Source organism: Ochotona princeps, chromosome 6 (genome assembly GCF_030435755.1).
Source record: "Ochotona princeps isolate mOchPri1 chromosome 6, mOchPri1.hap1, whole genome shotgun sequence".
Taxonomy (NCBI): Eukaryota; Metazoa; Chordata; class Mammalia; order Lagomorpha; family Ochotonidae; genus Ochotona; species Ochotona princeps.
This window is the reverse complement of record NC_080837.1, coordinates 88420981-88489792: the sequence shown is the minus strand read 5'-3', so window position 1 is coordinate 88489792 and position 68812 is coordinate 88420981. Positions and strand designations below refer to the sequence as shown.

The window sequence follows — 68812 nt, the reverse complement described above, 5'->3', positions numbered from 1 at the left end:
AGGGGTGGCTTCCAGCTCCTGCTACTAATCTAGCCACTTGTCTTATCCCATTTCCGTAAGAGCGGTAGCAAGAATTAATGGGGCAGGGCCTGGCGGCGTGGCCTAGCAGCTAAAGTCCTCGCCTTGAACGCACTGGGATCCCATATGGGCACCGGTTCTGGTCCCGGCAGCTCCACTTCCCATCCAGCTCCCTGCTTGTGGCCTGGGAAAGCAGTCGAGGATGGCCCAATGCATTGGGACCCTGCACCCTCGTGGGAGACCTGGAAGAGGTTCCAGGTTCCTGGTTTCGGATCAGCACAGCACCGGCCCGTTGTGACTCACTTGGGGAGTGAATCATCTGGCGGAAGATCTTCCTCTCTGTCTCTCCTCTCTGTATATCTGACTTTGTAATAAAAATAAATCTTTAAAAAAAAAAAAAGATTTAATGGGGCAGGGCATCTGCCAGAATGGATTTGCAGCTCTTCAGACAGAAACTTGGAGTACCCAGTCACACAGACAATAGAAAGCAAGGCCCATGGAGCTCTTCACAAGGAGCTGCGAGCTGCAGAAGTACACTGATCTCGTGACAGTGCAGTCTGCCTCAGGCTGAGGCTTAAAAGGGAATGGAATCCAATTTTTCCCACCTTTCTCCCTCTTTTGGCGGCAGAGCCTTCCTCCCAACGATTCATCACCCAGCAGGGCAGAGAGGATACAACCCCACCCAGGGCCCTCCTTGGGGAAGATTAGTTATCTGGGCACGGGCAGGACGCAGCAGTGTGCACCACTGGCCCCTCCAGGGCGTGCTTCACAGGTTGCCGTGTTAGAGTGCTAGTATATTGTTAGTATGTTAGAATGTTAGAATGTTACTGCTAGGCAATGTTAGGCCCTTTCATGCCAAGAAGCTGCTGCTTTGCTAGGTCGGGATGTGTCTGGACCATGGGAAAACTCCATTTTAGCGATAAATGTGTTCCTTGTCCCTCTGTGACCTTGTGAACAATGTCACAAGCCTTATCTATAGAATGCACCCAGGTGCAGGAGGACAGTCACAAAATCATCCGGTCCCAGAAACAGGATAAGCCATAAAGATAATGTGTGTGGGAACAGAATGAGCTGTCTGTGTCTGGGAGCAAAGTGGACTGTTTGCACCTGGAAGCCTTAAAGATGATGTGTCTGATTGTTGTTTGCTTTTGCTCGGACTATGATGTATGTTACGACTGAAGGGGCCTATATAATCTCAAGCCTTTTGCTAGTTCAGGGTCTGACCCCTCCTTGGCTAGTCTGCTTGCCCCAAGATCAGTCTGACCCCAGCATGCTGGCACAATAAACTCTGCTTGCTTTTGCATTATCAGTAAGGCTCTTTGTCGTTCATGGGAAATTGACAAAACTGGACCCTAACATCTGGAGACTGACACCCCCTTCCCTGTTTTTTGGCAGGCAACTCTTGTACACATAGGCTATTTTCTAATTTCCCATCTGACACTGACACCCAGGACCTACCAGGGAGGCACAAGCACACTGCGACCAAGGACTTAACTCCTGTGTTTTTCATACATAAGAATAAACACAGTCTCATAGTGTGTCATGCAGGTTACAGTCAGACATGTAACACATGTGTTCTCATTTCATAGGTATTAGTTATTTAAAACAGTTTGAGTTCTAGTTCATACGATATTACGATATTTTACGCGCAGCTAATTCCCTCAACCTGGTTCTTTACCGTGAGGTGAAAACACCAGACGCAATGAGGTATGAGGTATCTTAGGAGGTTTACTCCGGCGGGGCAGGAACGGGGGTGGGGGTGTTGGAGAGGCGAGGAGGAAAAGGGGAAGGGGAGGGGGGGAGGGGAGGCCAGAAGAAGACAGAGCCACACATGGGGCCTTTTTGTCTGCAAGGTGTGGGGGGGCGGGATTGAGAGGGGTTGAGGGCAGGCCCCAGGGGATTGGTGACTGCAGGTGAATGCCTAGGGATGATTGGTGAGTGGGCATGATTGGGGAAGGGGCAGAAAGATTGGGAGGTGGGATTCTCAGGTGGAATGCCGGGTTACATCTGATTGGTGGATGACTGGACCAGAGCTAGACAGAGTGTGAGGAAGAGAAAATGGCACCAGGTCCAGGGTGGGATATTCAAATAACTCCTTACAATAGGTAAAAATCAACACTTCCTCATAGGGCATGTGAGAGTAACCCAGATTCTGTGGATGTACCCAGATGTGATGAGGGGTCTTGAGAGGAGGAAGTCCCATGTGGCAGAGGTGGAAGAGGAGAAGCACTGTGAGTTCAGGGACAGCTGTGATCAGCACAAGCAGACGCAAGCCCAGAAACACTGGGCCCACCAGGAGGAGAGGCACCAGGAGGTGTCCTCCCGTGAGGCACATTTCGGGTGCCAGAATTGTGGGAGAAAACTGTTGTTTTCCCCCAGACAAGGGTGCTGTGCTAGGAGGGAGCAGGCGGGGAGGCAGCAGCAGCCAGGGGTGCTGGGCCCTGGCTTCTTTGAGCCTACATTGCAAAGTGGGATGGCTCTGGGCTACCTGCAGCTTTGCACAGCCTAGGCTTCCATCCCCAGGGGACATTCCTCTTGTTCCCCCACCCCCAGAAACTAGAAACTGATGCAGAATTCCAGGAGACCTCTGGACTCAAGCCAGGGCCCTCAGAGGCGGGGAGTTTTCCCAGGAGCAGGTCGCCTTGAGGGCTGTGACCTCAGCCTGCAGGATCAGGCTGAAATTCTAGGAATTTCCAGGGGGACTGCGGTAGGCTGGGGGAAAGTGCAAGTGTCAGGAACCTGTGCCTCAGGCTGAGAGTTGGTGGTGCCCTCAGCTCTATGGTGGGGGTGGTGGTGCTGGACGATCAGGACTAGCCTGCAGGGTTCCCAGGGATCATATCTGCTTTTCAGATGCTAAAGAGCTAGCCAGTCAGTAGAAGACCCAAACACTGGTCAGCTGGTCAGCTGGTGGCCCCGCCCCTTTCCATGCAGACACAGCTGCTGGACTTGATGCCTCTCCAACTTGGCCTGCAGGTTGGGCCCTGCTGTGCACCCCGCCAGCACCTCAGCCTCCCTCGGTCTTGCACCACAGACCCCTGCACTGTCGGAGATCGCAGCTTGCACTGAAGGGTTCTCTGACAGCCAAGGCACCACTCCTTCTGTAGTACTGTAGCTGTGGCCATCCCATCTTTCGTAAGTCCTTGCCCTCTTACTTCTGTGTCTCCTCCTTGGGTTCTTTCCTTCAGGGAGCCCAGCCTGAGGTCACCTTATCTAGGAGATCTGATTCTCACCTTGTGCTTGTGTCTCTAAAGGTCTTAGCAATTTTTCCCATTTTCACGCGCATTTCCATGTCCCTGGGAAGGATTGCAGCCCCAGGTGGGTCATCCTGGGTGCTGCCCACTGCATGGCCCTGACTAATCCTTTCTGGGCTTCAAGAACTCCGGAACCCCTCTGAGCACTTCTTGTACAGAAACGTGGGCCATAAACAGCCCTTTAGATTAATGTTACTTCCTGGGAGCCTGCCACATGGGGCCCCGACCGGTATTTCTCAAAACAATCCAGTGATTCGTACACCATTGCCCTCATCACTGTTGTGGTTAAGTACACAGCAATCTAAACAACTCAAATATTTGAAACTCCTGAACACATAGTCTGAAAGTCTTCTTCCCTCCCCTTCCTCGACCTCCTGACTTCCTTCCTTGGAGCCCACTTACACAGCCCATTTCCTGTTTGTCTTTCAGGAGACACAGAAGCAAAGCAAGCAGGCGTTCTCTTCCCCTCCCGCCTCTCAGAATACTGCACCCCACCTTTTTTATTATTATTATTACAAAGTCAGATATACAGAGAGGAGAAGAGACAGAGAGGAAGATCTTCCGTCCAATGATTCACTCCCCAAGTGAGCACAGCGGCTGGTGCTGCGCCAATCCGGAGCCGGGAACCTGGAACCTCTTCCGGGTCTCCCACGCGGGTGCAGGGTCCCAATGCATTGGGCCATCCTCGACTGCTTTCCCAGACCACAAGCAGGGAGCTGGATGGGAAGTGGAGCTGCCGGGATTAGAACCGGCGTCCATATGGGATCCTGGAGCGTTCAAGGCAAGGACTTATAGCCAGTAAGCCACGGCGCCAGGCCCTGCACTCCACCTTTTGTCTGAGCAGCACCTCCCTGGCTCTGGGTAAGTTTGCCAAGTGAAAGCACAGCTCATACCCTGGCCCCCAAGGGGGAGGCCCTGTCTTTGCTGGCTGGGGATCCTGGTGTCCCCTCAGTAAACCCTGTGACTGTCGCACCTTCCCATGCCAAGCTAGCTGGGAAAGAAGCAACGGAAAACCAAGTACCTGCAGAGCAAGTGTCTTGGTCACTACCCCGGGACGCGTGGCACAGCTAGCCTGCTGGACCATGCTGCCTTGCTCTTCATCCTTTCTGAGAAAAACCATTTCCTCCTCTGGCTAAGGCTTATGGCAGCCACCGGGTCCTGGGTCCTGGGTGCCCCCTCCAGCGGCTCTGCTCCCACGCTTCACCTCCTGCCAGTGATGGGCAGTTCCAGACCCCTGCCAATGCCTTTGGACCTGGCCTCCTGGGAAATGTCCATTTGTTTGTGGCCAATGTCTTCTGCTGCCTGGGAGGCACTCCTGGCGCCCAGGCTCTGCTCTGCCTGGCTTTGTGTGGTTGGTGCGAGGCTGGGGCAGGGAGAGCTGACCAGTGGGACTAATAAGGAGGCGGTGTGGGCAGTTCAATGTGTCTTTATGCATTTTCCCACAAAGAGCTCCATTTGCGGAGCTCCCTGTCATCAGCTCTCCCACAGCTCCACTCTGCACAGAAATGGCTCAGCTTAGAGGACCCACTGCCAGCTGCCAGCCGCCTGCCACTGTTCGGGTGGGGCTGCTCCCCGGCCAGCCTGTTGGCAGGAGGAAGGGAAGTGCTGGGAGCTGCTCGCTGCTGAGAGCCTGAAGGCGTTTCTGCCCAGAGATCCCAGAGTCTATTCTTTCTGTGCCTCAAGATCCCAAAATTGTGAACAAAACGAGTTGGCAATGGTGAGGGCACCCAGAGGGAGAGCGAAGGGGCAGGTTGTAGCTGAGTCTCCACAGGGAGGAGTTTTGCTGGAAGCACAGAAACAGGGAAGCCTGTTGAGTTTGAAGAGAGGAGAGGACTCTGTTGGCTGAGGAGCAAGGGTGGGGCGTATGCTTTTTCCAGCAGAAATGGATCTGGACTCTAAACCTGGGAGACACAGCCTAAGTCATATTCACCCTCGGACTTGTACCTGAGAACTGGGCAACAGCAACACAAGGCAATTGCCATGGACATGGCCCTCCAGCCATATGAGCCCTGGGTACATTTCACATGGGACAGTAAGCTTCTCCTGGTCACTTTCAAGACCACCTGGTTTCCAGCCTGGCAGTGCTAGATGCTCAATGTGAGAGGGAGAATTTAATGGCATGTCAATCATTTCCTGGGGTCCTTCTACAGGCGTGGATAACTGGTTGGCCCCTCTGTGGCTTGTGATGACAAGGCAACCAGTTTTCTGCGTCATCCCCCAACTCCCCACTTACTTCTTCCCTGCTGAGTAGGGAAGAGACCTTTTGAGTCTTAGCAACACAACACAGCCATGTTAGGGAATGGTGAGAAAGGTCTGCCCACTTCTACCTCCCACCTGGATGCAGAATATGAAATTCTTAATTTTTTTTTTAACCAAGGGTCCTTGTATATTCTTTTCTTTCTTTTCTCTTTCATTCTTCGGGAGGCAGGGAGAAGGAGAGAGAGAAAGACAAAGAGGGTCTCTTCTGCAATGGCTGCAGTGATTGGCACTGAGCCAAGACCAAAGTTGGAACCTGAGAATTCCATGTGGGCTTCCCGTGCAGGTATCAGGGACCCAGGTGCTGAGCCATCAGTCCCACCTCCTAGAGTCTGCACCAGTAGGAAGCTGGAGTTGGGATCTGAGTCTGGATTCTTCGGGAGACGTGGATATCTTACACAGTGTCGTCAATGTCTTGCGTTTTGCTTGTAGACTGAGCCTAGAACATCATGCAAACAATCCTGACATGGACTTGGGTAGTAACATCAGTTTTTACTCCAGTCTCTTTTCTTGCACAAAGATAAGCATTCTAAGTGCAGACACATTTAAGCCTTAAACAGTGGTAACAATATTTATTAAAAGATGAAAGTGGATGCACATACATGTGTGAATGACCACAAGAAGAAGCCAGAATGAGTGGGCAGAGGGCCAGAGGACTGTCCAGAGAGGTCACCCAGCAACACTGCCAGCCACAAAAGCAAGAGCTCTACTCTTTTTTTTTTTTTAAAGATTTATTTTATTTTTATTACAAAGTCAGGTATACTGAGAGGAGGAGAGATAGAGAGGAAGTGGAGCTGCCGGGATTAGAACCAGCAGCCATATGGGATCAAGGCAAGGACCGACCTTAGCCACTAGGCCACACTGCCAAGCCCAAAGAGCTCTACTCTTAAGCTGGCTTCTTTGATGAGGTGGGGAGTGGGGTGAACCCACCTGCAAATTTCATGGCCCCTCCACAAGCCCCATGCCCACAGTCTCATCACAGTGCCCTCAGGTCCTGCAGGAAGTAGATGCATCCTGGGAAGGGCGGCATTTTGATGGATGAGGAGGATAGCATTGCAGATGGGGGCTTGCAGCAACTTCTAGCTCAGCAGACCTAAGCTGACTGCTGACATAGCCTACAGCAGTCCAAGCACAGCAAGCAACAGACCTAGTTCAGTTCCGGCTGGAAGGCCTCGGATCTCATGGCTACCTGCTCCCATGAGAGGATCCAGATGATGCAAGTTCTCAAACTCTCTGGATTCCCTCCTAGCCCTTTGGGGATGTGGGAAGAGCTGGCCAACAAGGGGACACTTTCCTCTTCACTGTCCCAGTGCGCTCACCAACCCTGTGTGCAGCTTTATTGGACTCCGCACGTACCTCGGCTGCCCATGCTAAAGCTTGAAATTACCAGAAGAAACCTCCCCGACACCTCACACAGTGGCACAGCAGGAGGCTCACCTTCCTGAGAATGCAATCTGCATCTTGACCAGTGGTCATTCCAGCTTCAGCTGCCTCTGTGGGTGTGCTGAAAGAAATTGGCCAGGCCTGAAATGTTCCCTTTTTCTAGCAGCCCCAAGGGACTGGGGGTGAGGGTGGGGTGCAGAAATAGCTCTGCTGCAGCCCTTGGGGACATTTTCTTTTCCTCCTTGAGAGTCAGGCAGTGCTATCTCTGAGCATGGACATCTGTCCTATGGAAACATCCACTTTATGTAGCAGTAGCACCCACTGCACTTGGGCAAAGACCAACAGGACCCCGTGTGGCAGCAGCTACCTCCTGCAACATGATGTAGATTTCAGGCCTAAAAAAGCAAATGGCTTAGATCTGAGTGCCGCAGGCATAAGAATCTTAATTTTACTTGAAGTTCTTGTCTCCACAGAGACAAGAATTCAAACCAGCATTGCAGTGTAGTAGGTAAGGCTACTGCCTGTGCCTACAATGTTAGCACCCCATATGGGCACAGTTCCAGTCCAGGCTGCTCCACTTCTGACACAAAGTCACACACACCATGTAGCAGAGGAAAGGGAGTGAAGGAGAAGATGCTCCAAGGGGAAGAAAAAAAGAAGAGCAGTGGGGTTTTACAAAGAGAAGAACACTTGTGATGTTTGTCTTTACAGCCATGAATGAGCTTTCTGTCTTTTTAGGATCATAGGATTTATGGTAGGATTTATGGTAGGATTAGGGTTAGGGTTATATGTGTAGAAGTTACATTTTAAAAGATTTATTTATTTGTTTGAAAGGCAGAGAGAGGATACAGAGAGATCTTCCCTATGCTGGTTCGCTCCTCAAACGCCTCTGCCATCCAGGGCTGGGTAGGCTGAAGTCAGAAGTGGGAATGCCTTTGGGTTCTCCTATCTGGGTGACAGAGATCCGTCGTCTTCTGCCTTTCCAGGTGCGTTAACAGAAGCTGCATTGGAACGGAGCCGGCAATCTGTCATGCAGTGCTGGCAGCCCAAGCCAAAGCTTTCCCTGATCCTAACTCTGACGCTTACCCTGACATTGACCCTGACCCACAACCCCACCCCCGATTTACTTTTGACCATTTTCCTGGAAGCAGACCTGCCCCCAAAGAGAGAAATTATGCCATTTTCACTTCTCAGGAGTTTCGGCTTTCAATTAAGTAGGCTTCTTTCTGAATCCATTGCACTTCGTTAGATAATCATGGTGCAAACTTCCCACACTGCACACCTTGGCAATGCTCAGTGCACATTTTTGAAGGAGTAAGGGTAGGGATGCCATGGCCTGGATAGCCAGGCACATTGCACAAGGGTCTGAGTGGCAGACAAGCATTGTGCTATCCCTGGAAGGCAGGTTGCCTCATGGTCCCCTGGCTGACAGACCGGAAACCAGCAGAGGCTGATGGCTTACCTTGCATTTCTCTCTCCTGACACCTGCTATGACTCAAGTGCTTGATCTCAAGAGGCACTACAGAGTCAGAGCAAAGGTAAGAAAATTCAGATCTTAACAAGGTTGACTTTTTCTTGGACAAAATGGGAATTGAGCCCAGAGCGGTGCCCTAGCAGTTGAAGTTTTTGCCTTCGATGTGCTAGGATCTCATATGGGTGCTGATCCTAATCCCGGCAGTCCTACTTCCCATCCAGCTCCCTGCTGTGGCCTGGGAAAGCAGTCAAGGATGGCCCAAAGCCTTGGGACCTTGCACCCATGTGTGAGACCTGGAAGAAGCTCCTGGTTCCCGGCTTCAGATCGGCACAGCTCCGGCCATTACAGTTGTTTGGGCAGTGAATCATTGGACGGAAGATCTTCCTCTCAGTCTTTCCTTCTCTCTGTATATCTGACTTTGCAATAAAAACAAATAAATCTTTTTTAAAAATGAGAAAACAAATCTTTGACAAGTTATCCTGAGGTAGATGACTTAAAGGAGGAGGGGGCAGCAGATAGGACAAAGAGCACACGCAGCTCCCAAACAGGGCAGGGACTTCTGCAGTGCAAGGTCTCTCAGACAGTAGCCCTTCCAACTGACGGGGACAGAGTATGAACTGGAAAGGCTGGGTGCTAGGTGGGAGTCAGCCAGCAACAGAATCTTCTGGGCCTGTGTGGCCCTGCCTGCCCCTCAGCCCTGCCCATCTGGGATGTCTGCTCAACAGTTCTTGGGCTTCATTCCCAACACACAACTTGATGCTGTTCTGGAAAGCTTTTTCTGGACTCAGACATGGATGGATTGTCTAGCTGGACCCATTAGAGATGTTGAGAGCAGAACCGTATGAAAACAGAGAATTCTAAGGCATTTCCTCCCTGTGCTTTCTATCCTGTCCAGCAAATACTGGCACCAGGTATAGGCATTCCCCCTCAACAGGAGACGTAGGTTCCTGAGGCTGTTCTGGGCCAATGGATGCCACTGACCAGTGTCAGGGAAGGAGGAGAGGACACAGCCATAGACAAATCAAACAGATCAGCAGCACAGCAGGTTGGTGAGGCCAGTGAGATATGAGGTTGGGGCTCAGAGGAACAGACACACGCTGAGTGAGGAGACACTAGGACACTACTTGGCTGTGATCCTTGGTTGTGGCCTTTGGTTCCAAAATCCAGGTTGCAGGCACCACAGAGGTCAGATCATCAGGGATGGAGGGAAAAATCGGAGGACTTCAGGGGAGTACAAAGTCCGGAAAAACCTCTCATGAAGTATGGACATCTACATAAAGGAACCTCAGAAGTTAACCAGTATTGGATTCTAATGAGAAAAACAGCACATATTTTAACTGAAAGCATATTTATTCCCTGGCACTGGCCTCTGGCCCAAGGTTTCTGGCTTGGAAACAAAAGGGGGTTGTTTGGTGGCTAAGCTTGGATGTTTGCTCACACATTACGTTGTGTGCTCAGAACATCTGGCTTGGGAATGGGCGTGCATTCAGAGGGTCTAAGTGTGGGCCTGCTGTGTTGTGCCTTCACTTGAGAACACTGGAAAGAAGAGGAAGGGTTGACCACAGACACCATGCTCTCCTTTCCATATCACTGGAGCTGGGAATGCTGACAAAGTGCATAATCAGTCCTAGAGATGCTGTAGCCATTAGAGGTCTCCTGTCCTCACAGCCCCACTTCTTCTTCTTCTTTTTTTTTTTAAGGTTTATTTTAAAGGCAGAGTTGTGGGGGCTGGTAGGGGGACGGGGTTACAGAGACAAAGAAATCTTCCATCTTTTGGCTCATTCCTCAAATAGCCACAACAGCCAGAGCTGGGCCTGTCTGAAGTCAGAAGTCAGGAACTTCTTCTTGGTCTCTCATATGGGTGCAGGGGCCCAAACACTTCGACCGTCTTCTGCTGTTTTCCCAAGCCGTTAGCAGGGAGCTGGATCCACAGGGGACAGGAGATCTTGAGCTGCTGCCCTTGTGAGATGTTGGTACTACAGGCAGAAGCTGGGCCCGCCTCACCACAACACTAGCTCCTGTCTTTTAATTTTCTTAACAATTCTCTTTCACAGAGCAAAGAGTTTACTTCTGCTCAAACCAAAATTTCCACTTTTCTTTCACAGATCTTACTTTTGATATTATATCTAAAAACTTATCACTATATCAAAGATCATGCAAATTTTCTGTTTTCTTTTAGAAATATTTTAGTCAGATTTGATCCATTTGGAGCTACACTTTGGGAAAGTTGTAGAGTTTCGTTTCAGCATTCAGTTGTCATGGTGCTCACTATTGAAAAGACCATTCTCTTTCCATCAAATACTGTGGTACTTTTGTAAAAAAAAAAAAAAAAAAAACAGCAACAACAAAACAGGAATCAGTTGGTTTTCTCTATCCGTGGGTTATTTTGTTCTTTTCTCAGGACTCTTGCTTCCCCAGACCACCATGAGGCTGCCTTCTCACGCAGAGGGTCTCAGCATGAATGCTTCATGTTTGCAAAGGTCAGGCCTTCGCTGGCCACTTCTCACACCAGCTTTCCTTCCCTGTCTCTCCTCCTTCACATTGCCCTGCTGTGTTGTCCTGGCAGTACTTATTACCACCTGAAATGGTCAATTTTTCTCATTCAATGCAGACCTGTAGTAACACTGACTCATCAGGCCCTGGATGGAGGATACAGTGGCAGCGCAATCATCTTTTAACAGATGTTTTTATCTGTCAGTAAAAATGATTACCAAACTTACCTTCTTAGGCAATTTTAAATGTGTTTTTGGTAGCATTCGAGCTTCTATAATGATGAAGCTGATTTCCACCACCTTCTCACCCTGCAGAGCTGAGTCCCTTTGCCCACCCAACAACTTCCTTTCCCTCCCTCAGACCCTGGAACCTACTATTCTTCTTCCCATTTCTATGAAGTTCACTACTTAGATGCATCACAAAGTTGAAACCCCAGAATCAAACAGTGCCTGTCCTTTCATGACTCAGCTCTCTCTCAGTTTTTGTTGTCACATGAGGTATTTCTTTTCTTTTTTTTTTTTTTAAGATTTATTTATTTTTATTACAAAGTCAGACATACAGAGAGGGGGAGAGACAGAGAGGAAGATCTTCCGTCCAATGATTCACTCCCCAAGTGAGCGCAACGGCCGGTTCTGCGCTGATCCGAAGCTGGGAACCTGGAACCTCCTCCAGGTCACAAGAGGTATTTCACCTATGTGTGCTGTTGACAAACATGGAGGCCCGAAGTAGGCCAGTTCGGTCCACTCATCAGGGGCATCTTGGGAGTGAACTAGTGTCTACAATATCTATCTCCATTTGTCTCTCTGCCTTTCAAACAAAATGAAGATAAATTAAAACAATCAAGAGAATCATGATAATACAAAAAAGTTTGTGCAGCTTTCTATTTCTGGGTATTTTTTACTGTAACAATGTTCAGAATCAAATAGTGGAACGATGCATGTATTTATATACTTTAAAAATTATTTTTTTATTTGAGATAGAGTTCTCATTTACTGATCAAGTCCCCAAAGCCATGCATCAGTGGGGAGTTGTGCCAGGACAGAAGCCTGGAGTTCAGTCCATATCCCTCCTGTGGGGGCAGCAAGTTGGTTACCTGAGCCATCACCTGATGCCTCCTGGGGATGTTTTAGCAGGAAGCTGGAGTCAAGCAGCCGGAGCTGGATGCTGGATCAAGGTACTGGGATCGATGTGTGATAGAAACACCACAACCAGAGCCTTAAATGCTAGTCTGAGCACCTGCTGCTCTCAAGTCATTTGACTTCCATTTTCCTAGGGACTCATCATGTTGAGTTTCTTTTCGTGTGCCAGGAGCTGTGGGTACATCCTGTTTGGAGAATCGCTTATTCCAGTTCTTTGCTTTGAAAAACTAGATCGTCTTTTATTGCTGAGTGATGAGCTCTTTGTGCATCCCGAACAGTGCACCTTTATTGGACAAATGATTTGAAAACGTTTTTTCCATGCTATGTGTTGTCTTTTCATTTTTTTGGATAGTATCCTTTGAGGCACCAAAGTTTGATGAAGTTGTTTTCTGTTTCTTTCTCCCACGTTAGTCGTCTGTGCATATGATGTTCTTCCTAACAAGCCATTGCTTGATTCTGGGTCATGGATATTAGCACCTGCTTCCTTGTAAGGGCTGCACGGTGTTAATCCTCACACATTTGACTCATTTTGAATTCTAGCTTGAGCAGGTTGGGAGGTGAAGTCCAATGTCATTCTTTTGCACACGGCTCCATTAATCTTACATGTCTCTGGGCCAGTGCCACACACTCTTCACTGCAACAGCTTTGTAACGAAGCTCTGAGTCAGAAAAGTGCAGACTCTATGACGTTTTCTTTTTCATTGTTTTTTAAGGTTGTTTTTGCTTCTTTGGGCCCTTTGTATTTCCTTGCAAATGTCAGGATCACCAAATCAATTTCTGCATTCAACACAGCTGGAATTTTTGAAGGAATTGTGTTGGATCTGTGGAATAATTTGGGGCTTGTTACTGTCTTACCCAAGCAAGCCTTCCAAGTGTGAGTAGGGGATGCTGTTCCATGCATGTCTTATTAAGGTTCTTTCAATGGTGCCCCACAATGCTTACCATGCAAGCCTTACACTCCTCTCATGACTGTAATCAAATTGTAAACGAGATTATTTTCTTAATGACATTTTTGGGTGACTCACTTCTAGTATAAAAGCACTGTTGGCCCCGGTGTGGTATTCTAGTGGCTAAAGTCCTTGCCTTTCATTTTACTGGGATCTTATATGGGTGCCGGTACTAATCCCAGCAGCCCTGCTTCCCATCCAGCTCCCTGCTTGTGGCCTGGGAAAGCAGTCGAGGACGGCCCAAAGTCTTGGTACCCTGCACCCATGTGTGAGACCCTGAAGATGCTCCTGACTCCTGGCTTCGGATCGGCTCAGTTCAAGTTTTTGTGGTCACTTGAGGAGTGAACCAGTGGATGGAAGATCTTTGTCTCTCTTTCTCTCTGTATTTCTGACTTTGCAATAAAAATAAAACCACTTGATTTTGCATATTGATCTTGAAGTGCTGCTTGTTTCCTAACTTGAATAGCTTTTGTGCATGTGTGCCCTTTCGTGTATTCTACACACAAGATCATGTTACCTGTGGCAGACAGAGGCAGTACCAACCTGTGTTTTCTGTTTCCTACCCAGCTGCCTGGCTAGAGCTCCTGGAGGTGCTCAACAGAAGTGCCAGGTACAAACTTCCTGATCTAAGGAAAGGGCTCTTTCACCATTGAGGATGACACTAGCAGTCGGTTTTTTTTTTTTTTTCAGAGTAATTCTCTTTCACCCGTTTTTTTGAGTCTGTTATCATGAAGGTAGTTGGGTGTTATCAAATTCCTTTTCTTTGACCATTGAGTTGGTTGCACAAACTTTCCCTATTCTTAAGTCTTATTTTTAAATTACTTTTTTTAAATTGGAAAGTCAGAGAGAAGGAGAGACAGTGAGGAAGATCTTTCGTCCGATGATTCACTCACCAAGTGGCCACAACCTTTGGAGCTGAGCCAATCAGGAGCCAGGAGCTTCTTCAGGGTCTCACACATGGGTGCAGGGTACCAAGACTTTGGGCCGTCCTCGACTGCTTTCCCAGGCCACAAACAGGGAGCTGGATGGGAAGCAGGGCTGCCGGGATTAGAACTGGCACCCATATGGGATCCCGTGTGTGCAAAGCGAGGACCTTAACCACTACGCTATCGCGCCAGGCCCTAAATTACTTTAAATTTTACTCATTAACACATAATGTTTCCACTGTTATAGCATTTACTGCAATGTTCAATACATACACATAGTGCAAAATTCTCAAACAGAACTCAGAGTGTCCATCTTCTCTCAGCATTCAGACTCAATTTCTTCCCATTCTTTATGTGAAATCTTCTGTTGAGAGCTACAGTCATCCTGCCATGCTGTGATGTACTGGAACATTCCATCTGACTCTTGGGGTCTTACTCAGCCCCCATGACTCCCCTCCTGCTCAGGCTACCGTGCAGACAAACCACACCTGTGCACTTGGCTTCCAAAGGAGGAGAGAACACGCTGTATTTGTCTCCCACTTAACGTGAGCATCTCCAGGGCCTTCGCTTTACTGCCAGTGTCAGGATTTCCCTCTGACTCAAGGCTGGGCAGTTTCACCAGGAGTGTATTCCACATGTCCTTTAACAACTCAGCTCCTTGGTTGGTTCCTCTGCTGGCATGCATGTCCCTTATTTATAGGTGAGCTTCCTTCCCTTGGTCCCTCTCCAGAGGGCTGCAGCAAAGCCCTCATGCCTGCCTCCCCTCTTACAGCCGAAGTCAGCCACAACCCGTGAGCGTCTTGGCCATTTCTGTCTCTGCACTAAGTTGTTCCTGGCGCAACCTGCCAGGCTTCTTCGCGCCAGGCTCACCGGCAATGCCCAGGTCGCCGTTGCACACTGCGGCCTCGCCGGCACTTCCTGACTACATGCACAGTCTCTCCATGAGTCTAGAAGTTTCTTTCATAACCCCCGAGGGTCTCGCTGACGCCTGGGCCCGGCCGCCCTCTGGAGGAGCCGGGCGTGGCCGCAGCGGCCAAGCCCGCCCCAAGCCCGCCCCGGCCGACCCGGGCGGAGCACTAGGGCCGAGGGGCGGCGCCGGCCGCCAACTTAACTCGGCCTCGCGGGGCGGGAGCGAGCAGCGCAGTTACGCGCCCCGCGACCCGCAGCATGCAGCACCTCCGCCCGCTGGCCGCGCTGTGCGGCGCGCTGCTGTGCGCCTCGGGACTCCTGGCCGCCTCGGGTGAGTGCGCGCCGCCAGCTCCCGAGCCGGGCAGGGATGGGGGCGCGCTCTGGGTGGGGCCGTCCGGGACGGGGCGCACACGGCAAGGAGAGGCCAGCTGCGTGGCCTCCGGTTCCGCGAAGCCGCGGCTCTGCCTGCAGCTCCCTACCCCGGGACCCCGGCCCTTCCAGCCGACTTCGCCAGCGGCCTCCCCGCCCCTCCCGCGGAGGAACCTCATTGGGCGTTTGCGCCCCCACCCCGCGCGTCCACGCGCGGCTGGAGAAGGCAGGGCGGGAGGCGGGGGAGGCACCAGGAGGAAGGGCGCCTGGTGGCGGTAATGGTGTGTACTTTCCCTCGCTCACTCCCGCGGCCTTGGTTGCCTGCAGAGTCGGCCTGGACCTCCTCCCCCGCTGGAGTCCCCGGAGGCAGCTGGGCCCCAGCGGCCTGGTCCTGGGGGAAGTGTGCCTTCTTGGTGGGCAGGGGCTCCTCAGGCCTTCTTCCCGTCGTTTTCTACGGGTCCGGATGGGTGGAGAGGGAACCGCCTGGCCCTGGCCTTTGTCCTGAGCTAGGATGACCCCAGGCTGGAACGGTGCCCCTAGTTCCCACTTCTAACCCCTGCATCCTTCCATTTCGTGCCTTGGGAACACGTCCCAGGAGACTTCCCAGGCTCCTGGTCAAGGTACCTGACTTTTCCTACAGCAAGCAGCCTAGCGGATGCCCCGACCCCCCAACACACAGCCGGTCAGTCAGGCCTGGTGGGGAGGAGGTCTCCTGGGTGCAAGTTGTGACCAGGAGAGGACGGGTGGGTGCTGGGCCAGGAGCCCCCTGCCTGCAGCAGGGCGGGCCCGTGGGGCAGGGGAGGGGATTACTGGCTTTTTACAGCCCAGGCCTAAGCCCCTGGCCCTGCTGAGCAGTGTCTGCAGCTGGGCCGCTTCTGCACCCTCCCTCTGTCCCCCTGGGCAAAGTCTAAGCCCCTGGCCCTGCTGAGTAATGCCTGCAGCTGGGCCTCTTCTCTTGCACCCCCCCCCCCCCGGGGGTGTGAATCACTGTAGGCAGGAAAAATGAGCCCTGGTTTGCTTGCTTTTGTTTTTTTTTCCCCAGCCAATGGATGTGACTGTGGGGTCTGGGCAACTCTGTGGGATTACTGAGGTCAGCTGGAGGAGCCCCTAGGTGACTGACAGCAGGGGCGTCTGGGGCAATGGCTGAGCCTGGCTCCCAGGGGAGCCCTTGTTGTGAAGCGTCCTTCAGGTGCAGACCCAGGCTCCTGCCATGGCCCAACTTGACCTGCTGTGTGGCCACTGTGCAGCTGTGACACCCTGACCCTCCCATCCCACTCCAGGGCTCCCTTGTGCTGCTTCCCATGTGGGTTCTCTGTGCTTCTGTTGCCCAGTGATGGGACTGCAGGGCAAGAAGTCTGCACCATCTCTCCTGCCTCCCCTTCCCACTGCTGCCTTTCTGGAGAATTCTTTCTTTGCTTACTCTTCTGCCCGAGTGTCCCCTCCTGTGAACCCCACATCCAAGTGCTGAGTGCAGTCTACTGTTAATGCTTTTGATGCTTCTTTGTCATCTGTCAGCTTCCCACCCTTTACCATCAGTTTCTTGGGGGCTTGTCTGCTTTGGGTTTGTGTCTCGGGGGTCTTAGCATACATGTGGCTGGGGTCTTATCACAGGTGTGGTCTTGTCACACGTGTGGTTGGCTCCTGGCTCCTGGCTGTTTGCTGTCTTGAGAGTCTTAGCACACATGGGCAAGGTCTCCTGGCTAGGCTGCCTCCACCCATGTGCTGCTGACCAGGGCTGCTCTTACAGGTGACTTCTGTGACTCCAGCCAGTGCCTGAATGGAGGAACCTGCCTGCTGAGTCAGGACAGCACCCCTTTCTTCTGCCTCTGCCCAGAGGGGTTCACTGGCCTCACCTGCAACGAGACTGAGCGAGGTACCTGCTGAGCTGTGCCTGCTGCTCTGCCCCAGTGGGCTGGAGTCCCACAGGCCAGATGCTTACCTGGTTTGCCCTGAGTCACTTCCCTGGCACCTTGCTTGTGTCCAGGCTGGCCCGACTCCATTTAAAGCAGGTTGTGGGGATGTGAGCTGAAGTGGGCAAGGGGTCCTGTCAGGCACAGCCTCCCCACTGCTTCATGTTTCTGTCCCTGCTGCTTACTGATTGCCTGTTCATCTGCTACCATCCTGTCCCCAGGTGCCTGCTCCCCCAATCCCTGCCTCAACAATGCTGCGTGCCAGCTCATCAGTGACTCGCACCGAGGGGATGTCTTCACCAACTATGTCTGCGAATGCCCTCGGGGCTACGTGGGCACGCACTGCGAGACCCGTGAGTGTGTGGGTGGCGAGGACGGCTGCTCCTGGGGGCAGATCCAGAGTCCTGGCCCTGGTGACGAAGTTTGTACTGGCTGTCCCTGTGTCAGGGCTGCCCCTGGGGAGACTGAGGGTGTGGCAACAGAGCCTCTCAGGCAGGGGAGAAAGGTTCTCCCCATCTGATCCTCTCTTCTGGATTGTGGGGCAGACTGACACTGCTGCTGGGGAATGGGGTTGACGGGGACCCCAGAGATGGTGGTAGGAGGGATCTTGCATGAGTCACCTGGTGGGCCGGAAGAGCCCTAGGGCCACAGAACTTCTGCCGAGACCTGGACAGCCACATGGGAGCCCACCATCTCAGACTTGACTTCAGAGTCTGACAGCTGGAGAGGGGTGGGTGACGGGAGGAAGAGACCCAGCCAGCCTGGACCATCCTCTCACCTTGAGACACAAATGGACCGACCCTACTGATCTGCTTGGTCACTTACTGCAGCACAGTGGCCCTTGCCAGGGGTGTAGCCGGCACTGCCAGCAGCGATTCTCTGAGCCGCTCTCCATCCTGGCGAGGTCTAGCCCCAGAAGGCCCTTCGTCGCCTGCACTGGGCATGGGTGGGCGACATGAGGAGCCTGGAGTGTCTGCTGTTCGGTGTGTGGGTTGCTGAGTCCTTGGTAGGGCAGGCATGCTTCCCACTGCCCCCTTCAGGCAGGTGTGGGGAGAGGTCTGGAATCTGTTGGAGAGCAACTCCCCTGCTCTAGAGGAGGAAGCACCAAGGGCCTGTGCCCTGGTTACAGGGCTGAGATCAAATGTGTGTGCACATATTTACATGAATATGTGTATATATGTGTGTGTGTCTTCGTGCATGGTTATACATGCTTGTATGCACATGCCTGCATGTGCATGTGTGTATGTGTGTTTAAATGCACATGGTTTTTCTATGTGCCCATGTTTGCATGCGTGTATCTGTGCATGTGTGGGGTGTGGAAATAGAGGCTAAGGGTGGGGCCAGGTGAGCACAATAATTACTGTGCTTAGCTTGAGGTTGCTGTGGGTGTGTCTGAGCTGCAATTACATGCCTGTCACCTGGCTTGCTGGCCTGGGGTTGCCCGCAAGAAGGGTAGGACAACACCTGGGCAGAAGGTAGGGCGAGCACACATTGAGGGGGACCCCCAGAGAGACCTTGACGGTACACCCCCGATCTTATGCTCCAGGGCTCTCTGTTCTCTGGCTGGGAGGGCCTGTGCCATCTGCCTGAGGTTTCCAGGTACCAAGCTCCTCTCTTCTCTAGTCCTCACCGACCCTGGGCGGCCCCTGACTGCCTCCCTCCCCACAGGGTGTGCCAAGCCACTGGGCATGGAGGGTGGTGCCATCACTGACTCCCAGGTCTCCGCTTCCTCTGTGCATGTGGGCTTCCTGGGCTTGCAGCGCTGGGCTCCTGAGCTGGCCCGGCTTCACCGCACTGGCATTGTCAACGCCTGGACAGCCAGCAACTATGACAGGAAACCCTGGATCCAGGTAGGATGTCGGGAGGATAGGAAGTCCTGGATCCAGAAAGAGGGGGAAGCAGGAAGTCCTGGATCCAGGAAGAGGGGGGCACAGAAAGTTCTGGATCAAGTAGGATAGGGAAGACAGAAAGCCCTAGATCAGGGGTTGGGGGAGGGACAGGAAGCCCTGGATCCCAGTAGGGTGGGAGGGGACAGAGAAAGTCCTGAATCTGGGAAAGGGCGATGTGGGGTGGTCTCCAGGGCAGAGGTTAGATGCCTGTGCTTATGCTGGGGCCTCTCTGGCCGGGCAGTAAGGGCAGGATTGTTGTGCTAGGGAAAGGCTTCAGGCCGTGTTCACTGGACGTGGCCTCCTGGAGGCCTGGCCTTTTCCCTGCTGCCCGAGGATGAGGGCAGGAAGACCACCCTATGCTGTCTGCCCCTTGTGTCTCCCCAGATGGGTGGAGTGGAGGGGGCTCAGCCTGGGCCTGGCATAGAAGGACGCAGCGACAAGGTGCTGCTTTCTTGTCCTGGCCCAGGTGAATCTGCTGCGGAAGATGTGGGTGACGGGTGTGGTGACACAGGGTGCTAGCCGCGCTGGTAGCGCTGAGTATCTGAAGACCTTCAAGGTGGCCTACAGCCTGGATGGGCGCAAGTTCCGGTTCCTCCAAGAAGCAGATGGGACTGAGGACCAGGTGGGGCAGGGTACCCAGGACATGGCCTGGCCTCAGGTTCAGCTTGTCCCCAGAAATCTGCAAACCCAGGCAACTTCTGTGTTCCATGTTATGGTGATATCTCCATGTAACATGTGGGAAAGGCTGGCTGGTGGCTGGGGGCTGTGGTGCTAGAATGTAGCTGGTGGCTGGGGGGTTGTCGTGGTAGAATGTGACTGGTGGCCAGGAGCAGGTGCTGGAACCAGTCGACGGGTCATGGTGCTGGAACATGGCGGGTGGCCTGTGTGACTGGTGGTCAGGGATACCACGGGATAGTGGTCGGGATAGTGGTGCTAAGTGAGTGCTGTTCCTGATGCAAACATTGTGCCCCTGAATGGTGCTGTCAGAAGTTGTCGCTGTAAAGTGCCTGAGGAAGGAGGGTCTTTCCCTGATTCTAGGCTGTGGGTGCGCTGTCGGGTGTTGGTACTCAGGCCCCACATGAACAGGGCTGAAAGCAGGCTGTGTGGCAGTGCCCAAGGGCTGCCGTCTTTGCCCTCTCAGCTCTGCCCAGCCTCCCCACCTCCCGACCTAGCAGGAAGAGTGGGGTAGCCATGTGGGCACTGCTCCAGGCTCACCCTTCCCTCCCAGGTGTTTGTGGGCAACGTGGATGGCAGTGGCCTGAAGGTGAACCTGTTCGAGTCCCCCATGGAGGTGCAGTACGTAAGGCTGTTCCCCGTGGCCTGGCACCGTGGCTGTACCCTCCGCTTTGAGCTTCTTGGCTGTGAGCTGAATGGTGAGTGTGGGAGCAGCACCTGCTCGAGGACCCTTTGACCATCAGTGTTCCCACCTGCCAGCCCTTGTTCTGGGCAGTGTGGTTGGCTGGGAAGGAAGGCATTCATTTTCATGTTCTGGTGGCTCCCTGAGGGAGGGGGATTTTGTTCCTAGTGTGTCCCAGTGTTCACAGTGTTTGCTGAGTGAGTGAGTGAGGGCACAGGTCAGGCCCAGGTTAGTGTGCACAGCTCTGGGCATTGGAGCTTCTTCCCTGCCGCCTCTCCCCTACCCCCTCCATTGTTGCTACCCCTCTCCCCTACTCCCTCTCACTGCCCCTTTGGTCAGTGAGGCTGCCTGCTTGACCTGAGGTCTTGAGAGGCCTCCAGGGAGCATGCAGAGCGGGCCTGGCTGGCCCTCAAGGCCAGACTGATGTGCTTCCTGACAGGCATTCAGCCAGCTACCTGGAGCTTTGGAGTGTGCATGCGTGCCCACATGTGTTCATCTTGTATGTATGTATGTTCCTCTGCATATGTATTTGTGCGTGCATGTGTGTGTATTAGAGAGGGAGCAGAGGGAAGATTGGTTATGCGTGGGGTGGGGTGGAGCACTGAATAGTGGGCAGGACAGGCCTTGAAAACATGGAACAGTGGGTGTTGAAGGGAGCTGCAGTTTCCTCCTGCATCCAGGAGCAAGCCAGTGGCTGAATGGAACCTTCTACTGTACCATGCTCTGATGCCCGCCCACACCAGACACCCAGGGACTCTCCTCCTGTGGGTCTCCTCCTGTTGTCTGATGCTCATGCTAGGCCCCATGGATTCCCCCACCTTGGTCCAGTGGCCATGCCCTGGGAGCCAAGAGCCCCAGGTTGCAATGACACCCCCTCTGCTAGCAGGATGCTCGGAGCCCCTTGGTCTGAAGGACGGCTCGATTCCTGACAAGCAAATCACGGCCTCCAGCAGCTACAAGACCTGGAACCTGCGTGCCTTCGGCTGGTATCCCTTCTATGGACGGCTGGACAAGCAGGGCAAGTTCAATGCCTGGACTGCCCAGGGCAATGATGCCTCTGAGTGGCTGCAGGTGGGTCAGCCAGGCCTTCACCCCTGCCCAGCCCTGAGTTTCTGAAAAACCATGGTCGTCTGTGCTTGAGCCTATTTCTTCCTCCTGCTTTCTCAATTGGGCTCGTACCGAGGGCCCAGGTGAGAGAGGTTGCTGGGGGCCCCTCCCAGGGCAGGCTCCTCAGGACCTCCCCTGAGCACAGGGCGTGTTCTTGACTTGCTGTTAAGAGTCCTGGGGATACAGATGCCTTTTCTGATGGACATGCTGCCCTAGCAGGGTGAAGACCTGCATGAGGTTTGCAGCCCAGTGGCTGGCAGTCCCACTGTTAGGTCAAGGTGGGTCAACTCCAGGAGAGTTCCTGCCTCTTCACCTGCAGGGCTGCTGTTGGCTGCTCACCCATGCCCCTGCCCCTGCAGAGGCCTCCCCCACAGCTCACTGCCCAGGCAGTGGCCTCTCCTGTCCCCAGGCCTGTGCCTGGAGTTGATGTGGATGTGACCAGGGCCCAGGTTCTGGTAAGTCCCTCGCAGTGCTTGGCACAGTGGGCAGCATTGCTCAGGCCCGAGTTAGAGGTGGATACCCAGACTATGCCAAGGAACTCACTTTCCCAGTTGCGAGTCCTGCTTGGTGTATCTGCCTGTGTGTGCCCAGCAGTGGTGTTAGGAGCAAGTGGTCTCTGGTCTGCACATTAAGTACCTTTGGGGTCTCCTGCAGGTTGACCTGGGTGCTCAGAAGCAAGTGACTGGTATCATCACCCAGGGGGCTCGCGATTTTGGCCACGTCCAATATGTGGCAGCCTATAAAGTGGCCCACAGCAACGATGGCCGGAACTGGACTGAGTATAGGGACCCTGGGGCTGTCGACAGCAAGGTGTGTATCCATTGTGGGGGCACTAAGGGGAGGAGTGCCATCCGGGGTTCCTCCTGACACCTCCTCTGCCCCCAGGTGTTCCCCGGAAACCTGGACAACTACGCCCACAAGAAGAACGTGTTTGAGACACCCTTCCGGGCCCGCTATGTGCGCATCCTACCTGTGGCATGGCACAACCGCATCACGCTGCGCCTCGAGCTGCTGGGCTGCTAGAGCCAGGCTCGCTGGCCGGTGAAGGCCTAGGAGGATTGCTGAGGCTAGGCCCGCCCACCTTGTCCTGCTGCCTCTTCGTGGGCCCTGTCCCACTGTGGTCCTGCTGCCCCCATGGGGGATCTGGGGGTCATAGAAAGTGCCCCCAGAGGTCCCCAGCTCTGCAGCCTCTGCTCCTACATGCCATGGCACCCAGCCCTATCTGTCCAATGTTCTTAGGAACTGAGGAAAATGAGTACTTCTGGGATGGACAGGAAGGGCAGACTGGCCATGGGTCACCTGCCCCTCTCCAACTCTGGGCTGACACCAAAGGGCCCCATGGCTTCCTGAGCCCAGTTCCTTCACACCACACCCCAGGCCCCCTGGTCGCAGCCTCATCCTCTTGTTCCCCTGAATACTATCCTGACCCTTGTCCAGGGTCTGCAGATTCAGGGAAGAGAAGGGCTGGGTGAGCAAGGGGTAGGTTCTGCTGACTTCACCCAGAACACTCAGGCAGCTTCCAAATACACTCATGTCTTCACTGGACTCGCTGTGGCTCCTTACTGACCACCCGCTGGGCAGCTCTTTCCCAGTTGTGCTCCGTGTGGCTGGGGGTGATCCCAGGGGCCTCTTCCGTTCCAGCTGCAGCCCTGTCTGGCCCGGGAACCACAGCTGCTGCCCTGTGAGGGGTCCTGGACACCTGCTTCCTTCCCACACCAGGAAGATGGGCCAACCTGGGCTGAGAACTGTTCCTTCAGAAATTTCGGTTTGCTCCACAACCAGAGGGCTGGGCTGAGACACAGTTAGGAGCCCAAGATCCTGGACTACTTTAAGCCAGGGAGGACTTCCAAGGGGTACTCTTGAGACCTCACCCAGCAGGGGCCAGCAGGCCAGTGCCCTGGAAATCAAGAAAGGTGGCAAAGGAGGGACTGTCTATTCAGGAGAATGGTGTGTGGAGCCAACTTAGTTCTCAGGACAGATTTTTTGGTCCAGACACTGGCAGAAAGGTGTACATACAGGTGGATGAGGAGGGGTGGTCGTGGTGTGCTGTGCACACAGGTGTGGGTGTGGAGGGGTGGGCTGTGCTATGCACACAGGTGTGTGTGGTTGTGGAGAGTTGTGTTAGATTGTGCACACAGGTGTCTATTATGTGACCAGTTCTCTTTCCTCTCTCTTGCCTCCAGATGTGTAGGTAATGTAGGTACACAACCATTTTCACCAACAAACAATAACACAAATCTAAAAAGATGCCAAGGCCACTGTTACAATGTAGCCAATGAAGTGCTGTGCTGGCATCCTGTTTGAGTGTTGGTCAGATCTGATCCAGCTCCCTGCTAACATGCCTGGGAAAGCAGCAAAAGATGACAGGACTGATTGGGTCCCTACGCCCACGTGAGAAACATGAAAGAAGCTACTGGCTCCTGGCTTCAACCTGGCACAGTCTTGGCTGTTGCAGCCATTTGGGAAGTGAATCTACCAATGGAAAGGTCTCTCATATAAGTATCTGCTCACACTGTCCCCCTCCAGGCATGCTCATCCTGAGAATTGGGCGTGGTGAGCCCCAGTAGCTGGAGGATACCACTGGGCAGGCACCTGCAGGACCATCAAGGGAGTCAGCAGTTGGCTTTGGGACAGAAAGTCCAAACTTTTCACAGCAGCAGCGTACCCCATTATGTAGAAGCCAGCAGCTTCTGCAGCTGCACACTGCAGGTTGAATTTTTTCTTCCATCTTTAGATCCTGGTCCTGGGACTCCACCTGTTCTCGGCTCAGCTCACAGTGGACGGTAAAAGTCAGAGCTGAACTGTGCACAGTGATAGCAGCTCACACAGCACCCACTACACATGCCATTCATGACACATGCGAACGTGTCACGTGTACTCTCATTGAACATGCTAGTGCTGTGCTGAGAGTAAAGCTCAACAGTTATGCATCTGCTCCGAACAGATAAGTCACCCTGAATTCACCAAGTCCTAGAGCCCCTTCAGTGCAACCCCAATCCACACAGCTTCCCTTTAAATCGAAGGAGAGAAACAGGTCTGTTCCAAAGTCTTTATTATTATCATCATCTTGAATTTTCAAAAATATAAATAGGTGTACGGAACCCTGGTGCCTGCACGGTCCCGGGGTGTGGGGGGTAGGAATGGGGGAGAGGGGGCAGCCCACCCACAGGAGGAGTGTACCCACCTAGCCCTGCCAGGTGGACTCCTGCCAGGTAACCTGGCACAGTCAGGTGACAGGATGCTAGAGGAAGAGCCCTCGGGGAGCAGGAGACCCTTGCCAGCTCTCTGGCCCAGGTCCCTCAGGTGTCTCCTGCATGGGATACAGCCCCCAGCTCCTTTTCTAGCACATTCCACTGTGGCTCCGGTCCTGGTTCTGATTTCTTCAGGCCCCTGGGCTTCTGCCCCTTACAGCTCCTCTGAGCCTTCCTCCCACCTCCCTAGCTCTCCTTGGAGATGAAATAACCAGCATTACACTGCTCTCAGATAAAGTCAGGACACAAAAAAATAATCCTCTTTATTTAACTTACCCCTCCCTCTCCCCTGTCCCTGCTCTGGTCCCCGGAGAGGCGTGGCCAGAGAATGAGGCAGTCTCAAACCCAGTCTGGGCTGTGGCACACTTGCTTTGCTTTGGCATTTAGGGGACACATGAGATGCAGTTTTGGTGATGGGGATGCACTGTGGGATTCACTTTTTCTTTCTTTAACGGGATTCCCTAATGACAGAAAGCAGCAGCGAAGACACCATATGGCGGGACGCGCTGTCAGCCAGTGGGCTCCTGGGCTCAGCATCTGGGCATTCCCCTGGTTCTCAGGCGGCTGTGCTGGCTCTGCTCCTCTGCAGGCTCCGTGAGCTCCGCTTCTGTGCTCTGCGTGTGTAGGCGGCAGCTAGGGAGAAAGGCAGTGGGTCACAGGGTCAAGCCAGCCCCTCCCAGGGGAGACAGTGGGAGGCTCCACTGCTTCCTGGCTCCATCTGTCTCCAAATATGTTGGGCTGAGGGGAACCAGACTGCCCACCCCAGGAAGGCAGTGCTCACGGTCTGTGCAGGTGATCCGTGGCTCCTCCCAATGCCCGCTGGGCTGGCACCGGATGGTGGGCACGTGACGCTGGATGAAGCCCTCCACACACTGGTACCTCACCAAGGAGTTGATCTCATAGCGTTCCTTCTTCCGCCCGAAGGTCCTGGCATGCTCCACCACGGGGGGCTCTCCACAGGCCACTGAGAGGCAGGTAGCTGTGCGTCAGGCCCTCAGGGCTCTTGGGCAATGATCCACCCCAGTTGTGATAGGTCTGCCTGGGGCCCAGGACCCCTGCACCACCACCCAAGCCTGGCTGCCAGTAGATGGGGATGCCCTCTGATGGAAAGCAGCAGGAAGGGGTGACAAAGGGGTTCTCAGGAGGAGATAGAAGGGAGGGAAAGACTGGGCAAGCTGAGCAGGCCATGATTGATCCTCCATAAAAACTGTCAGTGTTGGGGAGAATGGCACCCAAGGCCAAGGACGTCAGGTGACAGATTGTCCTTGGCAAATCCCACTCTGATGCACATGTGGAGCCCAAAGAGTGGGCTTCCAGCCCAGGGGACCTCATGTGACAGCCTGTGGCCCACGTGTACAAGGAGTTGGTTGCAGCTACCTGTGCCCCTCACACACTCCCCGCCCCATGTCTGCCTGTCCTGTGTCTGTATGCCCGTGACCCTCACACACTCCCTGTCCCATGTCTGCCCATCCTGTGACACTCGCATGTTCCCTGTCCCATGTCTGCCCATCCTGTGATCCTCACACACTCCCTATCCCATGTCTGCCTGTCCTGTGTCTGCCTGTCCTGTGACCCTCACATACTCCCTGTCCCATGTCTGTCCATCCTGTGACACTTGCATGTTCCCTGTATCATGACTGTCTGCTCATGACATATACTCCCCGCCCCGTGTCTGCCCATGACCCTCATACACACTCGTCCCGTGTCTGTCTGCCTGTGACTTCCACATACTCCTCATTCCATGTCTGCCTGTCCCATGCCTATCTGTACATGGCCCTCACATGCTTCCTGTCCTTGCAGATGGTCCCCAGAGAAAACCTGCCCTGGCTGATGGCCTTGGGATGCTGGGAGGGACCCCTAGGGCAAATGAGGAGACCCATCAGCTAGAAATGAGGGCTGTGGCCTCAGTCACACACATCTGCTCTTTTCTCAGGGACCCTCTCCCTTCATCCTGCCCTGGGGCTCCCAGGCCTGCCTACCTGTGCCCTTCTTGCATGTAAAGGGCAGGTGGTAATTGCAGGGAACGTCATTCCACTCGCCCTTCTCATGCCAGATCATCACCACGCAGTCCTCCCCCGTGGCAAAGAAGTTGTCAGGCTGGTTAGGGCGCCAGTTCTCAAATTGCTGTAGGCAGGAGAGAGGGAGTGAGCTGTAGGCAGGCACCCTGGCTCCTCTGGCAGCAGGGCAGGGTCTGGTTGGGGTGGTCTCAGGTGTGTGGAACCCACAGGCCGCATGTGCCCAGGGCTCAGAACTAGTAAGGGTCCACAGCCCCACTGATAAACTTCTCTCTCTCCCCTCCCTAGGGCCTTAGGATTGGACAGTCCAGCCATGATGCAGGACTCTGCTGTCACTCCAGGACCGAGAAAGTCCGTGTCCTTCCAATCTGGTTCCTGCATACCCCTAACATTGCTTTGTCTAGGGAGCCCTCTCGTGCACACAAGGGACCTCTCTGGAGCACTAGGATTTCTAGATGGGAGGATCCTGCTGTCCAGCAGCCCCAGCAGAGAGCTGTCTTCAGAAGCAGAGAAGGGGACACTGAGCCCCTGCCCCTGAGGGGGCCTGGCTCAAGAGACATTCTGCTCCTCCTTCGATACTGCTCCTGGTGGAGTGTTGTCCACATCCCTCCTCTGGGCTCCTGGCAAGACTCACCAGGAGGTGTCCATCTGACCAGCGAAAGTCTCCTTCGATGGTCCTGTCATTGAGGCCGATCCACTGGTAGTCCTGAGCGTTGTCTGCAGAGAAGGGTGGGGTTGAACTTGTTACTGGGCACCCTTAGGTGTCTGAGCAGCTGGAGCTTCGAGGTAGTAGGCAGTGAGGAGGGAGTGCGGCTCCCAGGAGCAAGCTGCTGGGCCCTTGCAAGGCCTTAGACTGTCCGGCCACATCCCTGGCCTGCAGACAAGTGACAGCCACAGGACTGCAAGCCCCAGAGAGCCATCTTCCCTTGGGAACTCGACCCCAGGAGCATCTTCCGCAACTCCCAGCCCCCTCCCCCCATGGCCTCACTGGGCATCATCTGCCCATGGTTGTGTCCAGCCTGCAGCACTCACTGTTGACAAACTCCTGCTCCTCAGGCGTCACAATGCTGCTCAGATGCGACTGCTGCTCCCGACACCGGCTCTCAGCATCCACCCAGGTCTCACGGTCAGGAAAGTGGCGATAGCAGTGGCCCTGGAACTTGATCCAGCCCTCCTCACAGACCTCTTGGTCTACAATACAGGCAGGAGTTTGAGGGGGCTGGGCCAGCTGGGCTGGCTGAATGTGCCAGTCTGGGGGCAGGTCCCTGTACATTCACCTCCCCCCCACCTCAGTCAGCTGCTCCCCCGGGACAGACCTGCAAGGCTGCAAAAGGATCCTGCACTCCCCACCTTAGGTGCTAATCCCCCAGACTCCCCAACCCATCCCACCTTAGGTGCTAGTCCCCAAAACAGACCAGCAAGGCCTGATTCTCAGGAGCTGCTGTGTGCGTTCCCACCCTCTGGGGAAGGCCAGGGTCCATTTCTGTTCCTGAGGTCCCCTGCCCCCTGCCAGCCTTCCTCCTGGGGCAGAGTCCAGCAAGTCAGGTAGAAGTGGAAGGTGAGAGGTCATGAGGGACTTTAGGAAGAGGGGAGCTCTAGGATGCATATATAGGCAGCTGATGTAGGCGATGTTGGGCAGAACCTGGGTGAAGACACGGGCACACTATAGAGTGCTTTGAGACCCAAGCTGTCCTAGGGCTAGGAGCCACTTGGTGAGACATACCAGCCCACAGGCGGGGGTAGGGGGGGTGGTCTGGGGCCTTGGTGATTACTCTGTTCTAGAGGCAGACAGGAAGATATGTTTCTTCCTGAAGTTCTCAGCTCTGGCCAAGGGGCCAGCAGCTGGGACAGTGGGGAGTGGCTCTGCCTAAGACTACCTTCCGTGACTTCAAGCCGGTGTTGCTAAGCCGAAGTGTCTCGAGAGCATGGCATATGCCAGTCGGGCTTCCCTGTCTTGGCTGGCATGGAGCTGGGCAGAGGCAACCCCAGGGCCCCCTCTTCCTTAGTCCTGGAGCTTCCCAGGTGGAGAGCCGCCCTCCCCGGTGGGCAGAGTAGAAGCCATGAACCCAGCTGGGCTGCAGGGTAGCCTCCAGCTTGGGTGCTGCAGAGGCCTTGCTGTCTCAGGGTGGGAGGACCAGTACCTGAGGGGAAGCAGTTCTGTGCAGTAGGGATGGATGCTTGGCAGGGCTGCAGGAGAGACAGCAGGGAGAGTGGAGGCAGAGAAGGGTGGCAGGCGGCAGCCTGAGAAGAGAGCAGCAGAGCAGTAGCTGAGGAGCTGGCCAGGCATCCCTGCCACTCCCCAGGCCATAAAGGAAGCCGGCCCTGTGGGCATGGGGATGCCATCCAGGGAGGCCTGGGAGGCTGGTGCTGGGACACCTTAGTGTCCGAGGGTTGGGCAGGCAAAGCTGGAAGGTATGGGCACTCTGCCGGGCAGGGGGCATGCAGGTGGGGGCTCTAGAGAAACAGAAGCAGGGAGGCCGGAAGAAGTGGCAGGGTCAAGGCCAAGGTGCATGGCCAAGGTACACTGGTGGGACCAGGCACAGGGCCAGCTCTGCAGCTGCATTTGATCTGCTCTGCCCAGCACAGACCCCTTTTCCCAGGCAGGGAAGGAGCTGTCATTCATGTGCACACTCCAGGCCCTCTCCCCTGTGGCACCCTGGAAAGTTAACTCCCACCCTGCCCAAGACCACACACACCCGTTTCTGGAGGTTGAGGGTAAGGGTGGAGGGTGGTAAGTGGCCTGGTAGGAAGGGGTTAGGCCTGAAGCTCCTCCACCAGCCGGCACTCCTGGCAGTGCCTCCAAGGACTGCACCCCACACAACTCCCTCCCCATACTGCCAGAAGCAGTCTTCCCAGGAGTCTCCACAACCTTCTGGAAGTTTCTGGCTGTCCAAGCTGAGTTCAGCCAGAGAATCTTGAACCCTTACTCTCCTGCCCTTTGGCAGGGACCATGACCGCCCTCTTCTCTGAGCTGGAAAGACACTTGGAAGCCCCCAGGTGAGAGATACCGGCTTAGCTAGCACAAGGCTCCCAGGGCAAAGGATTCTGCTGCCCCTTCCAGACTTTTTTCTGGCCAGCCCTTGGCTTTGCAGTGTGGCCTGGCCTGACCCCAACAGGGCAGCTGTCCTGGTGATGATAACAAGGTGATGTGTATATCAGGAGCTCTCAGGCAGCCCAACTCTCCTGCTTGCCACGGAGAAGACATAGGGAGGTTGGCCAAGGTGGCATGGCAGTTCCCAGGCTGTGGAGGGGCTTCATGGGCCATGAAACAGGTATACACATGCCTGTGACCTGCTGTCCATGCTGTCCATGGCTGCCACTGGAATCACCCCCACCCACAGCTTGCTTCAAGACAAGCACAGGAAATTCAGCTCTGTGCGATGAGCCTGGCATGTGTGCCACCCTAACTCAGTGGCAGCACCAGCAGCTCTGGAAGCCAGCAAGGACACTGTAATGGTTCCCAGAGACCCAACTTCCAACATGCAGGCTGGGCCAGTCAGGATGGCCAGTGCCTCCGAGGAGGGATTCCAAGAGCAGAAGTGGGAATTGGCTGTGGTCCCTGGGGGCCCCTTCCAGGGCCTGTGGTCTGTGGTTAGAGGGAAGGGTGCAGGAGGAGGAGGGGTGTAGCAGTTAGTGACATTAGCTGAAGCAGAGACGGCCGTACCGATCTCACAGAGGTCCCCTCCGTAGCTGGGAAGGCATAAGCATGTGAAAGAGTCGGCGGCATCCACGCAGGTGGCTCCATTCACACAAGGGTTTGAGAGGCATTCATCCACGTCTGCAAGAGACCAAGGACCACTGTTAGAGTCCTGTGGCCAGCCCTGGGCTGTCCAGAGCCCTGCAGGGGCCTGGCTGGCTTTCCTAGGAACTGCCGCTGCCACCATCTTAGGGTTCTGATCCCGAGTCTTTCTGGGTTTCTCCGATGTACGTGACTCCCGGCTGGTCAGCATGAAGTGGTGGAGCCAAGCTTCTCCATGGCCGCAGAGCTGGTGTTTGCCAAGCCAAAAGCTCTCCATGAGCAAGCGTACAGCTCTTTCCGGATGTCTTCGATTGTGACTGCTTTTAGGAGCCTTGGGGTCTGACTGGCTGTGAACATGGCCATGCATTCCTAAAGCTGGACTAGATGCCGTTTCTCTCTTGGTGTCCTCTGCAGTCAGGAACATGGAAGGAGGGAAGAAAGAAGGAAGGAAGGAAGGAAGGAAGGAAGGAAGGAAGGAAGGAAGGAAGGAAGGAAGGAAGGAAGGAAGGAAGGAAGGAAGGGAGGAAGGCCTGGCAGGCAGAGAATAGACCACAGCCAGTGTGCACAGGTGCTCCTGGAGATGTGTCGGAGTGCTCTAGTTCAGATAATCTTGCCACCTGTGGCAGATACGGTTCAGGAAGCTGGTGAGGTGTAGCTGGCATCTTCGTCTTGTGAGGATAGAACCCCAGCATAGCCTCGGAGAACCTCTGCTGGAGTAAGGCCCCACAAGGTGGATCTCTCTGCGAGTCATGAGTCCCCAAAGGGCTCCATCCTGGCCAGAGGGAGACAGCCCTGAAAGCCAAGCGGGCATTTGGTAATGACGAGCCTGCGTCCAGACAGGTCCCCATCATCATCCTCTCAGGTGAGCTGACTTCTGTTCTAGTCCCATGATGTGCTTCCAATAAACTTGTACTTAGGACTGGAATTGACGAGTTTTCACCAGCCATCCAACGTGATACATGAGGCCTTCTATTTGAGTCTGAGAAACTTGGGGAATCTCTTCTGTCCTCCTCCTATTTGTATTCCAAGCGCTGCTGCCGGGTTTTCCCTGGGTTCCCTCCCTTGGGAATGTGATTATTCTGAAACTTCTCTTGCCAGAAAACTGACAAGATTTTGCCCTGTATGGGTTCTGCCCCCAAACAGACGCCACAGTGTGAGGTGGGAAGATGCTGTGCCTGGGCTTATGCAGTCCTCAGGTCTGAGGGGTCCCTGGGGGCTCCACCTGAGCAGTCAAGTCCTGTGTTGAGATGGGACCTCCGAGCGTAACACATTTCACAGCTGTCGTGGGAAGTGGGCAAGCACTTCCTTCTGAGTCTTCAAGGTGCAGACACAGGTGATATTTCTGGGCCAGAGCAGGGCTTGTGCTGTGGGGAGTCTGGAAATACCCTGTACTCGGTGTCCTGCTTCTATCTTTGAGTCTGTGACCATCTCAGGACGCATCTACCACAAAAGGAAGACCGACAGTTCCGAGTTTGGAACTGTTCCAAGCAAAACCAAAGTGCATGGGGAACCAACTAGAATCCCAGCATGCACTTGATTCCCAGCATGCAGCAAGACTCCCGGCAGCAGCAGTGGCAGCAACAGGTCAGGCCAGTGTACAGGGAGGAAGCTGAGACTTCGGTGCTCTGCTGTCCATTAGTGTCATTACAGGCGTGGGGAGTACTGGGCAAGGGCAGTCAAGCAAACACAGGCGCTAAAGCAGTTGTACAGAGCAGACACAGGAGGTGAGCCAGACAGCAGCTGGGTGCTGCCCATTATCCCAGAGGCTCCTTGCATCCCCATCCCCAGGCTGCAAGGGCCCAGGAGGCAGGATTCCTCCTCTTCTGTGTTTGTCCAGGGCGCAAAATCTTAGAATGTGGCAGGGATCAAAGGGACCAAGTCTGGGTTCAAAAGTTTTTTCCAGCAGGGTCCTGGGCTCAGAGATGAGCAGGAAAAGAAGACCAGAGAGCCAGGGGGTGTGGCTGGGTCCAAGAGGGGTTCCTGGGTTGAAATTCATATCAGTTATGCATTTCTTCCCTGCCTCTCCCCCTCTTCCTCTGACTTAAGAGCCCCTCTTCCTCTGACTTAAGAGCCCCTCTGGCCTTGCATGGCTTTGGTCATCTATGAAAGGCAACTAGGACATCTCTGGGCTTATGGGACCCAGGGAAGTGTCGGGCAGGCTTGCTGTGAGTGCTGAGTGTGAATCCTAGGTAAGGTGTTGGTAGATGAGAGGCAGAGGAAGGACACTGGACCATGGACACACATCACAAAGGAAAGGCAAGAAGAACTCTTCTGGAGCTGGAGTCAGAGGCCGACTCATTCACATTCTCTCTACAGCCCAGTGCATGGGCACTGTTGGGTCACGAACAGGAGAGGACCCAAGTGAAGTGGTGAGTTGGGGGTACACAGCAGAGGAGATACAAGGGAGAGGCAGGAATGAATCTGGAAGCTGGGCCAATGTCCCATGTTGTGAAGAAACACTAGACCCTCCGCTCCTCAACACCACATCAGCTCCAGCATCATCATCATCATCATCACCACCATCACATGATCATGTCAGCTCCAGCACCCAGCACCATTATCATCATCAAATGATCATGTCGGTTCCAGCACCATCATCATCATCACTGAGCAGGCACTCAGGAATGTCAGGACTCCCATGGCCCTTTCCATACTAATTCAAGCAAAACAGTGAGTTTGTTCCTGAACCAGGCTCTTGACAATATATCTGGCTTTGGGGAGGAACTCTAAGCACCCAGAACAGGCGATGGGAGCAGAAATGTGCAGATAACCCTAAGCCTCCATCTGGAAGAGGTCTTGCTGAATTTCGCCTGGGTCAGAACCCAGGATCCACCAGTGGGAGAGGATTATGTAACTCCTAGAAAATGTGAAAATAGGAAGCTCTATGACAGCAGTGTCTTTCGCTCAAATGGTATTGATTCAAGGGCTTGCCAGGCATGGAGACTGCTATAAATGGTCCTCTCCAAGTGGATCAGTCACTGGACAGCTCTGTCATGCCCTGGGCATACTCTGCTGGGAAAGGAGAAGCAAGGAGAATCAATGCCCTCCCCGTGCAGACTCAGAGTCAATCAGGTTGGACCATTCTGAGTGTAGCCAGTCTGTGACACAGAGCAGGGCTCTAAGAACATCCTGGCCAGTTCCAGTTTGCTTCAGGACACATTTCATTAAGCTACAAAGTATGCTGTCATTATTTGTACCATTTCAAGTCTTTCAAATTTTAAAGGTTAATCTTGAATAGAACCTGAATATCCTTCTTACTGAATCTGCCTGTGGAATGTTCTGCCAAGTCAAGAAGGCATAAATTTGCATTTTCACTTGCAACCCTCGATTATCAATTGCTTCAAAAACCTTTCCCACAGACGAAGTTGTCACTGAAAGTCATCTCCTCTAGAGGAAGAGACAGTGTCAGAGATCCAGACTTAGAAAATAGGAAGCAGCAGCAAGGCAAAAAGCTGGTGTTCTCCCAACCAGGAGCCTAAAAGATGACCACACAACATAATGATGACTGAGGACTGGGTGTGAGGCCCGGGAGAACTGTGCTTTTCAACCTTGTTGCACGTAAGACTCACCGGAGATACAAACAGATCTTGTTAGGGAACCAGATGACTCTAAGACCTCAGGATGACAGTTAGGTCAGAACTCAGTGCCCTCAGGGACACATGTTAACAGAGATGGAGGAACTGCAGCTGCTGCCTGGTGGGTGGGCTCAGCACAGTGCTGCTTGGGTGCTAACAGTCAGGACTCATTGAACAGCTGTTCATGTTGGAGTCAGAAGTACTGACTAACAACTTATTGAGACATTGTTCATGAAGTACTAACTGAACAAGAGGAAAGTAATCATCAAATGGCTTTCTGCGGGGTGAAATGTAGCCTCTAACCCCTTTACGAGGTAGAATTTTCACTGGGGATTCAAACATTGTCATAAGACAGAGGCTGCATTTTTCTATCTATGGCCCCTGGAGGATATGGGTCTCTGTTTCTCTGCTGACCTGTGGTCCTGAGTCCAGTACAAGACCATGGTAATCATCCATGGAAACCATTCACTACCCAAAGTCCTGCTGTGAGCATTTGAACTTGAAACCCTGAGTTTATGCTGGACTGATCCTCAGGGGTGCTGGAGCTTTTCTTCACTGGAGAAGTGAGAGATGGGAAAGGGAACCCAATTTCATGAGTTCTTCTGGCCAGATGCCACCCAGATGATCCGGACCCTCACCCTAGGGGTTCTCAATCCTGGCTCCACATTGGAGTCACCTGGGAGTCATAAAAGTCCCAATGCTCAGCTCATGGAGTCATGTCAACCAGGACACGGGGGATGGGTCCAAGACACTCATAATATTTAAAGCTGAGAACCACTGATCCCTGAGTGTGGACAGGGAAAAGAGAAGGCTGGGTTGCATTCTGAGTGGCGAGTCAGACCCACTCGCATGGCCAGTTCTGTCCTGGCTCTTGGAGGACAGAAGCCAGGATTCTGTAACTCAGCAAACCAGTGAATACAGCATATCTTAATCCAGTCCACCCACTAGTGCAGTCAGATCGCGTATTCAGCTGCTTCTGTAACTTTTGGCTCCAGTGTCACTCTCCTGCCTCAAATATCAGAATGAGAAGCAGTTACTAAGACTGCAGCTCCCCATCCTGGTTGGTGGCAGAGGGTTAGGGTAGTAGTCACTGAGGCACCATGCCCCAGGGGAAACAGTGTTCCTGGGCATGAAGCTGGCATCTTCCAGTTCCCACATGTGGGCAGAGATGACCCAAGGGAGCATAGAGGGAGTGCCTGTCCAAACTCCCAACAGCCCATCTATACATATGTGTTCACTGTGCATGTGCCACGTACATAACACAACATACAATGGGTGTGTGCGTGCGTGTGCGCGTCACAGGGCTTTTCCTCTTGTGCAACAGAAAGGCTGGAGATTGGCTGCCTCCTAACAGATGCCTTCCTGGGGTTCATCTCTGCAGTCTTGCCATTTGTCCTAGGAATGTCCTTTTGTGAAGGATCTGGACTCTTCCTTGGCTTAGGAGACAGGTTGCCGATAAGGGAACTGGGAGGTGGAGAGACATAACCCAGGAATATGAGCTTGAGGGTGATTGGCCCTTTTTTCCTCTGGTGTGGTAAGTTAATGAAAGCAGAGCTCATCATGGCCACAGGCCTTGGAAGTGGCCACACAATGACAAGGTGAATTCCAGGCATCCTGTCTCCAATCAGAGGTTCCTCAGGCTCCCCCACTTACTCAACGGGTCCTGGACCCAAGGCTGAGAACAAACAGGCTCCGAGAGCAGGTGTCTAGAGATGTGTGCTACAGGTCACGGCTGCTCTGAGCTGGATCAGAGTGATTTTGGGTTTCCTTCGGGACAAAGTAGGGTGTGGACCCTTGTCAGATCCAAGAACTGAGGGATCTCAGAGTCTGTCCCAGAAGAATTTAGTTTCCTTGATGTGGGAGCTCTCCCTCAGAGCGTCCCCAGCAAAGCAGAAGAGCACGGCCAGCTACCTTCCATCTTCACCCCCAACTCAACATTTTGTTGAGTCAAAAGTTCTATCTTTGGCATTTAGGCATATTTTTGCAGTATATCCATAAAATCATCCTTAGTTTGAGATGAAACTCATTGCTTACAATCTCAACTACTGAATTTGGCTTTTTCTTCTGAACTGTCATGCTACCCAACTGTTTGGGATGATTAACCATGCTTCCACCCCAACATGCTCACCTCTCCTTCCTAGCCCGCCTTTCCTTCCTGGCCTCCACACAGCTTGATCGAGTGCTCCAGCCTGTGCTCCTTCCGGGCAGAAAGGAGCCTATCCAGTATCCATCCCTTACATCCCGTGGCCAATGAGGGACTTACCTATGTCACAGTGCTCGCCAACGCGGCCAGGTGGGCACAGGCATGTGACATGTCCCTCCGTCTCCTGACAGGTCCCAGCGCCACAGGGCTCCTCAGCACAGGACCTGGCAGGGGCTGTGACCCCGGGAGAGAGGCTGAGCATCAGAGACCCAGCAGCCTGGGGAGCAGCTCAACCTCCAAGAGCTCGCACCAGCTGCAGCACAAAACCCCTGCACTCCACTGCAAGCCAGGCTTATGGTCAAGCTGTCTGTGGGGGATTCAGTCTCTCCTCTGAACTGGGAAGGGGATTCTGCCTGTGAAAGCTCTCTCAGTACAGTGGCAGGTGCAAGGGATCCAAAAGCAATGGTAAAGCAGCTAGCGCCCGTGATTGTGTTCCTGTGAGACTTGGGGACAGCACGGGGGTCCCTTTATGTTCTGGTCTGAATGAGGACACTTCACAGCTCCTTCAGCAGGCAGGCTTCAACTCTGCACAGAGTGAATAATGGGGTCACTCTTTCCAGTGCATGAGCAGAATTTCTAACATGACCTAAATTGGCACCTTCTCCCTCCTGCGCTGGGGGATGGCTGGATTCCCACAGAAACATTCATGGGATCCAAGGCTACTGTAATGTCTGCCATCACACGTCTTTGTAAGTTGGCACTGTGTGCCACAGTGATGCTGAGTGCTTACTTGCTTTCTCTGCATATACATTCTGTTCAATGTTTTAGTTTCTCTGTAATTATAATCTCAAAGAAGTTACCATCTCACTCTTACCTGAGGCACAGCTTAAAGCTATACTGGCTCCTACTAGTAATACCCCAGCTGCCTGCAATCAGAACACCCAAACATGCTTATAGGCAACAAAGCCCAGCAATACCTGCTGCAGCTGGCCTTGATTCACCTGCCCCATCTGGAGAGCTTCGGAAGGGAGCATCTGTTGGAGAGGTGGCTGTTTTGGCTGTGTCTTCTCCTAAGTACGAGGGGCTAGAGGACTTGATGTCCAGGTGTGCCTCTGCGGGGTGCTGAGTCTGTTCAATCCACTCAGCCTCCTGAACAGTGGTGGTGACATCCACCAATCCCGATGTGTGACCAGACAGGTCTCCACTGACTTCAGTGATGTCTCTCGAGGTGGTAGGAGTGGCCGGAGGCAAGCCTGAGGTCTCTGTGCCTGCAGTGTAAGTGAGTGTCGACTCTGCACTCATCTCTGGGGAAGCTGAGCCCTTTGTGGAGCCTTCCGGAAAGGCCAGGGTGTTACTGCTCCCTGGCAGGCCATAGGCGCCCTCCACACCAGCTTCAGGTGCATCAGGTGCCCTTGTCCCAAGCTCAGGGTGAGTAGACAGCTCACTGTGGGATTCTGGGACTGAGGATGCTCCTATCCCAGGCCCAGGGAAGGTTGGTGCGATTCCACTCATATCCCCAGATGCAAGAGCTTCCCCACTGGACTCAAAAAGTGGGGGCACATGTGTCACAGGGGGTCTCTGGCCAAGTTCTTGAGAAGCAGTTGGTTCAGTAACACCCTCCATGAATTTAGACATGATCAAAGTAACTTGTGGAAGTCCTGAGACCTCCCCACTGGTGCTTGTGACTGCAGAAAATTCTCCACTCAGGTCAGTGGTGCTAGGAAAGTCTCCACTGGAATACGGAGAGCTTAGAGGCTCCCCGCTGGGTTCTACCAGCCCAGACTGCAGCCCACTTAGGTCCAGAGATCCAGAATGGTCTACATACATGTCTGGTACTCCAGAATGGGCACCATTGAGTTCCAAAATGCCTGATGGACCTTCTCCTGCTTCTTGGGCTGTTGGAGTCTGGGTTTCAGATTCCACCAAAGTTCTATCTATGAAAGAAACAGTGGGGAAACTAGATGAAAGTCCACTGCTATCAAAAGCTCCTGAGGGCCAGCTGCTCCCAACCTCAGTTGCAGAGGATTCGCCACTGATCTCAGCTGCTCCACTTGTGAAACCACTGAATCCTGGAGCCAATGGTGTAAATCCACTGGAATCAATTGTCCCAGAAGATTGTCCACTGACATCAATGACCTTGGATGAGCCCAACACATCTGTCTCCCCAGAAGGAAGACCACTGAGTTCCACGGATCCTAACCCTTCTTCTTCCTTAAATGTAGTAGTGGTCACTTCAACCAAACTTGTGTCCACAAAGGTAATGCTGGAAGATTCTCCACTGCCACTCATGGCTCCAGAAACCAGGCTGGGGATTCTGGGAGTCATTCCACTGAACTCTGGCAAACCAGATGACTGCCCACTTAGATCTCCACTCAGATTGTTTATGACAAATGGCTGACCACTCCCAAAAAGAACTCCAGACACTTCTCCACTGACGACTGGTGTTCCAGAGGACAGTCCACTGAGCTCAGTCACTCCAGACATACCCTCACTGGTACCAGAGAACCCCGATGGCTGTCCACTGACAATGAGTCCAGATATTTCCCCATTGGTGTCAGGAGACCCTGATGCTCGACCACTGACCTCAGTCACTCCATATGTATCTCCGCTGGTATCAGGAGACCCTGATGCTTGACCACTGAGCTCAGTCACTCCAGACACTTCCCCGCTAGTGTCAGGGAATCCTGATGGCTGTCCATGGACAATGAGTCCAGACGTTTCCCCACTGGTGTCAGGAGACCCTGATGTTTGACCACTGAATTCAGCTCCTGAAGGGAGTCCACTAACTCCCCCACTAATGTCCAGCCCACTGAAGGGCCTTTCAGATATTTCTCCTGCCCCACTGATGTCAATGATTCCCCTCCCTTCCAGTTCACTCGCACTGGTGGTTGTGATCACTTCCACCAATGTAGTATCTACCAGGGAGACAGTTGGGAACCCAGATGGAAGTCCACTAAAGTCAGGCAGACCAGAGGAGGGGCCGCTTCCAAGGTCCACTTCAGAGTACTCTTCACTGTTTCCCGAGGGAAGGCCACTTGTTTCTGGAACTTGCCCGCTTCCCAGAGTTCTGTCAAAGTCCAAGGCTCCAGAGGCAGATGCCACCAAGTCTTCTTTTCCAGAAGACAATTCACTAAGATCCTCAGCTCCAGAAACTAAGGTTTCTAGAACTTCTCCAGAAGGAAGCTCAACTAGGCTTCCTACTCCTGAGGCAGAAGTCACTACAGCTTCCTCTCCAGAAGGAAGTTCACCAAGGCCCCCAGCTCCTGAGGCAGAAGTTTCTAGAGCTTCTCCAGAAGAAAGTTCACCTAGGCTCCCTCCAGAGGCAGAAGTCTCTGGAACTTCCCCTCCAGAAGGAAGTTCACCGAGGCCCTCAGCTCCTGAGGCAGAAGTTTCTGGAACTTCTCCAGAAGGAAGTTCACCAAGGTCCCCTACTCCTGAGGCAGAAGTCTCTACAGCTTCCCCTCCAGAAGGAAGTTCACCGAGGCCCCCAGCTCCTGAGGCAGAAGTTTCTGGAACTTCTCCAGAAGGAAGTTCACCAAGGCCCCCAGCTCCTGAGGCAGAAGTTTCTAGAGCTTCTCCAGAAGAAAGTTCACCTAGGCTCCCTATTCCAGAGGCAGAAGTCTCTACAGCTTCCCCTCCAGAAGGAAGTTCACCAAGGCCCTCAGCTCCTGAAGTAGAAGTCTCTGGAACTTCTCCAGAAGGAAGTTCACCAAGGTCCCCTACTCCTGAGGCAGAAGTCTCTACAGCTTCCCCTCCAGAAGGAAGTTCACCAAGGCCATCAGCTCCTGAAGTAGAAGTCTCTGGAACTTCTCCAGAAGGAAGTTCACCAAGGTCCCCTACTCCTGAGGCAGAAGTCTCTACAGCTTCCCCTCCAGAAGGGAGTTCACCAAGGCCCTCAGCTCCTGAAGTAGAAGTCTCTGGAACTTCTCCAGAAGGAAGTTCACCAAGGTCCCCTACTCCTGAGGCAGAAGTCTCTACAGCTTCCCCTCCAGAAGGAAGTTCACCAAGGCCCCCAGCTCCTGAGGCAGAAGTTTCTAGAGCTTCTCCAGAAGAAAGTTCACCTAGGCTCCCTATTCCAGAGGCAGAAGTCTCTACAGCTTCCCCTCCAGAAGGAAGTTCACCAAGGGCCCCTACTCCCGAGGCAGAAGTCTCTGGAACTTCTCCAGAAGAAAATTTACCTAGACCCTCAGCTCCTGAGGCAGAAATCTCTGGAACTTCTCCAGACATTTCCCCACTAGTGTCAGGGAATCCTGATGGCTGTCCATGGACAATGAGGCTCCCTTCTCCTGAGGCAGCAGTCTCTGGAACTTCTCCAGAAGAAAGTTCACCAAGGCCCCCAGCTCCTGAGGCAGAAATCTCTGAAACTTCTCCCGAAGGCAGTTCACCTAGGTCCCCTACTCCTGAGACATAAGTCTCTGGAACTTCTCCAGAAGGCAGTTCACTTAGCCCACCTGCTCCTGAGGTAGAAGTCTCTGGAACTTCTCCAGAAGGAAATTGGCTGAGGTCTCCTGCTCCCGAAGCAGAGCCCTCAAGGTCCTCACCTCCAGAGGTCATCCCACCAACTTTAGGAGTACTGGACAATTCAATTCTGTCTTCATCACCTGAGGCCAGTCCACTCCCCACAGGCAGGCCTGAGCCCACTGAGGAAGTGAGACCACTGGAGTCCACCTCTCCTGAGGGCAATCCACTTGCACTGCCCCCCAGGGACTGCCCAGGGGTGTCAAAATGTCCTGAAGCTTCTCCACTGCCTGTGAAGTCTCCGCTAATGTCAGGTGCCCCAGGTGCCTCCCCAGAGCCTGGAAGTTCAGTCCCCAGGGGCACCAGTGATGAAGGCGTGAACAGCTCCTCCGAAGCAGAAGGCACTTCAGCTGTAGAAAGGCCTTCTGTGTTCTCCTCTGTCGCTGTGCCAGTGGGAGACCAGGTAGGAGGGATCCCTGGAAGAAGAAAGGACCAGGTGTGTGTTTGTGAACTCTGCCCCTTTTAAGCTCAACTATAGCAGCTGAGCTGCATTCTTTCCACAGGACCTGTTTTCTCAGGAGCTTGGCTGTATGTTCAGACACGTTCTACTTGGGAAGGAAGGGATGGGGAGGGAACCAGCAGCTGCCTCCACTACCCTCAGGGCTGCAGGCTATACTATGTAAGGCTGGATGTGGGGGCCTGGCTGCTACCCAAGACACCCAGGGCTTCCTTTCAAGTCCTTCAATGTGGTCAGATTTCCAAATAATGGTGCCCAGGCCCAGCACCCTGGGTTTTCAGTACCAGCAGTGCTGGTACTGGCCAGCGTGCAGGGACCCTGGATCTCAGCCATCCCTGGGAGGTGAGCAGCAACAGGGCTGCTGTGTGCAGAGGATTTAGCAAACAGGAGGAACAAGGAAAGAAAAGCCCACCACTTGAAGCAATCTTGGCCACAGCACCCAAGCTGAGGACTGAACCCTGCAAGTGTCTGGAGGTTTATCTTCCAGCTGAGCACGGAGGAGCGTATTCACTGTCCCCTCCACTGCAAGAGTTCCCGAGAGGCTGGTGGGGGGAAGGACAGCAGCAGTAGAGCCCAGAAATGCACATTTACTCTGGCGGTGACACACACTTTCTTCAGGAAGTTCATGAAAAATGCATATTATGAGAGAACTATGCATGGATTCCAAACTTTTTTGCATCAGAATGAACTTAACTTTTAATTCCGTTTTCCCCAAAGCCTTAAAAACAACATTTATTTGTGTGAGAAGCAGAGAGACAGTGAGTACTCCTACTCACTGATTCACCCCCACCAAACACCTGCAGTGACGGGCTGAGCCAGGACAGAAGTCCGAATTCTGGATCTCAGTTTGGGTCTCCTAGTGGGCTGTAGGAAACCAAATACTTGAGGCATTGTCTGCTGCCTCCAAGGGTGCATCTTAGCAGGAAGTTGGAATTGGGAAACAGAGGTAGGACTCAAACCCTGGCACTCCAATGTTGGATGCAGGCATTCCAAGTGTTCCTCGACCACTGTGTGAAATGCCACCCCAACCTACTCTGTTTTTAAAAATCAAATCAACTGAAGAAGAAAAAAAGATACAGAGTAAACAATATAATTGCACAAGAGGTCCCACACATGGCTCAGTCAGCTAGATGGTTAGAAACTGTAGTCTGCAGAACACCCGTGCAGGGCTGTGGGACTGCTTCCCACTGGCAGCTCCCTGCTAACAGCTATACCTGCAGGAGAAATGAGATGGGAGCAGAGGCCAGACCTGGTTGTCATCAGAGACTGCCTCAGTAACAAATCCCAGAGAGCCCCCCACCATGTCTATCAGGGGAGGGCTATGAGGGGGAGCCACCCACCAATCAGTCAGGGGAGGGTCCTGAGGGATAGCTGCCCACCACACTCAGTCAGGGGAGGGTCCTGAGTGAGAGCCACCCACCACACTCAGTCAGGGGAGGGTCCTGAGTGAGAGCCGCCCACCACACTCAGTCAGGGGAGGGTCCTGAGTGAGAGCCGCCCACCACACTCAGTCAGGGGAGGGTCCTGAGGGATAGCTGCCCACCACACTCAGTCAGAGGAGGGTCCTGAGTGAGAACCACCCACTACAGTAACGGGAGGGCTGTGAGGAAAGAGTGGGAACATTGCTCAGGGTACGCCAAATCCAGGCCACACCAACCTGACCACAGGGATGTGCCAACTAGGTGGGAGGCTGTTTCCCATCCTGTCTGGTTTCCTGGCTCCAGGGTTAAGTCCAGGACTGTGGTTGTCTCCTCTCCAAAAGGCACGGCAGCCACACCAGGCCCCACTTGTGTAACAATCTGCTCCTCCAGGTCATATGAAGATGTGGGTGTGCCGCCCTCCTCTTCTCCTGCAGTGGGTGCCTCTGAAGTACCTAAAAGGGGTGGAGTCATGAGGGCCCCTTCTCCAGGGAAGGGAAGACCAGATCACTAGGCCTGTGCAGGGTCCAGCTGCCCAATGTCCAAGCTTATCAAGGCGCTCTCCATCTCTCCAGCCAGGGTGGTCTAGGCTCTCCTGCAGACTGTCACCAAGGCCAGGTGTGGCTCTAAGAGCCTACTGTCTACAAAGACACTCCACCTCAGAACTGTCTGTCCCATGTCACAGGTGAGCAAGCTGAAGCAGTGCCACATGACTTGCCAGGGTCAATGGCTTCCAAGTAACAGACCTCAGTTTGATTTCAACTGGCAGGTGCCTATCTATCTAATTTTAGTACTCCAGTTCCCATGTCTCTCCTTATCTCTGGGGAGTTTAAACGCCCACCTTGCTTGGCAGTCACTCTCAACACCATGGCAGCTTCAGAGCCACCCTGACCTTTCTCTTCCTTGTGCTGTCATGGACAGTGACAGGGGAGCCACCCAGGGTAGAAGGGTACACTGTAGGACAGGGGAAGGACTCACCTCGGAAGCAGAAGGCATGATGCCTGGACAACGGGTCCGGAAGACCTGTCTGGTTGGGGTAGAGGTAGACGGTTCTCACACCTGGCTTATCCCCGCCACACGCAGGCCGTGGGGTGACAATAGGGTAGCGCAGGCTGCCATCAGCCAGCCAGCCTGCGTAGCACCTGTCCAGACCACGACTCCAGGCGGCGTATAGCTGGCCCGTGGAGGCTAGTGTGGCGTTGTGGGACTCACAGAACTCCAGTGCCTCCTGGAAGGTGAACTGTTCGAGACGTGTGGCAAAGAATACCTCCCCTAGGGACAGAGGAAGGAGTTGGTGGGACCCTCCAGATCATGACCAGGCACAGCCCCGACGACCCACCAGACCTCATCTGGGCTGTGTGCCAGGCCAATGCAGACTCACCCCAAAGGGATCCTGGGAAATGGAATCTGTGAGTAGCTCCCTCCTCCCCTCTTTTTCGACTCTCCAGCTAGGCTAGGAGGACTCCCCAAGCACCTTCCAGTCCCCCTGCACTTACCACAAGTGCTGTGGAGGCTGTGGGCACACCCCTACCTCTGAACCCATTCTACCCATTTTTGGGGAAAAAGTTCACATCCACTGAAGACCTGTGTGCCAGGTGTATCTCACTGAACAACTCCCCTGACAGGTCAGGTGCATGTTTCAGAGATGAATGTGAGCCCCATTCATGGAGGGGAAGCTAAGGCCTGCAGGCAGCTGGGGACTGACTGGTCAAGGCCCCAGGGTGAGGGGGTGCCCTTCCAAGACAATCCCAGAAACCCTGCATCTCTAAAACTGCGCCCAGCAGAACACTGATCTGATCATTTTCACCAAACAGAACAAAGGTCTGAGGTCACATGTACTCTGTGCTTCGACAGAAGGGCTAGAGAGAGGGCAGGAGTGACAAGTCTTTGCCTTCAGTGGGCATCCTGGTTTGGGGGTTGGAGGGCTGGGACCAGGAGACAGCTCAAAGAGGGGCTCCTGTCTACCCAAACAGCAGGTGGGGAGAGGTCAACTCCACTTGACTAGGGGAACAAAAGATGAGAGTGGCCCCAACCCCACAGCATCTCCTGCCCATGCCCAAGATTGGCCTGTACCCTGGAGCTTGTCCACATAGCAGTAGACATCGTAGGTCTCTGAAGATGGGCGCACGCCATAGGTTCTGACCCCCGGGGTGCTGTCCTTGTCACCCACACATGGGGTCCGTGGGCTCACAATGGGGTATCTGCAAAGGGAAAGGAAGCTTGTTCGAATCACACAGAAGCAGGAGCGGGACCCCTGGGGGAACCTCAGCCCCAGAAGAGAGCAGCTGCAGGGAGGGTGCCGGGCATGGCTGGAGAGGAGCTGGGGGAATGAGGATGGGGGCTCTGAGGAAGGGGCTTTCTCTCTGCTCTCTTGGGGTAGTAGCTAAATTTTGTGTCACCCTGAGTCCCTTGCTGTCCTTCCAGAAATTGCCTGGGTTCTGGAATGGGGGAGATTAAGGGGTCACCACCGAGTTGCTCTTGGCCAGTCTACAAGACACTGGTGCCTACTGGGCCAGAGGGGACCAGGGAGGGGATCCCTCAAGCCAGATTTCTGCAGGGTGGTTTCAGGCTCCTTGGTCACCTCACAGTCTGATCCTGCAGCCAGCCGGCATCACATTGCTCATAGCCAGCCTCATAGGCAGCCTGCAGCTGCTCTGGCGAGGCCATGACTGCCCCCGTGCGCACACAGGCCTGCTGAGCCTCCTTGAAGGTCAGTGAGTAGCGGGAGGACCCCGGACGATAGTGGAACACAACCCCTGGGAGGGAGAAGACAAGAGGAGAGGGAGGTGAGTCCAGGTGTCACTTCCTCCCAGAACCTCAGATCTGTCGGGCCAACTAGACAGAACTCCCACGTAGTGGCAGTATCTCCGCCTCTCTCATGACGTGGACATTGACACAACCTCAGAGACCATGCTGTAGGCCCATCCTATCCATAGACCCATCCATGTGTGGGCAGAGGTTAGCTCTGTGCCACGCACATCCAGGCCCCAAGACATGCACCAGGTGCTGGGGACACTACGGACCTAGGACAGGGCTTGGGACTAGATAGGGCTGGACAGGGGATACTCAGGCTCCAAGGGCTAGCCTGAGACAGCATTCATACAGGGGGTACTCCATGGGCTAGCCCAAGACAGCACTCACACAGGGGAGTCTCCAAAGGCTACACACAGGGGACAGCCTTGTTCCAAAAACCCTGTTTGTGAAATTCTGTGTGACATTAGTATCATAGCATTCTGTGAACCTCTACCCCAGCTGTTGGGGACCTGAACCCACACTTAGCTCTCAGGCCAACTTATAGCAGTGAGGCTTGGTTTGCTGCCTGCGAGCCACAGGGTGTTAACCTTTGCAGCCAAAACTAAAAGTGGCTTCAAGTCACCCAGGGCAATGGCCTTCTCCGACTTGGCCCTGCAGTGGTGCCTGGAGGAGCCGGGAGAAGTTCCCATTCATGCACATCTGCCTGACCTTCCCACCACTTCCACAGTGAGCTCACAGTACTGTGTGGCTGTAAGGTGCCTCCTTCCCACTTCACAGCTGGAAAGCAGGTGAAGATGGAGCCTCCCAGCCCCCAAGGCTGGCCCCAGTGGAGAGACTTACCCCCTGGCGAGCGTGGCAGCCCAGGGACCACAGTTACACCGGGGGCAGCAGTCACTTGCACCACCAGGTCCTTGCTGGTGAAGGCCACGGCAGCCCCCTCAGTCCTGGTCTCAGCATTCGGGAAGGCAGAGGTCCCGGTGTGGGGGACAAGTATGAGGGGCTCCTCGGGCTCTGGGGCCTTTGGGGAGGTGTCCAGCTCAGGCTTGGCTGTGAGGATCGCGCTGCCACGGGCTTCCCCCTCAGTGATGTTTTGGGGCAGAAGCAGTTCCATGTCAGGCCAGGTCACAGTCTGGACTGTAATGTCTTCCTCACCGCCCACTCCAAAGAAGTTTTCTGGGATGTCCACAAAATCTTCACCTGGGAAGGGATGAACTAGCTGCAACCACACGGTCTGGGCTGAAGCTGGGGACGAGCCCATGGCAGGTCCTCAGCTCTCCAGGTCCTGCCCTGCCCGAGTGCCCATGGAATGCCTAAAGTTGCAGGTGTTCCAGGTCAAAGTGACCTTGGCAGACAGCCCACATGCTCTGTGTGTGTGCATCCCCGTGAGTGGTGCTACTTGTGCTGAGGCCGAGGAACATTTTTGCCTGCCCAGTGCAGACATAGCATCCCGGACTACAGCTGGCTGCATCCCCACTCAGTCCTGTGGCTTCAAGGTGGGACCACCTGACTGCCTGAGGAGCATCTGGTCTAAACCCACCTGTCTGCAGAGTCAAAGTTGGCCACCAGGGGTCGCAACCGTCCAACACAATAATACAAATGAGTTAATAAGGGGAACAGATGACAGGATGCTAAGGAGTTGCCTGCCTCCAAGCCATGACAAGCAAGGGTTATGATCATAGCTACTCTGTGTCACATGTAAGACAAAGCACTTATTTTTTTTTAATCAGCCCAATTTTCAAAGCAAAGTCCCTGCTCAATGTTCCCCTCCTCTTTTGTGCCATTGTCTGGGCCATTACAGTTTGACAGATCATGAGGTGCCCAGCAGACTGGAGGAACTGGGCCTGGAGCCTCGTCAGGCAAAAATCCAGAGGTTATGGCCGCTGCCGCTGGTGCTGCCTGCGCCAATTCTGAGTCCGTACCCATGTCTGAAGGTACAGACTCTCTCCCCCAGCTCCAAGCCCAGCCTACCTGTGTAGCAGATGGCGTCATAGTGGGATGAGGGGTCGGGGTACCCGGTCTGGTTGGCGTGCAGGTACACAGTCCTGACGCCCAGGAGGTTGCCCCCACAGTTGGGCCGGGCCTTAGAGATGGGATAGCGCACACTGCGGTCGGCCAGCCAGCCAGCACTGCACATGTCCATGCCGGCCTGCCAGGCCAGGTAGAGCTGGCCTGTGGTGGCCAGACGGGCACCTAGCCGCCGACACTCGCTGGCCGCCTCCTGGAAGGTGAACTTCTCTGGAGATGTGGCATAGAAGACCTCCCCTGTGAAGGACACAACAGCAGGTGAAGGTGTCTCCGTCCCACCTCCCACTGACTACTCTGGCCCTGGACACCCATGTCCTGTCCCTGGTCCTGCCCTTCAGGTTCCATTCTCCATCACTGCTGGGGTAGGATGAGGGCAACTTCAAGCCATAAAGCAGACCAGGGGAGGTGAAAGCTGGAACCAAATGAAGCCAGGAAAATAGGCCTGAGGCTCTGTGGGCAGAAACTCAGCATAAGACCTCAGGCAGCCTGAGGCCACAGGCCAAGTAGAGGCTGCAAACTGCCAAGAGAGATTTATTTCCCCAGAGCCAAGTGCAGCAGTCAGACTGAGGACGGTTTGTGAAGATGGATATGGTTGTCCTGTCCTCCTGGCCTCTGACTGGCCGTCCCCTTCCCTGACAGATGGTGTGGGCTCTGAGGGAAAAGGCCAAAGAGGCTGTGGTGCTTGTATTCCCGCTCTGGACAAGCCTCTTGTGGCCTCAACTCCTGGGTCACCCAGGAGTGGCCTCTGAAGGGAGTAAGGCTTTGAAAACGCAGTGGCCCTCAGGTCAAAGGTTAGCTGGCCAGAGTAGCCAGGACCCTGGCATGGAGTAGAGACTCCAAGGCAGAGACTTGCTTCTGTGTGACACCAACTATAGATGGCCTCTGATTCACCAAGGCCTCTCAGGTAGACAGTGAGGGGTCCCAACAAGAGGCCCTTTCTCACACTGCATGGCAGAGCCAGTTCAGTGTGTGGGGCCTGAGCTTGTCCTGCCAGTAGGCCCAGGTAACCCTGGCATCAATGAGACACACAGTGGGTGTGGGAGGGGAGCACAGTCTCCCGGGGGGAAGCCTCACCCTCCATCTCCTCTGCAAAGCAGTACACATCGTAGGTCTCATTTGTGTCCCGGATGCCGTAGGTCCTCACGCCAGGAAACTCATCCTTGTCTCCATAGCAACCTTCTCGGGGGGTGTGGATGGGGTACCTGACAGGATTCCAATGTGGGGTGACACTCAGTCCAAGGGGATTCCTGGTCAGTGTTCTCCCAGGGAACACCTGACCACTGGCGTGACAGTAGGAGTCACCACAGAATAAAAAGAGCCCTGGGCCTGAACTTGGAGTAGAGACAGTTCAGGACTCAGCATGGAGTAGAGACAGTTCCAGAACTGAGCATGGAGTAGAGGCAGCCCCAGGACTCAGCATGGAGTAGAGGCAGCCCCAGGACTCAGCATGGAGTAGAGACAGCCCCAGGACTCAGCATGGAGTAGAGACAGTTCCAGGACTCAGCATGGAGTAGAGACAGTTCCAGGACTCAGCATGGAGTAGAGACAGTTCCAGAACTGAGCATGGAGTAGAGGCAGCCCCAGGACTCAGCATGGAGTAGAGGCAGCCCCAGGACTCAGCATGGAGTAGAGACAGTTCAGGACTCAGCATGGAGTAGAGACAGTTCCAGGACTCAGCATGGAGTAGAGACAGTTCCAGGACTCAGCATGGAGTAGAGACAGTTCCAGGACTCAGCATGGAGTAGAGACAGTTCCAGAACTGAGCATGGAGTAGAGGCAGCCCCAGGACTCAGCATGGAGTAGAGGCAGCCCCAGGACTCAGCCTGGAGTAGAGGCAGCCCCAGGACTCAGCCTGGAGTAGAGGCAACCCCAGGACTCAGCATGCTTTGGTGCTAACCAGGCTGTTCAAGGCCCTCCAAGCTTTTTCTACAAGTGGCTGACAATAGCCAATTGAGGTTTTGTTGTAATGAGGACTACTGTCCCTTGGAGCAGCCACATTCCACAACGAGTGCATAGAGGAAGTAATTAAAAGAGAAGTTCATTCTAGTAGAAAAGTTTTGAAAGCTATGCAACTGAATGTGTTCAAAAAGTTGGTTGAAATGCATATCATGAAAAACTAAGGGCCTGGTACAGTAGCCCAGCAGCTAAAGTCCTCGCCTTGCACATCCCAGGATTCCATATGGACACTGGTTCTAATCCTGGTGACTCCACTTCCCACCCAGCTCCCTGCTTGTGGACTGGGAAAGCAATCAAGGAGGGCCCAAATCCTTGGGACCCTATACTTGTAGGTTCTGGGCTCCTGTCTTCAGATTAGAGCAGCTCCAGTCATTGTAGCTGCTTGAAGAGCAAAAAAATAAATGGAAGACCTTCCTTTCTGTCTCTCCTCCTCTCTGTATATCTGACTTTCCAATTAAAAAAGAGCTAAGTATAAATTTCAGGATTATTTGCACCACAACCAAGCTTTCCTAGCAAAGGAGCCTTATTAGCAGAGTGGAGGTAGGGCTGGACTTGCGCTATGTGTTAGCTTATTGTCTGCTGGGCCTCACTGTAGTCCTTCATCTGCCTGATGAAGAGATGGCTGCAGTGACTCCACTCAAACTGGAAGAAATGGGGTCCAGAGATGTTCCAGGCCCTGCAGCTTCCAAGAGCCAGAGCTGAGATTTGAGTCCAGCTCTTTCTGAGGCCACAGTGTGGGTTCCTGGCCATACTGTTCCATTGTCTGTCTTTCTTCAAAGGCTTAGTGGTTTCGCATACTAGAGACTCCTTGTTCCCTCCAAGACCGCAAAGTCACTTTCTGGGTTCTTCCTGTGGCACTGAGGCAGGGTCCCCCGCCACAAGCTGGCCCACTCCCAAGGCACTGTGCCAAGATCCATCTAGGCCCTGGGCTCTAGCAGCCCTGCCCCCTGGTGTCCCCTGGGATGTCCAGAAGACTGATTGGAGTCTTAGTCTTACCCTTACTGGTCACTGAAAAGGAGGGAAGGTGGATTACAAATGCACAGACTACACCCAGGTTAAGACCAAGCAGCGAGTGAGGACCTGGCAGAGGGAAAAAGGGGTTCAGCTGCTGGCAGCTGCTGCTCCCACCATGGAGAGGATTGCTCTCTTGGCCAGGCAGGTCTGCACTGGTCAAGGCAGGGTCCAGTCGCCCTGCCCTCCGTGGTGCCCCCAGCACGGCACCAAGGCACCCACCTGACAGTCTGGTCGGCCAGCCAGCCGGCGTCGCACTGGTGGAAGCCGTCCTCGTAGGCAGCTTGCAACTGCTCAGGGGTGGCGATGATGGCACTGTTCTGCAGACAGGCCCGCTGCGCCCTGTCGAAGTCGAGCGTGTAGCGTGTAGAGATGGCGCGGTAGTGGAATACGATACCTGGCAACATGGACAGGTGTGTGGCTGAGGCCCCTGCACCAAGGTCACAGCCCCAGGTGACCCGGTCTTGACTAGACTGGGCTATTTCCCCAGTAGCCAGGCCCCCCACTGCATCCTCTCTGAATATTGGGGTCACTCTAGAGTCAGAATGGTCTCTGGCTTTGACGCCATTTGGGAAGCCTGTGCCACACAGCGTGGTGTCAGAGCCGGGTTCTGGCTGCACCTGTGGTCCAGCTTCCTGCTAATGTGCTGCAGAGGCCAGCAGGTGACAACTCAAGCCCCCACACAGGAGACCCGGAGGGAATGCCTGGCACCTTGATGCTGGCTTGGCCTGTTGTGGACATTTGGAGAGTGAACCAGTGGATGGAGGTTTTCTCTCCATCTTTCAAACAAATGAATACGTAGATGGTGCCTATATCATAAAAAGGGAAAAAAAACTTTGAATTAAACTCGGATTTTGTGTTTGCCATTCCAGGACCTCAGGTGTCTTTGGGTAAAGAGACACTTGGCACTGCAGGCCCCTGTGCCAGACTCTCTGGTGAGAGCCGTGTAAGACATGGGAGACAAACTGCTTCTGGGTCCCTGGGAACCTATTGCTGATCAAGCTGGAGGCCAGTCCAAGATCAGAGTGATAGCAGGCCCCTGGAGATGTCAGTTCCTTCCATGGTTTCTGGGATAGGCATGGGGCACAATGGGGAAGTACCTGAAGAACAGGGAAAGTTCCTTAGCCTCAGTTTGCTGATCTGCAAAATGGACGTGACCACAGAACCAACTGATGCTTGGGACAAAAACTCCACTTAGAGAGGAGGCAGCTGATGTCCACCCTCGAGGCAAGTGCATGTGGGCTGCCATGCAGGAACAGGGCTGCGATGGAACCCTGGCCCCTGCAGTTGAGGCACAACCTGAGGGATGGGCACCCTGCATCCCTGCAGGCAAGAGGCAGCCCTGAGAGAGGCGTCCCCATGATCCCTATGGCCTGTGGTGGGGCCCTGTGGGTCTCTCACCTTTGACCACGACCTCCAGGGTGGCCTCACTGTCCTCCAGGCCATGCATGACTTCACAGCGGTAGATGCCAGAGTCATTGGAACGCAGGCTCTGCACCTCCAGGGTAGCATCGCTGGGGATGGCCGGGTAGTTGGGCAGCGAGACTCTGTCCTGGTAGGCGCTGTTGACTCGCACGCGCCCCTCAGTAGCCACCAGCAGCACCACCTCCTTGTCCCGGGACACTCGGCTCCACTTGATTCTCGGAGCGAGGGGGGCCGTGGAGGGGGCAGTGGTCACAGGATGCACGGGATCAAGGAAGTAGCAGGGGATAGTCAGCGAGGTCCCCAGGAGGGCTTTCAGCGGAGATGGCTGGGGGATGCTTACACTCAGTGCACTGCCGGGGTCTGTGGAGTAGGAGAGCATCTATGAGTGCCTAGCGGACCCTGGGGCAGAACCAAAGACCCCCCAGCCTGGGGTGGAGCCTGTGGGCCAGGAAGGTTCCTTGGGATACCAAACCCTGGACCAAAGGAACCCATCTTCCTGGAGGTGCAGACTGGATCAAAGACTCTGGAGCAAAACAATAATCAGTGTGTATAAGAAGCCACACAATTTTTAAAGCTAAGACAAAACTCTTCATGCCATGTCCCTCTGCGGGGAATCTGCTGAAGCTCTGGCCTGGCCCTGAAGGGCAGTCAGCAGTCAGCAGGGTGGGATGACCACAAGCACTTCCCTCTCCACAGCTGACCCAGATTCCTGTGGGAGGACAGGCGTCTCCTCTACCTGCAGGTACCAGGGACCTTTGGCTCCAGCCCGGTCTTAGACGTCTGCACAGTCCACCCCATTCTGGTCTCTGGCACTGGCAGCAATAGCAGCCACCAGCCCTGAGCCACCCCAGGGCGGAAACTACCCTAAGGACAGCCAAGAGTGCAGGGACTCCAGAACAGCAATGTGCACACCGGAGGCGCAGCCCAGGTCTACAGCCACTGGTGACCAGGCCTGGCCTTCCCACATGACAATGAAGCCAGGAAAATCCAGTTCAGGTGATGAAGCCTTGGATTCCTTGGAGCTGTGCACTGGGCCTGTACACCAACTCCACACTGTGAGTACAGCCACGGCTTCACCATCCACTCTGCCCGGTGCTCATGAGAGCAGCTGGGCCCCTGTTCTCTCTCAGCCCTGCGTGTGGACCCTGCAGAACCAGAAAGCAGCCAGACCCTGGTCGGGTTGTCAGCACCACCTGGGAAATGGGGCCTGCATGGAGACACACTCACCTAAGACGTCCCCAGAGTCAGCAGCTGTGGTGACACACAGAGCCATGAGCATTAGGAGAAGAGTGGCCATCATTCACCTGGAAGAGGACATGTAGGACATCACTGGATGTCCCAGCTCGGAGTCGTGTCCTGACACAGGCTGTTGGTGGCCTGGGGAACATTGTCCCTGGACCCTCCCCTCACAGACCCTGGGCAGACCCCTCCCTGCAGACCTGCACTGGCCTACACCAAGTGTCCATGTGCCAAGAGATACCCTCCCAGCATGGGTGGGCCTTCTCTGGTCAGCTACAGGCTGACCCCACTGACCAGAGGTGGTGCGTCCTGCCTGGGGGCTGGGGAGATAGGACACTGTTCCTCCCATCAGACTCAAACTGACATAGCAGCTTACTGGTGTCTCAAGCTGTTTGGCCATTGGGGCCCCACCCACAGCCACCTGGGCCCCTCTTTGCCGCTCTCTGTCAAGTGCTCTGTCCCCCCACTGGACTTTGCAAGCACAGCCTCCCATCTGCTTTAGGATGAGCTACACGCCCAGATGTCAGGTAAGACACAGCAGCATGTGGCGCATTCCTGGGGGGAGCATCAAGATGGCACAGGTCCCCACAGGCATGGGACAAAGGGCAGCTCCCAACAAAGACCCAGATGGACAGCCCAGGTGGCTTTCCTGGGCTCAGCCTGAACTGCAGGCACTTGAAGAACATTCCTGAAGGGACTAATGTCCCACCCATGTGCAGTTACAGTGTGGACGCTGCAGAAGCTAGCTGGCCTCCAGGAGGGCCCGTCACTGTAGGACTAAGGAGTGTCAGAAGGAAGTGGGCTGACGGCCCAGCAGGTAACAAGGGGTCCAGTGCTGGGGGGCACCTCGGGGTGGTCAGCAGCCCAGGTCAGGGTCTGCATGGGAGCCACATGCACAGAGGTGCCCTCTGCGTTGCCAGCCATGACACCAGGCCTACGCTGGCTGCAGTTCTGGGTCCCTGGCCGCCCACAGAGGTCCTGCCTCAGGCTGGCCTCCTGCTGGCCCCGGGTCTGGGGCCCCTCCCTTTGCAGGGGCTCCCACGCAGACACTAGTTGGCCTGTCCTCGGCTCAGGCGCCCTCTCTGGGAGTGTCCCTGTTTGTTTTCTGAGCCATGCCTGCCCTCTCCCCCTGAACAAGCTGGACATTGTCTGAGGTACAGTCATCCTCCAGGGGCCTTGGTCTGGTTTGCTCCCTGGCCAAGACCAAGAAACAGGAAGGGATGAGAAAGGGAGCCATGTGGGTGCAGGGGCAGACACTGATTCCCCTTCTCCTATGTTCAAGACAAACTTTGGGTAAAAACAGGGCAACAAATGTGCCCCTGTGTTGGGTTCTCTGCCGTAAAGAAAACAGGGGGAAATTCCACTCTCTGTGTTCCAAGTTCTCTGGGGCTCCCTGAGTCCCTCATGAGGAGACGGACTTGGCCAGCCCAAGGCAGTCAGCATTAGCCTCAGCCATGAGGAGCTGGGGCAGAGGGAGAGGGGGCAGGGGAAGGTAAAGCAGGGGCAGCAGGGAGCAGGTAGAGCCCAAGGTGGGATGGTGCTTGGGGACGGTGGGGGGGGAACATGCCAGTGTCTATTAAGAACACATCTTCGGTGACTTGAGAGAGGGAGGAAAATGAACTCCTATTTGCTGGCTCACTGCCCAGACACGCACAGCAACCTGGGCTGGGCTGGGCTGGGCTGGAGCCAGGCTGGAGCTGGGCTGGAGCTGGGCTGGGATGGGCTGGAGCTGGGATGGGCTGGAGCTGGGCTGGGCTGGGTTGGAGCTGGGCTGGAGCTGGGCTGGAACTGGGAGCCCGGAGCTCACCCCAGGTCAGCCACTGCCTGCAGCCTCCCAGGATGCACACGAGCAGGCAGCTGGAGTTGGGCAGAACCCGAACCCAGACCCTTTGGTACTGAATGTAGATGCCTTCGTCCAAGGCCGTTCCCACCTCACACACTGGGGCTCTGCACCTGAGCTGAGACTGTGTGTGCATGTGAGTCCATGGCTGGAGACAGGGAAACCATCACGTCAAAAGAGGCTACATTGCCTGCCTGGCCTCGACACCCAACCTGCTCCCCCAAGTTCCTTCTGCAGCCACAGGTACAACAGAGACCTCAGATCCAGGCCTGTTCCCAGCTCTCACGGAACTGTTCAGAGCTGAACGAGAGGGTACAGTGGCCTCTGGGCCTGGAAGGTGTCCACCAGCCCTGTTCTCCCAGCTGCCTGCCTGTGCCTCTCAGACCTGGTGGCCAGGGCAGCTCCCTGCCCCGTGAGTTCCCTCAGGGTCAGAACTGCCTATGAGTCACACCTGGAAAACAGCGGAGGGGATGGGGGTGGGTGATTGTATCTGTTGGTCATTACCAGGATTCTGGCATCATTACACATCCCCTTGCCCACCTCCTCCGAAGTTTTGCCATTTTAGCTTCCCACCAAGGGTCCTCAACCCTGCCAAGCGACAGGTGCTCCTGCCCTCCAAGGTGGCTCTGCCCATTGAGCAACTCTAGACTTGCCCAAGACTTCCCTGGGTGAGCCCAGGCTGTTCTGAGTCCCCCTAGGCCTGCCAATGCACCCTTTACTGTGAGCCATGTCTCTAGGGCTCCTTCCTCTGAGGCCAGAGGCGATGAGGGCTTCATTTGGGCTCAGACAGTCTAGTCTGCTGGAGGGGGCGCCAGAATGGGAGCCACTTCGGGGTCCAGCCCTTGGGGCAAGCTTCAGGAGGCAGCACCTGTGTGTGCCTCAGCCCAGCGGCCTCCTGATGCCCAGGGCAAGACCCAGACCAGAGAGAGGACAACAGGGATGAAGGTGTGAGACAGACACTCAGAGCGTGAACGTTCTTGGCCTTGAGTGGGCAGACCATTACATCTTACACATCCTACAAACCTCACAGGACAGGTATGCTGCTCAGTTTCCATGTGGGTTGACGGCTGTACTGCCAACCAGCATGGCCATGTTCCCTGTGCCCTGCCCTGCCCAGGGCTCTAGGCACAGCCAATCCCAGGTCAGTGACGTGATTCTGACAGCGGAAGTCAGTCACAGTGGCAGTGTTCACAGCAGGCCAGGTGAGGGCTGCTTCTCTTTCCCTCCTTCTTTCTGAGTTAACAGATAAAGACCATGGTGCTTCCCTATTCCAATCTACTAAGGCTTCCTTCTGCAGTCACCACTCTGTCTCATGCACGTCCCAGCAGCTTTAAAACCAAGGCCACTGCCAGCCCAAGGGCAGAGCTGGCCGTGTTCATCTCAGAGTCACACTCTGCAGCCCAGCCTGCACGTCCCACCTGTGCAGGCCCAGAACATGCATGTCAGGCATGACCTCTCACTCCCAACTCCTTGCTCCATCGATGTGGGCTCAGAATACACATGCTGGATGTCACCTCTCCCTGACTCCTCTGCTTCCCAGCTCTGGATAGCATTTAAGTCCCAGGAGGGAGACTGGCTGGGAGCTCTCACTGGATCTTCTTCTGGAAGACCTGCGGCTACCCAGTAAGCAGTGGTAGGGCCCTGGAGCAGAAGCTGGGAACAAAACATCTCCAACCAGAAACATTAGAGCCCTGGGACCCTTCCTACCAGGCACTAGGGTGACTAAGAATTTCTGAGAAAGTCAGGTCGAGATGAGCAGCACTCCCCAGGGACATTCGCCTCTGCCTCGTGTAAGTGGGAGCTGCCCCTTCCTGTTCTCAGCCACTGCCCAGCCCAGGCCCTTGTACACTTTCTCTGCATTAATTTCAGACCTTGAGTAAACAGCAGACCTGGGCTCAGGGAAGCCGTGTCCTTCGACTGAAACTCCATCAGGCTGGGCTCTTGGGCCAAGAGCAGAAAACTCGGCAGTTCAGGGCAGCCCTGCCAAGCCAGCCCAGGACAGGGCTGGGGACATGTGGCCCTTGGTGGGCTTCAGAATCACCCTGTGCGTTTCTGGTAGAAATTCCAGCTTCCAACTAACTCCCAGAGGCCCAGAGTCCTGGGAAGTGACCTGGAGGAGACACCTAGCTCCTGGGGTTTGGCCCCGGGACCTGCTCAAGGGTGAGGATGCAAATGAGCTCCTGGGGTGTCAAATCTGCTTCTTTGGGCTTCTTGTGCTTCTCCGACTCCAAGGCCAGGAGAGACTTCCCAGAGGACAACTGCCCACGCATCAGGCACCAGGGAGACAGAGTAGCTCCCGGGCAGCTTTGTGGATGGAAGGGCCTATTTTGCCCCCAGAAAGGGCCACCCCAACCCAGGCCCTGAGGGTAATGCCATCTGAGGGATCATAGCTCACCTGAGGCCTCATCTACACCAACAATGACAGCTGGGGAGAGGCAGGCCTGGAGGGTAGGAGATGGACGCCAGCCAGGTCCCCAAGACCTCATCGGCACTTTTAGACAGTGTCCTGCCAATATGGCTGCTTGCTGGCCAAGTGGGGGTGGATAAGGTTCCCTTGCCCTAGGGCACCCTGTAATGCTCCTCCTTGTGAGCCCCTCCAAGCCTCCCAGGCAAGTCACCACCTGTCACCCAGTACAAGACAACCACTTTGCCGCACCTGGACCAGTTCTGAGTAGCCCCATGGGCAGGCACTAGGAAGGCTCCCAGGGTTTAAGGAGTGGCCTTTAAGCAGTGTTGGCCTCTACTATCCAGGTATTCCTCCGAGCTGCAACCCATGACTGGGTCTGCCATGCTGTGTTCACCCTCCACAGGACCCTTTGCTGAGGATCAGAGCCTGGTTAGAGCTGGATGTATCCATCGCCTCCTCCAAAGTCCACAGCCGTCCTGGGGAGGGCACATGCTACAAGTTCTCGTTCAAAACTGGGGAATGCAGGCTCCAGGAAATGAACCTGGCAGAGCCTGAGCTCACACCTGTGGGCCGGTTGTGGCCTCAGGCTCAAGGCGGGACCTGGGCCCCTGGACCAGTGCGCAGGGTCTGCTGTGAAAGACCCCAGCACATCGGAATGTGGGCTGAAGGCTCAGACCCCAGAGGGTCAGGGGCTTGCTCTTGGAGCCCCTCCTGCCTCATCCCAAAGAGTGACATAACACCCAAAGCTGTCCTCTTGCCATAGTTCTGGGGCTCTACAGCGTCTTCAACAGCAGATGGCGCCTCCACCTACTCCCCAGCAACTGCGTCTTCACAGGTTGGGCCTGAAAGTCCCCCATCCACCTGGCAGAAGCCCCTCAAAATCTCTCAGGAGGGCACCACATGGAGACACCTGCTTCCCCCCATGAGTTCCATGCAGCCATCCTCTGAGTTGGGCAGGTGCTCCCTTCCCCTCATGACACTGGCCAGCAGGTCAGCCAGCAGCTCCAACAAAGCCACAGGGAATGTGGCTTCACATTATCAACCACAGGTCACATGCCCTCCGGTGTGAACAGAGTAAGGAACCAAACTGATGCCCAAGGATGGCAGGCAGGTGGGGACCACTGCCCTTGGCTCGTTGGGGACAGCCGCACAATTCCTCACCTCACCTAGCATCCCCTCAGCCACAGGCACTGTACTGGGCTGGAGCTCAAACATTCTTGAACTTGGCAGCTGCTGGGCCAGTCCTCACGGATGGAAAAATCCACCACCATGGGGCACTGTCAGCAACCAGGCTGGCCCCAACCACAAAGCAGATGTCATGGGTGCCTTGAGGGCAGCGATGACCTGCCTGCCACTGGAGTCCACACAGACAGCAGGACAGCAGGTCCCAGGTCACAACACCGTTCATTTCCACATGTGCCTGACTAGCAACAGAGACCAAAGTGGCCTACAGTTAACCTCTGGTTACCTTTGGTGGTGAGTTCATTAATGGATTCCACTTACTCTATCTTGAGCGTTTGCAAGTTCCTAGAATTTCTCTAATGTCCTTTTCTTCTTCTCCTTCTTCTTCTTCTCCTTCTTCTTCTTCTTCTTCTTCTTCTTCTTCTTCAGAAATGATGCTTCTACTTTCTCCTCTTCGCTCTCGTGAGGACAAGATGGGTCACCAGCAGCTCTACTGGAGTCACCCGCGCAAATTCGGCCAGGGCTCCCCCTCTTGCCGAGTATGCTCGAACTGGCATGGCCTGATCCAGAAATATGGCCTGAACATGTGCCACCAGTGTTTCCGCCAGTATGCCAAGGATATCGGCTTTATCAAGTTGGATTAAGTCATGTTCTTTGAGTGGATGCTGAAAGACATTGGCGCTTTGGAAAATCATGCCGGCTCTTTGTACATAAAATAAAGAACTTCAATCAATCAAAAAAAAAAAAAGAATTGATGTTTCTAAAGCTGTCAAATCTATTTTATAAATCTACATCCAAGCAGATGGCTCAGTGGTGCATCATGCTAACCTCCACCTGTAGCGCTGGGATCTCACATGGGCGCCAGTTCAGGTTCCAGCTGCCCCACTTCCAACCCAGCCTCCTGCTTATGGTCTGAGAAAGCAGCAGAAGATGGCCCTTGGCCCCCTGCACCCACATGGGAGGCCAGGAAGAAGCTGCTGGTGCCCAGCTTTGGATCAGCTCAGTTCTAACCATTGAGGCCATTGGGGAGTGATCTAACTAGCAGATGGAGGACTAACTAGCAGGTGGAAGTGGGGCATTCATCCTTTGAACTCCAGCGCTTCTTGCCGCAGCCCTGGAGCCTGAATGGCTGGAATGAACCAGTCGGGCAAAGGTAAGGAAAGCATCCGGCAGGGGGCAGGCGAGGCAGAGGCCAGGTGGTGGGAAGGCAGGGGGGCAGGGCAGGGGCTGAGTGGCCCAAGATATAGGTGGGTCTGACAACTCCCTGGAGCCTGTGGCTAAGGAGGGCATGGACTGAATGCTGCCTAGAACAAACCATCTCCAAGGTTACTGTATACAATCATGATTTTAAACAATCTGACAGACGCATGAAAACTATGCATGCTAATGGAGTGACATGTGGTGTTTCAGTACCTTCACACACCATGCTCGCACAGGGCACACGCATACACCATGCACAGGACACATCGTGCACATAGCACTAGGCACCTGCATACACTGTGTGCAGGGTGAATGTGTCTTCTCATACATGTAACATTTCTTCATGGTGATGATTTCCAAATCCTATTATATGCTTTGTTTGATTCTTATAAAGAATTAAACAACAGAGTAACACTCGATGTAGTTGTCCTACTGTGCAGCAGGACCCGAACTTCTGTCAACCAACGGCCCCCAGGTTAGGGTTTCCGGGTTCCAGGAGGTCCTCGGTGTGCAGATGGCCTCTGCAGCGGGCCTCTCAGGACAATGTCCACACCCACTCTGGCAGTGACTATAGATGCAGCTTCTTCCATTTTCTGCCCTGATTACAGCCACAGGCTCATCTGTGCACACAAATGTCTTGTTCCCTCATCCCCCACCCACAGTAGATACCCCCGGAGACAGCAGGCATCCCCAGGGAGGTGGGGTTCCTGGAAAGGGGGAATGGGTGGTCCAAATGCAATGCTGGGCCACCCCCTCTGGTCCAACATACAAGACCCTGTCTTTGAGGAATCCTGGAAATGGGAGACAAGAGGCCTGGGGCGGCGGCGGCGGAGAAGAGGGGAAGTGCCCTGGCTGGGCTGTACGGGGTGGTGCTCGAGGAGGGGAGGAGGTGGAGAGCAGTAAGGTCCTCATCCAGTGGCTGCCCAAGGGCACTTGAGAGACTTCCTCTGAAGTTGCCCAGCAAGCAAGGGAACAGCTGGCCCAGGCCATGGGCATGCATTTGGGAGTGGGAATGGGGCTGCAGACCCAGAACTTCCTTTCCTACTCGCCTCACATTTTCTTCTAAATCCAAGAAACAGGGAACTGGCAGAAGCCCCACCTTCATAGGAAAGGCTGCAGGTGAACCTAAGGGCTCAAAGGTCGGCAAGGGACTTAGGCACAGGCAGGCCCAGCTTTGGCTCTGCACATGGCCAGGCAGGAGCACACGGGACTCAGGGTTTCCTAACTAGCCTGGCCTCTGCTGGCTCCTGCAAGGACAGGGGAGGCTTCAGGGTGAGCACTGACAGTGGCTCCAGGACCAAGCCCCCTCCCCAGGTCAACACAGGTTCCCACCCAACACCCTCCTCTCATGTGGACGACAAAACCCAGCAGAGTCCAGGCTCCTGCACTCTGAATGAACTCTGGGGTACTCCTGTGGCTTATGGCCTTCACCTGACCTTAGCCTCATTTCACAGATGGAAGGGTAGGGCCTTCATCGACAGACTGCCAGAGCTGTCTCCAGCACGGATCTCACCTTGTCCAGCCCAGGGCTCCAGGGACCAGCATGGGGTCCAGTGCAAACGCTGAATCTGCAGTACCCTCCAGAGGGCGCAGTTGCCTGGTGTTGGAACCTGAGTCTGGGCTTCAGGCAGCAAAGGGGGGCATGCAACCAGGGAGCTAGAGGCCCACGATGCTAGTCCTGCTCCCTTCCCTGTCTCCACCACCAAAATGCCCCCACTCAACCTGAAGGCCCTGTCCCAGGGAACAGGTATGGGGATCTCTGCAGGCCTGAACCACAGTAGAGGCAGACACTGCCGAGGATGTCTGTTCCGTGCCCAGACCTCACCCTGTCCACCCCTCACCCTGCACACTCATATATTCTCACTCTTCACCCCTGTACCCTCACATCTGTCCACCCCTCACCCTGAACCCTCACTCTGTCCACACTCCTCACTCTGTACCCTCACATCTGTCCACCCCTCACCCTGAACCCTCACTCTGTCCACCCCTCACCCTGAACCCTCACATCTGTCCACCCCTCACCCTGAACCCTCACTCTGTCCACACTCCTCACTCTGTACCCTCACATCTGTCCACCCCTCACCCTGAACCCTCACATCTGTCCACCCCTCACCCTGCATCCTCATATCTATCCACACTCCTCACCCTGTACCCTCACATCTGTCCACGCCCCTCACCCTGTACCCTCACATGGGTCCACACCCCCATCCTGCACTCTAACATCTGTCCATGCCCCTACTCTGACATCTGTCCTCACCCCACCCTGCACTATCCTGTCCACAGCTCTCACCCTGCACTCTCACATATGTCCACCCTTCACCCTGCACCCCCACATCTGTCCACGCCCCTCACCCTCACATCTGTCCACGCCCCTCTCCCTGCACCCTCACAGGTCCAGGGCACTTCCTGACCTCGATGCCACTGACAAGGGAGCTGTCTCGTGTGCTGCAAGGGTTCAGTAACACTCTGGGCCTAACTACTGGGTACTGGTAGTCTCCACCCCACCCCTGTTCATATGCAACCAGCCAACATCCCTGGGTGTAGCAGATATTCCTAGCTACAGCCTGCCTTCCCCACCACAGAAAGGCAGGTTGAATCACTGCACACCTAACCCAGAGCTGAGCACACAGCAGGCGCTGCTGGCAGGGTGGACAACTGAATGAACTGGGCTGGCTCCTGGGTGGGAGCTGAAGCCTGCATCTCATCCTTAGCCCTCACCCTCCTTTGTTTCCAGGCAAGGGTCATCCTGGGCCCTGGGCATCTGGAGTCCAGGGGCTGCCCAGGCCCTCTCAAGTCAGATCAGTTCCCGAGACGGCCCCCACCCCCACACCCTCACCAAGCAGCAGTGGCTCACTTCTGGGTGTGTCTGGAAGGAAAAATCCGAACCCTCAAAGGTAGCCAGGCAGCCAGCCTGGGACACCAGCACCACACACCCCGAGTCCACCTATTCATGAGTCAAACAGAAAGCTCCTTTAGGATACACTGTAGGGCCATTGAAAGCAGAAGCTGTCACTTCACACACGCCCAGCCGGCCCGCAGGCCCAGCCCTCAGTACACACGCACGCACACACGTACACACACACTCCCAGACCACACGGTGGCTTACAAGGAGGCTCTCAGCTTTCAAAAGTAAACTCAGCTCCTTCCATTCCTGCCTGGACTCAACCCTGGCCCAGGAGCAGTTCTGCTACTCTCCCAGCAAGCCCACTCTGCTCCCGCCCCCACCGGGCCTCTCCAGGCCCTTTGTGATGGACCCAGACCCATCTGCACAGAGTCCAGGCCCGGGACCTCTCTAGGGTGGAGTGGGGCTGTGGGGGAGGGAGATGCCCCCTCCAACAGGGTCTCTTTAGGGAGTAGGAGCAGCAGGAGGCCCCCATCAAGGCCCCGCACGTTACCGGCCTGGTGACCCCAGTGCTGGCCCCATTCCTGTACTTTTTCCTGACAGCAGCCACTTCTCACATAGCTTCCTCTCTGGCTCCGGCCTCTTCCTCACTTGCCGGTCCACCCAGCTCAGTGTTGGGTATCGCCCCTAGTGCCCCAGCACAGTCCCCAGTCTATCCCAGCTCCCTAGACTCAGCCCCCTCTGCTTTCACTCCCAGACACTACATGTCACGCTAGACGTGGAAACAACACACCAGGATTACCAGGGTGATGACGTCTTCTAAGTCTTTTCCACAATCCACTGTAAGAAACACAATGACTTTTACAGGGGTGGCCTCGTAGCTGGCCCTGGGGGGCCTGCATCCCAGATCCGGTCCTTCCTCCACTTGGAACCCAGCTTCTTACTAATGTATGTCTTGGGAGGCAGCAGGAGGCCCAAGCCCTTGGGTGCCTGCCACTGAGTTGAGACCCGGGTGGACTCCAGGCTCCTGGCTTTGGCTTGGCCAGACCCACATTGTGGATATCTGGGCAGTGACTCAGGGGGAAAGAGAGTCTCTGTCTCCGCCTTTCAAACATGGGCCAGTAACTAACACACACTCCGTGCCCACATGCACAGTGTCACAGAGGCCTGGAGATGCCATCCAGCCTCACCCTACCCACGCAGGCTGAGGATGCTCTGCTCTGCCCTTACTGCAATCCCAACCAAACTCCCACAAATGCTGGGCTGAGGCCCGTGGGCTTCCCTTGGCTCAGCCAAGGGCTTCTGGGGAAGTCCAGCGCCAGTAGGCACCCCACCCTCCAGAGCAAGGGCTTTCAGTCTCTCAGGCAGATGGCCGACGGAGCCTCTGGGACCCCAAGGGTCCCAGAAAATGCCTGCAGGCCAGAGCATCCACACTAAGTCCTTTCAAAAACCCCACTGAAAGCTCTGGTCCCTCGCCAAGTCCATGAGGAGGAGAGTGGCAGAAGGACTCCACTCGCCACTGTCTGGAGGGTGCACTGTGCAAGGAAGGGACGCTGTGTGAGGAGGGGGCGCCGTGTGAGGAGGGGACGCCGTGTGAGGAGCGGGCGCCGTGTGAGGAGGGGGCGCTGTGTGAGGAGGGGGATGCCGTGTGAGGAGGGGGCGCCGTGTGAGGAGGGGGATGCCGTGTGAGGAGGGGGCGCCGTGTGAGGAGGGGGCGCCGTGTGAGGAGGGGACGCCGTGTGAGGAGGGGGCGCTGTGTGAGGAGGGGGCGCCGTGTGAGGAGGGGGCGCCGTGTGAGGAGGGGGATGCCGTGTGAGGAGGGGGCGCTGTGTGAGGAGGGGGATGCCGTGTGAGGAGGGGGCGCCGTGTGAGGAGGGGGCGCCGTGTGAGGAGGGGGATGCCGTGTGAGGAGGGGGATGCCGTGTGAGGAGGGGGATGCCGTGTGAGGAGGGGGCGCCGTGTGAGGAGGGGGCGCTGTGTGAGGAGGGGGTTCACTTGGGGAGGATTGCTTGGGGAGGAGCCTCGGGCCCTGAGGAAGGCATCCGAGAGTCAGGACGACATTTCCTGGGAAGACACGAAGCAGAACTTGAGCGGTGAGGGACCCACCAGTGCTCGCAGCGGCCACCCCTAGCCTCAGGCATGCCGGGACTGCGACCCGAACCAGGCCTTCTCGCTTTTGCTTCCTCAAAAACCGAGCTGGGGAAGCCCCTTGCTCCGTGATTTTCCTTCCAGGCACTGCGTCCCACAGCCCTGGCTGGAGTGTCCTCTGCACTGCCCTCACTTGCGGCCCCACCCCCAGTCGCCGGGTCCCTGAGCGGGAAATCTTGCTCAGTCCGGGTCCACGCAGGTCTACCACCGCTGCAGAGGCGAGGAGAAATGGTTAAGTGAGGCCAGACTTCAGAAGGGACTGACCCTCGTTACGTCCTGAACAGCCCCTTCAAGCTCCACCGCGGCTGCCCCTCCATGTCCTCGCCCTCCATCAGACACGAAGCGGATGGGGGGCAGGGGTGCAGAGATCCCAGCTGCCAGGAGCCTCACTGCTCGCCTCGGGGACCCAGCTCCTGACCACGGGAATGTCAGGTTGGACTCCCGGTGCCCGAGGAGGGCACCCGCTCCTGACGGCAGGGCTGGGGCTCCACCCGCGCACTTGATATGCTAAGCAGCTGACGGCGGTCGCGTCCTGGTCCACGGGGGACAAGGGTCTCTTTGCCCCGGTGCGCGCAACATATCCCCTTCCCCGTTCTTCGGGCGTTGGGTCCCAGCCACCCTGCCCCGGAGCCTCCCGTAGACGAGGGTACGTGGCCAGCCCGGAGCCCACCTTCCCTTTCCCGTAAACTACGTCTTCGCCACCGACGGCGGTTTCCAGGCAGAGCACGGGGATAGGGGGGTGCGCACGGAGACCGGGAGACTTAGTGTTCCTGATTCCTGACCCTTCAGCGCTCCTCGGAGTCACCGGCAGAGAGTTTGCCCAACTGCGCTTCGGGTGCGGCTGGAAGGGTCAGCAGCCCCTGCGCACGCAGACCGCGGCCGGCTAGGCAGCGTGGCCCTCGCGTTGCGGCTTCGCTTTGAGGCACTCACCTCGCAGAGTCGGCCTTCGCTCCCCACGAACTTGAGCCGATACCTGGAGGAGGCGGACGCGGGTCCCGCAACCGCGCGGCGCAGCAGAGATGCTCTGCGCGGGCGCCGCGCGCTCCTCGGCGCGTCCTCCCGCAGATCCCTCGGGCGGCCCGGCGATGGCTGGGCACGGAGTCTTGCGCTGGGCCCGGGGCACGGAAGACGTCAGGTGCGGGCCGGCGCGGCGGGTGTCTACCCGGAGGGCCCCTCTGCGCGGCGGGAGGTAGGCGGGCATGGCGCGCGCCGGCACATTCATAGGGGCGGGAGGGGCGGGGAGGTGCAAGGGAGGCCCCACCCCCGGGGCGGGGGTCTGCAGGCGCCCAGCAAGCCGGCGGAGGTAGGGAGCGCCCGACCCCGCTAGGCACCCGCGCGACGAGCGGCGGAAGGTCGGCAGCGCTGGGGCGCCCGCTCTGCATTGCGGGCGGCTGCGCGGCGGCGGGGGCGGCGGGGCAGGCAACCGCGGGTCTGTGCGGCGAGGCCGGGCTGGATGCGACAGCCCGAGACGCAGTCCCCGCATTCGGGACCAAGTCCCAGCGGGATGTTGGCTGAACATCCTGGGGAGCGGGCGCGCAAGGGCAAGCGGCGAGAGGAGGCCGGGCGGCCACAGGGTGTGTGCGGGATTTCAGAACCTAGGAGGCCGAGATGCGAGGAGACAGCTGGCGTTCCTCGGCCCCGCACGTTTTGTCCGCACGTAAGTCTCGGGGTGTTTACCAGAGTCTTTGTGAACTTCCCCAAACACCCGCAAGGAGACATCGCCCCCTTCTCAAATAGCTATGTGACCCGAGTTCACCCCAAGGTCGTGCAGTCTTTGTGTCGCCCCCGTCCCATGGTTGGGCACAGACTGAGTGAGGAGGACAGGAAGTGAGGTCTGTGTGGCTGCCCCTTGGACAATCAAGCAGGTGGGGCCAGATCATCTCTGGCCTGTGCTGGCATGGGAGCTTCACTGGAGGGTCAGCACTAACCCTAACCCAGGGCATTCTCTGTGAACCCCAGGATCACCTCTGTCCTGCTTGAGTCTGCTGGGCAGCTGGGGCAGGAGACTTTCAAGACCCAGAAACACAGTAGAACCTCCTTAGCCACTGGCCTTGAGCCTGGGCCAGTGGACTGTCCCATTTGGGAGAAAGTCAGCCCCTAGGGTTGCAACAGGGAGAGTCCCAGGTGCCAGAACTTGCCAGGCTACAAGGTGGGATCGCACCTGACAGATACCCCAAGAAGTGTGGGGCAGGAACAGTTGTCTTTGCTGTATAGCAAACAGACTGTAGGACGAGGTCAAGAAGTACATGTTGGGGCCCAACGCCCTGGCCTAGTGGTTAAAGTCCTTGCCTTGCAAGTGCTGGGATCCCATATGGGCGCCAATTCTATTCCCAGCAGCTCCACTTCCTATCCAGCTCCCTGCTTGTGGCCTGAGAAAGCAGTTGAGGCCGATCCAATGCTTTGGGACCCTGCACCTGCGTGGGAGACCCGGAAGAGGTTCCTGGTTCCCAGCTTCGGATCGGCGCAACAGCGGCCGTTGCGGTTACTTGGGGAGTGAATCATCAGATGGCAGATCTTCCTCTCTGTCTCTCTTCCTCTCTGTATATCTGGCCGTGCAATAAAAATAAATCAATCTTTTTTTTAAAAAACGAAGTACATGTTGGATGCCTATCCATGCCAGATAACACAGCAGCCCTGCAGATAGTGGTGTCTGCATTTCACACATTGGGAAACTGAAACTTCTGGAGCTAACTGTGGGTTGTCAGAAACCACTCCAGTCTGCCTCAAAGTGTTTGCTTCAGAGAATCAGGATGACAAGAGGGGCAGAATTAGGGGGCAACATCCTTGAGGCAAGGGGGGATGGCTGGGGTATACATCCTAGGGCAGGTGTGGTGTTCCTTCTGCCCTTTGGGGGCACTGCAGACGCCCAGTGCAGGCTGTGCCATGGCAGGTTTTTTTAAAAATTTATTTATTTTTATTGAAAAGTTGGATATACAGAGAGGAGTAGAGACAGACAGGAAAATCTTCTGTCCGATGATTCACTCCCCAAGTGATTGCCATGACTGGAGCTGAGCTGATCCAAGGCCAGGAACCTGGAACCTCTTCCGGGTCTCCCACACGGGTGCAGGATCCCAAGGCTTTGGGCTGTCCTTGACTGCTTTCCCAGGCCACAAGCAGAGAGCTGGATGGGAAGTGGAGCTGCCGGGATCAGAACTGGTGCCCACATGGGATCCCGGCGCATTCAAGGCAAGAACTTAAGCCGCTAGGCCACGCCACCAGGCCCCGTCCATGGCAGGTTCTAACCCTTCCTGTGTGAAGTATGGTCTACCCAGTCTACCTAGCAGTGCCTGTCCCTCCCTCAGACCCAATGGGAAGCTTCCCTGGGGGCTGGATGTGCTCTGAGGTTCACTGCTGTCTGTAGGTTCCACTCTTCAAGTACAAGGCTGCAGACAGAAGCTTGAGCCTAGGACGTCCTTTGTCTGGGATGTCAGTCCCTGCCATACAGGCCCAAGGGCTGCCCAAGGGCTCTTGTGATGCTGCAGCTGGCTTCCACTGCAGTCTCAGAGGTTTCCTGACCAACAGGCCCCCATGACCACCAAGAGGGTGAGGCGACAGCGTTCAGCAGCAGCAAGAACCACCAGAGACAGCCTGGCCGAGCATGTCCATTTATTGTAATGCAAGCGCAAGCTTATATAGAGTAAGAAAGGGACAGGCAGAAGAATGTCTCCTGACAGTCTTCACATCCAGCAACCACAATGTGATTGGCTAGAAGGCATGTCTATGTCTCTAGACCCTCCAATCATGTCATAGGTCATGTACAACACTCAAGGCTGGCAGGCAGTCTGTGGTTCACTCATGCCAGGAAGACTGGCAGGTAACGTGGGCCACAGCTGACTTTTCAGAGTTGCTTATTAAGGAAGCCCCAGCACAGCTCATCCAAGGACGGAGAAGAGAGACTGGGGTGCAGCCCATCATCCTTGCCTGTATGGCCAGTGAACAGGCCAGGTTGAAGTCTCAGTTAGCTGAGACCACTGTCAGAGGTTTCCCCCAGGGACACATTGTGCTGCGTGCCTACAACCTCCCACATGGGTCAATCTCCCACACTGAAGGGACACTGGGACCACCTGGCAGCCACAGTGCTTCTGCACTGGCTCACTTCACTGAGGTCCATAGGCCACCCCTGTATGAAAGGGGGTGAAGAACACTGGGGGGTGGGCTTGCTAGGGCATCTTGAAGGCTGCATCCTACAGCTCACTGGGTTCACTCTCAGGGAAAACCAACCTCCCCACCATGGCCAGGG

At 55.1% G+C, this 68812-nt stretch overlaps 3 protein-coding genes across 5 annotated transcripts; 2 read left to right on the top strand and 1 right to left on the bottom strand.

The window, feature by feature from the left end:
- Positions 1 to 14968: 14968 nt before the first annotated feature.
- On the top strand, positions 14969 to 22969 carry MFGE8 (milk fat globule EGF and factor V/VIII domain containing). 2 transcript variants are annotated; one of them, XM_004593176.4, is made up of 9 exons: positions 14969 to 15126; positions 16912 to 17037; positions 17296 to 17427; positions 18743 to 18924; positions 19430 to 19585; positions 20192 to 20336; positions 21207 to 21391; positions 22082 to 22237; positions 22313 to 22969. In XM_004593176.4, the coding sequence occupies exons 1-9, from the start codon at positions 15054 to 15056 to the stop codon at positions 22448 to 22450; spliced, it is 1293 nt and encodes a 430-aa protein (XP_004593233.1). In that variant the 5' UTR covers positions 14969 to 15053; the 3' UTR covers positions 22451 to 22969. The 2 variants fall into 2 exon arrangements, with proteins under 2 accessions (XP_004593233.1, XP_058522606.1); XM_058666623.1 differs by having other exon boundaries at positions 21204 to 21391.
- A 1805-nt stretch (positions 22970 to 24774) lies between these two features.
- On the bottom strand, positions 24775 to 53014 carry ACAN (aggrecan). 2 transcript variants are annotated; one of them, XM_058666622.1, is made up of 18 exons: positions 52942 to 53014; positions 51691 to 52074; positions 50512 to 50686; positions 48397 to 48524; positions 47266 to 47559; positions 46138 to 46494; positions 45125 to 45299; positions 44617 to 44744; positions 43522 to 43815; positions 42783 to 42998; positions 37128 to 41084; positions 36271 to 36384; positions 30358 to 30471; positions 27726 to 27884; positions 27328 to 27410; positions 26658 to 26802; positions 25460 to 25642; positions 24775 to 25311 (listed from the first exon to the last, which is right to left on the bottom strand). In XM_058666622.1, exons 1-18 carry the CDS (start codon positions 53012 to 53014, stop codon positions 25235 to 25237), a joined length of 7056 nt encoding a protein of 2351 aa, XP_058522605.1. In that variant the 3' UTR covers positions 24775 to 25234. The 2 variants fall into 2 exon arrangements, with proteins under 2 accessions (XP_058522605.1, XP_058522604.1); XM_058666621.1 differs by lacking the exon at positions 30358 to 30471.
- Positions 53015 to 58831: 5817 nt separating this feature from the next.
- Positions 58832 to 59106, top strand: LOC118759239 (small ribosomal subunit protein uS14-like). The gene has a single exon (XM_036495608.2). The coding sequence runs from the start codon at positions 58856 to 58858 to the stop codon at positions 59024 to 59026; it is 171 nt and encodes a 56-aa protein (XP_036351501.2). The 5' UTR covers positions 58832 to 58855; the 3' UTR covers positions 59027 to 59106.
- Positions 59107 to 68812: the final 9706 nt, after the last annotated feature.

Excerpts from the sequence above, each read along its gene's own strand:
- MFGE8 (XM_058666623.1), top strand. The coding sequence starts at position 15,054 with ATGCAGCACCTCCGCCCGCTGGCCGCGCTGTGCGGCGCGCTGCTGTGC. Across the intron at positions 18,925-19,429 it reads ACAGGAAACCCTGGATCCAG|GTGAATCTGCTGCGGAAGAT; the intron begins GTAGGATGTCGG and ends GTCCTGGCCCAG. Across the intron at positions 20,337-21,203 it reads TCTTGGCTGTGAGCTGAATG|CAGGATGCTCGGAGCCCCTT; the intron begins GTGAGTGTGGGA and ends CCCCTCTGCTAG.
- ACAN (XM_058666622.1), bottom strand. The coding sequence starts at position 53,014 with ATGATGGCCACTCTTCTCCTAATGCTCATGGCTCTGTGTGTCACCACA. Across the intron at positions 48,525-50,511 it reads CTGGCCGACCAGACTGTCAG|GTACCCCATCCACACCCCCC; the intron begins GTGGGTGCCTTG and ends GAATCCTGTCAG. Across the intron at positions 47,560-48,396 it reads CTTTGCAGAGGAGATGGAGG|GGGAGGTCTTCTATGCCACA; the intron begins GTGAGGCTTCCC and ends TGTCCTTCACAG.
- LOC118759239 (XM_036495608.2), top strand. The coding sequence starts at position 58,856 with ATGGGTCACCAGCAGCTCTACTGGAGTCACCCGCGCAAATTCGGCCAG.